Genomic DNA, 56,855 nt, shown 5'->3' with positions numbered 1-56,855 from the left:
AACTGAGGCCTCGGTGAGTGCTTTTTGTGTGACTGGACAGTGAAGCTGTGTGAATGACCTGGCTAGTGCTCGGTGTGGTCCTAATTAAAGTGTCTTTTACTCCGTGTTCCCAGGCTCCCTCCTTCCCTTCGGTCGCCGTGGGTGTGCCGGACGCCTCTGGCAGGGCTAACCCTGTGGCTTTTCTGTCCAACGTGCTGTGCTGTGTGTGCCTGCAGGTAAGAAAAGCTGGGAGTGCAGTCCTTCTGCTTTGCTTGCTGTGTCTCTTGGGTAGTGATTTTGGAGGGGAATCCCAGAGCGATTTGGTTTGAAGGGGACCTTCAAAGGCCAGCCTGCCTTCCGTGGGCAGGGACACCTTCCGCTCTCATCCCCGGCTGGATGCTCCCAGTCCCGTCCAGCCTGGCCTGGAACACTTGCAGGGATGGGGCAGGCTCAGCTTCCCTGTGCAGTGTGCTCTAATATCTCTCCACTGGCATCAGGAAAAATTTTGTCAGCGTGTTTTGTTCAACGATGGTAAGCAGGACCCGGGTGAAAATGACATTCTGTTAGGTGCAGAGGGAAATAATTCTCCTTTGAAGCCAAATGTATTCAGATTTGCACGAGTCTTGTCTGCCTTATGTTTGAATTGCTTTCTATTCTAGGCAGTTGTTTTAAATTAAACTTTTATTTTGTGTCTCCCCCCCAGTATCCTGTCCAAGACAAAGCTACCTTTCCTCGTGGGAATGGACCGGCCGGGCTTTGGCAATCTGGCCCCTCGAAAGCCTTAAGTGACCTCTTCCAACAGGGGAAGACTGAAGCAAGCGGTGCCAGAAAGAACTGGAGCTTCTGGAGAATAAAAGCTGGAAGCGTGCCCCCAAAAATCCCCCCGGGTGGTCAGTGGTCTGACTTGCACGGACCGGTGGCCTCGGCCAGGAGCGGTCCTGCGGGAAGCGCCTTTGCCCAGGCTGTAATTTTAATTTCCATTGGATGCTTGGCAAAGCCCCCCTGGGTGAGCCCCAGTGCCTGGCAGGAGCGGAGCGGGCTTCCAGGGAGGTATTCACCTGGTCAGCGTCAGGAGCCATCCTAACTGAGGCCTCGGTGAGTGCTTTTTGTGTGACTGGCCGGTGAAGCTGTCTGTGGGAATGACCCGGCTATTGCTCGGTGTGGTCCTAATTAAGGTGTCTTTTACTCCGTGTTCCCAGGCTCCCTCTTTTCCTTCGGTCGCCGTGGGTGTGCCGGACGCCTCTGGCAGGACTAACCCTGTGGCTTTTCTGTCCAACGTGCTGTGCTGTGTGTGCCTGCAGGTAAGAAAAGCGGGGAGTGCAGTCCCTCTGCTTTGATTGCTGTGTCTCTTGGGTAGTGATTTTGGAGGGGAATCCCAGAGCGATTTGGTTTGAAGGGGACCTTCAAAGGCCAGCCTGTCTTCCGTGGGCAGGGACACCTTCCACTGTCCCCGGTTGCTCCCAGTCCCGTCCAGCCTGGCCTGGAACACTTGCAGGGATGGGGCAGGCTCAGCTTCCCTGGGCAGTGTGCTCTAATATCTCTCCACTGGCATCCTGAAAAATGTTGTCAGCGTGTTTTGTTGGACGCCGGTAAGCAGGACCCGGGTGAAGAGGACATTCTCTGAGGTGCTGGGAGAAGGAGGACTCGTGCGGGCACCTCCAGAGACAGCGGGAACGGGAGCGTGCTGCGGAGAAGGAAAATTCCAGGGGGTGGGTGCCGAGAAATTTGTCCTTCCCTCGCCCTGTGCTCTGCACTCAGCAATGGGTCAAGTGCAGAAGTTTCCTGGGGACCCTGGAAAAGGATGCCGGGTCTGCTAAGAAAAGTGGGGCCAAAGGAGCAGGACCTGGGTCTGCGTGCGTGGGAGAAACAAGGGCCGGGTCATCCTCTGCCTCCGGGAGGGAGGGCAGCAGGAAAGGCCACGGACTAAAGCACTGAAGTGCCGTTCCCCAGGGAGCCCCTGCCCAGCACTGGACTTGCTTGTGCACTTGCTGTCCCTTTCCCAGCGGAGCCGAAGCGTCGGGTGCGGGTGCCGGGGGGATGGAGCTGCCAAGGACAAACTGGGAGGGTGTATGCGAGGGAAGGGGGGAGAAGGAGCTCTTGACGTGCTTTTTTTACTTCTTCATCCCACAGAATTGCCGCGAGAGGAAATACCTCAGAGGGGCTTCCCTCCAGGTAAGCCCTGAATATGCCAGGAGGTTTCAGCCGGGAGGAAAGGAGCTGTGGAAGAAAAGCAGCCTAAAAATAGCCAGCGGGGATCATCAGGTTTTCCAGCCAAGAAGCACAAGGAGAGAGATGAGGGAATCGGGTTCCAATTCCTAATGATTTGGTGGGTGCAGGAATGATTTGTGTGTGTTTTCCAGTCCCTTTTGATTCCTGGGATGATTTTAAAATGATGGCTTTAGCAATCAACTAAATCGGAGATGTTGTTTCTGAGAGGAAATGGTGCCAAATAAATGCAGAGTTTTGGGTCAGTTTTGGGGATGATTTGGGTCAGTTTTTGGGGTCAGTTTGGGGTCACTGTTTGGGGTGATTTGGGTCAGTTTTGGGTCAGCTTTTGGGATGATTGGGGTCAGTTTTGGGTCAGCTTTTGGGATGATTTGGGTCAGGTTTTGGGGTGAGTTTTGGGTCAGCTTTTGGGGTGATTTGGTTCGGTTTTGGGTCAATTTTTGGGGAGCACTGGGTGTTGCTGGGGGTTGTTGGGGAGCACTGGGTGTTTACTGGGGAGCACTGGGTGTTGCTGGGGGTTGTTGAGGAGCACTGGGTGTTACTGGGGTGCACTGGGGAGCACTGGGTGTTGCTGGGGGTTGTTGGGGAGCACTGGGTGTTACTGGGGAGCACTGGGAGAGAAAATGAAAAATAAAGAGAATAAAAAATAAACGAAATAAAAAAGGAAATATAAAAAACAAAATAAAATTAAAAAAAAAGGCAAAAAACCTAAAAAGGAAATAAAATGAAAATGAAATAAAAGAGAAAAAAAAAAAAAAAAAAAAGAAACCCCTTCTTGGGCACCCCGTTTCCTCTCCTCCCGGCCCCCGACCCGTAAATTGCGGGGTCATCACCCCTAAAATGTGAGACGGGGACCCCAAAATGCGGGTGGGGGAACCCCAGGGAGCCGAAAAAGCGGAGGGGGAGCCGCAGTAAGAAAGCGAAGCCGGGCGGTCGGGCGGCGGGGTGGGGGGGCAGGCAAGGTGGCGACGGCGGCGCGTGCGCAGTCGTTGGCAAGACGCCGGCGATCACGTGGTAAGTAAGGGCAGCCAGGAGAGGGACCGGCGACGCATGCGCAGTGGCTCTCGTGGCGGTGCAGCGCTCCCTGCTCGAGTTAAGGGCCGGTTCCGGCGGCAGGGCGGGACTCGCGGTCTCCCGTCTCTCCCGGGGTGTGTGTGGGGGGAATAACACGAAGATTTTTTGGGGCGAAAGCGCAGAAATTAGCGAGGAGGGACGCTAATTTGGGTAAACTCGGTCACCGGAAGTAGAGAGCGACCGGAAGTCCTCCAGAGCCCCGGCCCGGCAGTCCGCCAAGCCCACAGTAAAGATGGCGCCGCCGGGACCGGAACGACCACACCAAAGATGGCGGCCCCGGCCCGGAAGTCCGCCAAGCCCACAGTAAAGATGGCGCCGCCAGGACCGGAACGACCACACTAAAGATGGCGGCCCCGGCCCGGAAGTTCGCCCCGACGCCACACTCAAGATGGCGCCGCCACGACCGGAACTTAGCCGAGGCCACACTAAAGATGGCGGCGAGAGGCCCCCTCGCCTCAGAGAGGCGTCTATCCTGTTGCCTGACCTCCGCCGCGACCCGGACCCCCGCCCCGCGCCCGCAGCGCCGTCTCGCCGCGCCGCTTCCCGCTGTGGGGACGGGGCGGGGGGGTCGGCGGCGCCGGACGCGGGCGGCAGGTTCGCGGGCGGCGGCAGGCACCGGCGCGGGCAGACCCCTCTCGCGCCGCGGCGCGCGGCGCACGCGCGACGATCCCGGGCGGCCGCGGCGCGAACCCCGCCGCCCCGTTCCGTTCCGTTCCGCTCCGCTCCGTTCCGCTCCGCTCCCGGTCGGTCCCGCCGTGCCCCGGAGATGCTGTCGGGGCTGCGCCGCCGCCTTCCCCCCTCGGAAGCGACCCACGGCGGCAGATCCGACGTCGGGCTCTGCAGGAGATCGTCGCCGGGGTAAGCGGGGGCCCGGCGGGGGGGCGGCGGCCGCTCTTCTGCCTCTCCCGCGGCCATCGGGGCCTGCAGGCAGGGGAAGCGACGGGCAGCTTTCTCGCCTCTGCGGAGACACTCGCACCTGCGTGCCGCCGCTAGGAGAAGGGGCGGCGAGAGCGGCAGGGCCGGGCTCGGATGTGCCCTGGCATCGCCCACCCCCCCCGCGGGGAGGGTCTGTGCTGCCTCAGGGACAGAGGAAGCGGATCTTGCAGGACCCCTTTGTTCGCTCGTTGAGCTCGCAAGAGACACAAGGGGCATGAAATCCCAGGGCAGCTGCGCCTGCCGGAGGGGTTGCAGGGAGAAGCAGCTGGGGGGGGTGTCGTCCCGGGAGATCGTCCCCGGGGTAAGCTGGGAGCGGCGGGGCAGGGCGCGGCCGCTCTTCTGCCTCTCCCGCGGCCATCGGGGACTGCAGGCCGGGGAAGCGACAGGCAAGTTTCCCGCCTCTGCGGAGAAACTCGCACCTGCGTGCCGCCGCAGGGCCGGGTTCGGATGTGCCCTGGCATTGCACACGCACCACACCCCCCCGCGGGGAGGGTCTGCGCTGCCTCGGGGACCCTGTCTGTGCTGCCGGGAGAGAGAAATCCTTTGGGAAGCTGGGCTGGAAACAGCAACTCTGTGAACTGCTCAGCTTTTCCTAGGCAAGGGCAGGTTTTAGGGAAGAAAGGCCCGGACGCGCGAAAGGCGCCGCGGGTCTCGCCAAAGGGGGGGGTGAGGGGAAAAAAAGACCAAAGGCCTCGAGCTGAGTACATTCTACCGAGTTCTGCTTTTCTGGGATCGGTTTGGGAAAATCACGTGAAATTCTAAAAAGTTTCTCTCCGTGTTTTTCTAGTTGTTTTTTCAGCTTTGGTCTAAGTTTCGTGTAGAAAAGGGCATAGAATTATTAGAATAGAGAAACACGACTTTCTCGGGGAGAGATGGAAGAAAAGGCTGCTGATTCCAGTTCTACTTTTCTTGTCTTCCCTTAGACTGTCATTTTCTCTCCCCTGCTGTTCAAATAGACAGCAATTAATTGCTCTGCTGAAGAGTTTGCTGTACTAAGTGTCTGTCAAATTGATGCCTTCAACTCGAGACAGCACCTGCTCCTTAGTTACAAAAAGTTCCTCACAGGAAATTTTCAGGCGTGCCCATAAATCTCCTGGCTGTTTGTTTGGGAGAACAGGGTTTTCTCGTCTGTAACAGAATAGTCGTGGCATTTGCTATGGAATGCTGGTGGCAATCTAGTCAGAAGAGGACCCCGTGCTTCACTAATTTTGCCTTTTTGTTGTTGGGGGTGACTTCTTCCCAGGGATGTTCTTCTTGACCCCCCGGGGCAAACGGAGGTGTCAGCGTCAGGAGCCATCCTAACTGAGGCCCTGGTAGGTCAGTGCTTTTTGTGTGACTGGACGGTGAAGCTGTCTGTGGGAATGACCTGGCTAGTGCTCGGTGTAGTCCTAATTAAGGTGTCTTTTACTCCGTGTTCCCAGGCTCCCTCTTTTCCTTCGGTCGCCGTGGGTGTGCCGGACACCTCTGGCAGGACTAACCCTGTGGCTTTTCTGTCTAACGTGCTGTGCTGTGTGTGCCTGCAGGTAAGAAAAGCGGGGAGCGCAGTCCTTCTGCTTTGATCGCTGTGTCTCTTTGGTAGTGCTTTTGGAAGCGGCGCCCGCGCAGAGCGAGGCGTTGGCCGGGCCGGCGCCTGAAGCGCTCGGGGCCGCCGGGCAGGGCAGTGCCCGGCTGGTGGGTGCCTCGCAGAGAGAAGAGCCCGGCCCTGGGAAGGCAGGGGCCTGGGCTCAAGCTGCTCTGGACCGCTGTGGGGATGGGTTTGAAGTTTTGGGATCGCTTGTTTCTGTCCCTACCTTCCCACTGAAAACAATAACTTAAGAAGTCCTCCTCTGGACCGGTCCAGAGAAATTGTGGAGTCTCCATCCCTGGAGATGCTTAAAACACTTTTGCTCAGGCAAAGTCGTGAGCAACCTATTCTACCTAATCCCGCTTTTTGAGCAGGAGAGATTGGACTAGATGATCTCCAGAGGTATTGTCCAACCCCCACCATTCTGTCCTTCTGTAAAGGGGCTTTGCACTGCCCTTTGGAACTGTAATCTGTTGATGACCTGTGTTGAGGTCACACTGTAGCTTATTACACTGCAGCTTGTCACACTGAATGGCAGCCTGAATAATTTAATATTGAACTGTGATTAATCACAAGATGAAAGCTAAGATAGGCTGGTAAGAGGCAGTGTTCTTTGCTGCAGCATTTCCCACCTGAGGTAATTTTCCTTGTTCTGAAAGTGTCAAGTACAGTTGGGCAATGTACTACGTAGGAAGAAGGGAAAGAATCTCAAAAACAAATAAATGAACAAAAAACCCCTTTATATTTGCTTGTGCAAGAAGAAGATTGTTCTTCCACTCAGCCAGGTTTTGAGAGGACAAATTAATTGTTTCTCTGACAAAACTATACATTGGAGGCTGTTAATGATCCCATAGTCTGTGCTAAAGGTTTTAGCTGATTGTGTTTGTCATCAGCTTTTACTAAAGAAAAAGCAAGCCTTCTTGGCTGTGTGGATATCACAGGAACAAACTGATTCCATTCATGTAGATAATGATAACAGAGCCAAAACAAAAATATTGCAAGTGTCCTATGTGGACCAATATACAGAATTTCACAAGGGATTGTAGTGGTCCCATAGACAGAACTAACATACTTCCTGTTCCTTATTTGCTGATCAGGTCATATTTACCTGCCTGTCAGGACTGTTGGAGCACTGGATGGAGAGCAGGTCGTATGGAGAGGATTAGGGAGTAAAAGGCAGCTTGTACTGAAGTGCAGGGAAAGTATAAATATTGATATATATTGGCACAGTGCCTGGCCTTAATGCTTAAAATCCTTTGGAGAGCTGTCTGCATATTTACTGTATTAATGATCACATGCAAGGCTGTGTTGGGAAAGGTCTTCCATTTGGAAGTCAGTAGTTGAGACTGTCTTGCCTATGAAAAAGAGGGAGAATTTTCGTTAGAGGATGTAGGATTCTGGCTGGTAATAGTCTTAATTCAAGGTATTTTTAGAGAATTGATTTAATACAAGCAGAACAAATGGCCAGAAGTGTAATGAGAGACAAGTTGAAATTAGAAAGTAGATGTGCATTTTGAATGTATTGTCATAGCAACTGATTCAATTCTCCCTCTCTTGCTGTTCTGGGGACCTTTTAAATGTGCTTTGGCTAAATAAAAAGTATTAGACTATTTCAGAGCCAAAAGGTCAGTTCTTGTTGTCTCTTTTGCACTTTAATTCTAGTACACTGATACTTGCTAACCACTTATAACCCTAGATGCAGAATGAGAACTTGGGTTATTAACAATAAAGAAGTAAACAGCAGAAAGACTTGACCTTTCTTTTGAATTGCCCTGTGGTGTTAAAAAATACCAAACAAACCTCCTTCCCCAAAGAAACACCCCCCAAAATACCCCAACAACTCACCAAACAGAAAATCACCGACAACCAAAAAGCAGAAGTAACAAACATGAACAGCAGGTGGAGGAAGAGTTTGAAAGCGGGCTGGACAGAAGCAGAAGTGTTACTGCCCACTCTTAGGCCACCGTGCTGATTAAATGGGTGGTGTTAGGTTTAGATCAGTAGTTCGTTGTTGTTGGGTTTTTCGGTGGTGTTGATTTTTTTGTTGTCGTTGTGGGGGGTTGTTTGTTTGTTTGTTTTTATTTTGTTTTTTTTTCTGTATTAAAAATCTGGCTCAGTTACTCTCTACTTCTGGTGTGTTTTCTTTTCCAGGTGGTTGGTGTTTCTGCAGTGTTTGGCACAGGACTGGGGGAGATTTTTACCCAGCTTTCTAAAGCTGTAGATGAATAGGAGAGGTAAGGGGATAACTTCTGGTCTGTGACCCAGTGACCACTTCCTGAAGGTCCTGATTCATGAGTCTGCTCCTTTGATTTGAAGGAGTGCACAGCTGCCATAGCCAAGGTAGCTTAGGGTGTCCAGTATCAGCATAAAAAGCAGCAGTAAAAAGGAACTATTCAGAGATGAATTTTTGTGCTGTTCCGTGAAAAAGTAAATGCTGTCTGTGCCAGCAAGTCTGTGAAGTAATTTTTTTCTTGTAATTCCATACCAAGTTTTGAATTGTTGCTGTTTTAATGAAGTATGTTCATTGATTTTGCATCCATTGGTTTCAGAATCCAAATCTGGGGAAAAAAGGACTGTCTTTCTGAAATGTCTCTCAAACATGAAAGCCTAGAGAAAACTTTTTTTTTGAGTAAAAAGGAGCCTCCAGGATGATCCTTATGCAATACAAATCATGTGTTTTTCAGACTGAATGCACTCCCTTTATTCACCTTTTCGGAGAGTATCGTCCAGAATACGAGCGCCTGAGAAAAACACTGGTAAGTGTTTTTAGCTGTTTTACACCTGAACAGTGTACCTTGGGTCACTTTTAGGCACACAATTGCCTTTATGTTGAGAGGGTCTAACATTTCATTCACTAGTCATACTCACTGTGGGAAAACTCCTGTCCTGAAGGAGTCCACCATTTGCCTTTTTTTTCCTAGATGTGGTGGAGCATATCTTTACAAAAATAAAGATTTTGTAAAACAGATGTTGCTCACTGGTTTAGTGCTAATATTTGAGCTAATTGTGTGAAAATGATTGGGAAATAAGATTGTGTCTTCCATTCAGATGGATAGAGAGTTCTTAAAAATAAATTTCCAAAGGAATTTGTTGAGACTATCCCTGTATCTTCCTGCACCAGTGAAGAGTACTAGTTTGACTTAGTAAGAAAGACTGAATTGCAGTGCCAAAATCAGTAGCTCTGCTCACCTTGAGTTGTGGCTGTCCAAAGGACAGTTCTCTGCAGGCACAGCTACACAGAGTTTGGCTTCCCGGCGCTGCTGAAAACGTCCTAGAATCCCACCTGACTGGAGGTTGCTTTCCACGCTTAGTCAGAAGTTCTGTGAAACCTTAGTTGAAATGTAAGACCTGCATAGTGACTTCTGCTCTCTGACTGGGGGACAGGCTGCTGGGTTTGGGTGAGGTTTCTCTTCTCCTGATGTTTTAAATGTTCTCAGAATCCACAGGTAAATCTTTGTCTACGGGAGAAAGCTCAAAATAAACAAAAGAGAGAGCAGCTGGAACACTTGTGGAAGGACATGGGCAGCGTGTGTGTGCAGGGCAGCACAGTGGCAGGTACCTCCCCAGGAAGATAAAGTTTACTGCAGAAGTTTTCTGAAGAGTTTGCCTTGTGAAGTAGTACAGTGCTTCTTTGTCCTCACAGCAGAAGTGTGAAGGCAGCTCCATGTTAGAGGAGCGGGGCTTTAGTTCCTGTGGGGTTGGTCACACTCAGCTCTTCCTGTGTCAGTCACAGGTTTGGAAGAAACCCCGCTGTGTAGCTAAAGCAGTGGACCTACTAGAAATAATGAAATACTTTAGAAAAGGTGAAACAGTCAGATCAGAATATGAGAAAGCTCTGCTGTTGGCTGCACTGTTCCTTAGATGAGGCGAGTAGGTGCTGATGGAGTCTGTCCTGTGTCTGGGATCCACAAGCAGCTTTCTGTCCCCTTAGAGCAGGTGTTCATTGCTGGGTTTCTGTGCAGATAGAAACCTTACCTTTAGCAAGCTGGTTTGTGTACAGCTGTTTCTGTTCCCTTCAAGGACCTGATGCTTCTGCAATGGGTCCCTCTGAGCTAATACTAACACGAGGAACTCTCGATGAAGAGCAAGAAGAGAGGGAGAGTGACGCTGATGGCATTGACCATGAAGGTAAGGGAATGAGGTCTAAAAGCTGCCTCTCAAGAAATCCCCTCTATATTTCATGTCCTGGATGGACTGTAAGGAGAGCCTAGAAAACAAGCAAACATTCAGTCACCTGACGTGTCAGAATGTGTAGCAGAAGCTCAGCTGCAATGGTCAGTGCAGGGATATCACTCTGTAACCTTTGTGAAAGTTCAATTGTAAATTTTCTATTCAAGTAATTAATAGGTGTATAATACACATAGACCAGAGAACTCGTTAGGCTTGGGGCATGCAGTGACCTCTGAACCTGATTGATGCACAGATGTGTCCATCATCTTTTTGGCCTTACAGTTTCTGCCCCTGGCTCTCTTCCCTTTTCCTGTGACTGTGGTCTTGGAGCAATCTTCTAAGTTGTTACAGTGTGATTTTTCTCTTCTATAGCTCACAGACTTAATCTTCATTCTTTCCCTGTTCCACTGATGGGTAGGATCACTTATTTCCTTTGCCCTGTAATGTAGCTGAAGATGGAATAGACTTTCTATGTTGCTTTGGCTATCCTGATTCTAGCTTTTTTTCAGAAACACAAGAAGAACAAGTACTGAAATAGCGCTGAACTTCAGCAGCAGCGGGGACTGCGCAGGAGAAGGAGGGTGGGCAGCGGGCCTGGGGCAGGCAGGGGGATGGGGGTGGGGGCGGGCACTTAAAAGATTTCGGCCAGGGAGCTGATCTCAGCCAGCACCCAGTCGGGGCAGTCTGAGTCCCCGTAGAAGCAGAACTGCTGCGTGGGGAGAGGCGGTCAGAGGCGCACTGCCGCTCTGCGTCCTCCCCGCTCCCCGCCGCCGACTCCCGGCCCACCACGTCGCCGCTGCTCCCCGGTCCCCCATGCCGCACAGTCCGCCTTCGCGATCCGGAACCGCCCCGTGTGCCGGTGGGGGGCTCCCCGAGGGGCTCTGCAGGGGCCTTGGGGCCGGGACCCCGGGGGTGCAGCCCGACCAAGGGGCGGGGCAGGGGACGGGGTCCCGGGAGCGGGACCCGGGACGGCCACGGACCCGCGGGAAGGGCCCCTCCGACACGGCCCTCGTCCCTCCTCCTGACCACCCGAGCACCTCCCGCCACCCCGCGGGCTCCAAGCCCCGCCAATCCGGGCCCGAGGCAGCGTCTGGCCCGCCAATCCCGGCCCGCCTTTCTCGGCGCCGTCCAATCACAGCCCACCTTTTCAATCCGGCAGCGGTCCCGCAAGCTCTGCCCGCTCAGCCGCGGCGCGGCCCCTCCGCGCGGCACCGTCCCCCCGTTCCCCTCAGGCGCTGCTGGGACCACGGAAGGGCGGTGGGAGCTCCGCGGTCACGCCCCGTCCGGGAGCTCTCCCAGGAGAAGGAGAGGGAGGCGGGGAGCGGGCGGGAGGGGCTCCGGGAGCGGGGCCTGCGGGACCAGCGGGGTTCTCGGGAACGGGCGGGCGGGGATTGGCTGGGCTGGCACGGGGGGGCGGGGCTGTGCGGGCCGCGGGCTATAAATAGCGGGCGGGGGGAGCGGGGGGGGCAGTTCGGCGGCGGAGGTGGAAGCGGCGCTGGAGCTGCGGGAGCCGGGGCGAGATCGGCGGTGAGCTGGGGCGGGACTCCCGCGGCTGCCGCTCCCGACGTGCAGGTCCGATCCCGGCCCGCCACTCCCAGCCCGCTTTTCTCCGCTCCGTCCAATCGTAGCCCGCCCTTTCAATGGGGCCGCGGTCCCGTAAGCTGTGCCCGCTCAGCCGCGGCGCGGCGCCGCCCCCCTTCCCCACGTTCCCCTCAGGCGCTGTAGGTGCCGGCGCCTTTGCTTCCGGAGCCGCGCCTGCGCTGCCGCAGCCCCCGACAGGCCCTGTTGGGACCAGGGAGGGCGGGTGGCACAGCTCCGCGCTCACGTCCCGTCTGGGAGTTCTTCCGGGAGGCGGGGAGGGGGCGGGAGCGGCGGCGGCCCTTTCAACGGGGCCGCGGTCGAGCAAGCTCTGCCCGCTCAACCGCGGCGCGGAGCCGCCCCCCTCTCCACCTCGTCCCCCGCGTTCCCCTCAGGCGCCGGTCTCGGCGCCTTTGCTTCGGGATCCGGCGGAGCCGCGCCTGCGCTGCCGCGGTGCCCGCAGGCGCTGTTGAGAGGGCGGGTGGGAGGTCCGCGATCCCGTCCCGTCCCGGAGTTCTCCCGGGAGAAGGGGAGGGAGGCGGAGAGCGGGCGGGAGCGGAGCAGCCCCTGGGAGCGGGGCGTGAGGGGACAGCGGGGTTCTTGGGGACGGGCGGGGCGGGAACGGGCAGGCGGGGACGCTGCCGGACGCTGGGATTGGCTGGGCTGGCACGAGGGGGGCGGGGCTGTGCGGGCCGCGGGCTATAAACGGCGTGGGCGGGGGGCCCTGGGGGCAGTTGGGCGGCGGGGCTGGGGGCGGCGCTGGAGCTGCGGGAGCCGGTCCGGGATCGGCGCTGGAGCTGCCGGAGCCGGTCCGGGATCGGCGCGGCCGCTGAGCCAGGGTGGGACCCTCGCGGCTGCCGCTCCAGGGAGCGGTGGGGAGCCATGGGGCAGCACCCGCTCGGCTGCCGATCCAGGGGGAGCCGGGGTCGGTCCCCCACGGCTACCGAGGCAGGGCGTTGGGCAGGCGGTGTCCCGGGCAGCTGTGCCGCCCAGCTTTGGTCAGTGCTCAGTGGGGGAGCAGCCCATGCTCAGGGGTGCTGCCCCGAACCAGAAGGATGAGGATGCAACCTCTCAGTGGGGCTGGTATTGAAAGTATTGTTACAAAGAAAAGTAATAAAAGATGTTTCATTCTATTATAATTTTATTTTACTTTTATTTTCATCTTTGACTACTTGATTGTTTATTCTATTGTTTTGTTGCTGTTCCCGTTGAGATGGGTGGGACAGCTCTTAGAGATATTTAAGTGAACGACAAAGACTGATTTGTGACCTTGTCAACAGCCCCGGGCTGCAGAGATACCCAGGAGCAGATTTAGGCAGAGGCAGCAGAAAGCTGAGGCAGAGGCAGCAGAAAGCTGAGAACCTGGAGCTCAGGCAGCAGAACTGGTGGAGACATAAAGACGGTAGGACTGTGGGCAGAACAAGAGTGGGGCTGGATTAGGGAACATGGACCTGGCATAAGTACTGCAGGGATGGAGCTGGGATAAAAATAGTCAGGCCTGGCCTGGAATGTGGGCTTGGGAGCTGGGATGAAAAACTAAGACCTTTAACAAAAGAAAGATGCTAGGATTGGAACATGCAGCAGCTTTACCAGGAGCTGACAGCAGAGCTGGCAGAGAAATAAAGGTTGTGGGTCTGGGTATGGGATGGGGAGAGTGGTGCTCGGAAAGGGACTGTGGAGCATGGATAGAGACTGTGGCACTGCAGCAGAAATCACTGTAGGATTGAGACAGGGACTGGCACCGTCGCTGAAACATCTGTGTGTCTGTGGAATAGGGATTGATGGGCGGGAACATGGACTGGGGGGGAAGAGCTGAAATCAGTCTAGGGCAGGGATCTGGACTTTGGAGTTGGGATCGGGTTTGTGGGGCTGGAGGAGCACCTGCGGGACTGGGACTGGGAGTGTGAGGGTGGAGCTGGAAAGTCGCAGAGCTGGAGCCAAGCTGAAGATCCTGCAGTGAGAACCTGGAGCAGCTTCCCGTGGCGGCGCTGGCAAGATGCAGAGCTACTGCTGAGAGAGCAGAGCTGGCAGTGCAATAAAGCTTGTGGGTCTCGAGCTGAAATCACTGAGGGGTAGGGACAGGGTTTGGGCTTGGGACAGTAACCCTTGGGCAGGAATCATTGTGGGGAGGAGATAGGGCCTGTGGCACCGTCGCTGAAATCCCTGTGTGTCTGTGGAATTGGGATTATAATTGGGAATGTGGACTGAGAGGCTGGGGCTGAAATCAGCATAGTGCTAGGATTGCATCTGTGGAGCTGGGAGAGTGTCTGGAGCTCAGATAGGGCTTGTGGCACCATTGCTAAAATCCTGAGTGGCTGTGGAATAGGGATTAATGGGCAGGAATGTGGATTGGGTGGGTAGAGCTGAAGTCAGTCTAGGGCTGGGCTTGTGATTTTGGAATTGGGATCGGGTTTGTGGGGCTGGAGGAGCACCTGCGGGACTGGGACTGGGAGTGTGAGGGTGGAGCTGGAAAGTCGCAGAGCTGGAGCCAAGCTGAAGATCCTGCAGTGAGAACCTGGAGCAGCTTCCCGTGGCGGCGCTGGCAAGATGCAGAGCTACTGCTGAGAGAGCAGAGCTGGCAGTGCAATAAAGCTTGTGGGTCTCGAGCTGAAATCACTGAGGGGCTGGGATAGGGATGGGTTCTGGGCTTGGGACTGTAACACTTGGGCAGGAATCTGTGTGGGGAGGAGATAGGGCCTGTGGCACCGTCGCTGAAATCTCTATGCAGCTGGAAATGGGATTGTAAATTGGGAATGTGGACTGGGCGGGTAGAGCTGAAATCAGTCTAGGGCTGGGCTTGTGATTTTGGAATTGGGATAGGAATTTTGGGGCTGGAGGAGCACCTGGGGGACTGGGATTGGGAGTGTGAGGGTGGAGCTGGAAAGTCGCAGAGCTGGAGCCAAGCTGAAGATCCTGCAGTGAGAACCTGGAGCAGCTTCCCGTGGCGGCGCTGGCAAGATGCAGAGCTACTGCTGAGAGAGCAGAGCTGGCCGTGCAATAAAGCTTGTGGGTCTCGAGCTGAAATCACTGAGGGGCTGGGGTAGGGACAGGGTTTGGGCTTGGGACTGTAACACTTGGGGCAGTGATCAGAGCAATCACTGTGACATAGGGCCTGTGGCACCGTTGCTGCAATGGCTGTGTGTGTGATATAGGGATTGATGGGTGGGAACATGGATTGGGTGGGAGAGCTGAAATCAGTCTAGGGCTGGGCTTGTGTCTTTGGAATTGGGATAGGAATTTTGGGGCTGGAGGAGCACCTGGGGGACTGGGACTGGGAGTGTGAGGGTGGAGCTGGAAAGTCGCAGAGCTGGAGCCAAGCTGAAGATCCTGCAGTGAGAACCTGGAGCAGCTTCCCGTGGCGGCGCTGGCAAGATGCAGAGCTACTGCTGAGAGAGCAGAGCTGGCAGTGCAATAAAGCTTGTGGGTCTGGAGCTGAAATCACTGAGGGGCTGGGATTGGGATGGGTTCTGGGCTTGGGACTGTAACACTTGGGCAGGAATCCGTGTGGGGAGGAGATAGGTCCTGTGGCACCGTTGCTGAAATCTCTATGCAGCTGGAAATGGGATTGTAAATTGGGAATGTGGACTGAGAGGCTGGGGCTGACATCAGCATAATGCTAGGATTGCATCTGTGGAGCTGGGAGAGTGTCTGGAGCTCAGATAGGGCCTGTGGCACCATCGCTGAAATCCCGGAGTGGCTGTGGCATAGGGATTAATGGGCGGGAATGTGGATTGGGTGGGTAGAGCTGAAGTCAGTATAGTGCTGGGCTTGTGATTTTGGAATTGGGATCGGGTTTGTGGGGCTGGAGGAGCACCTGGGGGACTGGGACTGGGATTGGGAGGGTGGGGCTGGAAAGTCGCAGAGCTGGAGCCAAGCTGAAGATCCTACAGTGAGAACCTGGAGCAGCTTCCCGTGGCGGCGCTGGCAAGATGCAGAGCTACTGCTGAGAGAGCAGAGCTGGCAGTGCAATAAAGCTTGTGGGTCTGGAGCTGAAATCACTGAGGGGCTGGGGTAGGGACAGGGTTTGGGCTTGAGACTGTAACACTTGGGCAGGAATCCGTGTGGGGAGGAGATAGGTCCTGTGGCACCGTCGCTGAAATCCCTGTGTGGTTGGAATTGGGCTTGTAAATTGGGAATGCAGACTGGGAGGCTGGGCCTGAAGTCAGCATAGTGCTAGGATTGCATCTGTGGAGCTGGGAGAGTGTCTGGAGCTCGGATAGGGACTGGCACCGTTGCTTAAAAACCTGTGCAGCTGTGGACTAGTGATTGATGGGCAGGAATGTGGACTGGGCGAGGAGAGGTTAAATTAGTCTTGTGCTGGGTTTGTGAGTTTTGAATTGGGCTAGGGTTTGTGGGGCTGGAGGAGTAATTGGGCGACTGGGAATGGGAGTGTGAGGTTGGAGCTGGAAAGTCACAGAGATGGAGCCAAGATGAAGATCCTGCAAGATTTGGAGCTGCTACTGAGAGAGCAGAGCTGGCAGTGCAATAAAGCTTGTGGGTCTCAAGCTAAAATCACTAAGGGGCTGGGATAGAGCTGGGGGCTAGAATATGGACTGGATACTTTGGTCAGGGACTGTTGGTTTTGAGTAGAAATTACTGTGGGATTGGGATTGTATTTTTGTGCACTCTGGGGAGTCTAGTAATTCTATTGCAAGCCATTGGAGGGAACTGGGAGTACTGGGTAGAGTCAGGTGTTCTATGGGGAAGGCCCAGGTGTTAACAATGAGGGGGAGGAGGGGCCAGGGATTGGGCTGAGGCCCCTTGGCTGTTGTTCGGAGTCAGGGGCTGTACCAGGACTTCTTAGACCGTGACTCAGGTGAGTCTGTTTCAATTTCACCTTTACAGTCCCTTCCTACTGTCCCCAGTCCCTCCTGAGTCCTTCCCAGTTTCTCCCAAGTACCCCAAACCCCATCCCAGTGCAGTCAGTCCCCTCCCTGTTCCTTCCCCAGTGCCTCCACTCCTTCCCAATTGCTCCCACTGCAGCCCAGTCCCATCCCAGTCCATCCCTTGTAACCTCAGTCCAACCAAGCTCCCTGCGCAGTTCCCTCCAGAACCTCCCCAGAGCTCCCAGTCCTTCCCAAGTTGTTTCAAACCCATTGCAGTCCCACCCCAGTTCCCCCCCCAATGATCCCACTTGCTCCCAAGTGCCCTCAGTGCAGCCCAGTGCCAACCCAGTGCCCCTGGTACCTCCCCAGTGCCCTCAGAAGCATCCTAGTTCTCTCAGTCCCATCCAAGTACCTCCAGTCCTTCCCCACTGCATCGCAGTGCTCCCGGTCCATCCCAAGTGCATTAAACAGCCATCATCAGTGGCCCCAGTCCCTCCCCAGTCCCATCCAAGTCCCTCCTAAATGATTCCTAGTCCCTCCCCAGTGCTTCCAATCAAATCCCAGTCCCTCCCCAGTCCCTTCCCAGTACAACTGCATCCCATCCCAGTGACAGCAGTCCCATCCCAGTGGTCCCAGTCCCTCCCCAGAGATTCTCAGGCCCATCCCAGGCACGCTCTCCAGTCCCCTCCCCAGTCCTCTCACAGTCCCCTTGCAGTCCCTTCCCAGTCCTATCCCAGTCCCTGCAGTCCCTTTCCCAGTGCTCCCAGTCCCATCCCAGTTCCCTCCCCACTGACCTCAGTCCCATCCCAGTGCCTGTAGTCCCACTGTCCCCAATCCCTCCCCAATGACCCCTGTTCCATCCCACTTTCCCCAGTCCCTCCCCTGAGAATCCCAGTTGCACTCCAGTGCCCCCAGTGCCAGCCCAGTTCTCCCCAGTCCATCTCCAGTGCCCTCCGTCCCATCCCAGTCCCTCCCTACTACCCCCAGTCCCTCTCCAGTGCCCCTAGTCTCAGCCCAGTGCCTCTAGTCGCACCCAGTGCATCCAACCCCCGTGAAGTATCCCCAGTCCCATCCCAGTCCCTCCCCACTGCCCCCAGTCCCTCCCCAGTGCGTTGTGCTCCTTTCCCCTGTGCATCCCATTCCCATCCCAGTCACTTCGCAGTCCCTCCCTGCTCCCGCCCCAGTTCCCCCAGTCCTAGCCCAGTGCCACCAGTGCTCCCAGTCCCACCCCAGTGCCCCCACTCCCAGCCCAGATCCCCCCAGTGCCCCCAGTCCCTCTCCAGTGTCCCCAGTCCCATCCCCATCCCTCCCCACTGCCCCCAGTCCCTCCCAGTGCATGCCAGTCCTTTTCCCCGATGCATCCCACTCCCTCCCTAGAACATCCAAGTCCCATCCCTGCTCCCTCCCCAGTGCCCCTGACCCATCCCCAGCCCTCCCGTGACCTCAGTCCCTCCCCAGGGCATCCCGGTTCTTTCCCCCTGGGCATCCCAGTCCCATGCCAGGCCCACTCCCCAGTCCTGCCACAGTCCTCTTGCAGTCCCTCCCCAGTCCAATCCCAGTCCCTGCAGTGGCTTTCCCCTTGCTCCCAGTCCCTCCCCACTGCATTCCGCTCCTTTCTCCCATGCATCCCATTCCCATCCCAGTACCATCCCAGTTCCCTTCCCAGCCCCCTCGCCGTCCCTCCCTGCTCCCTCCCCAGTTCCCCCAGTCCTAGCCCAGTGCCACCAGTGCTCCCAGTCCCACCCCTGTGCCCCCACTCTCATCCCAGTCCCTTCCCACTTCTCTCAGTGCAAGCCAGCGCACCCATTCCTTCCCAGGTGTCCTCCTGCAGTGCAACCCAGTCCTTCCCCAGTTTGCCCAGTCCCAGCCCAGGCCTTTCCCACTGCCCCCAGTCCCATCCCAGTTCCCTCCCCAGTGATCCCAGTCCCCTCCCAGTGGTGCCCCAGGGTGTCCTAGTGCCTCCCCAGTGCCTCTCAGTCCTATCCCAGTGCCTCCAGTCCCTCCCTAGAGAATCCCAGTCCCAGCCCAGTTCCCCCAAGTGCCCCCAGGGCCTCTCCAGTGCCCTCAGTCCCGGCCCAGTCCCTCCCCAGTGCATCTCACTCCTATCCCAGTGCCCCCAGTCCCACGGTTCCCCAGTCCCTCCCCAATGACCCCCACTCCCATCCCAGTGCTCCCAGTCGTCCCCCCCCGCCCCCCGAAATTCTCAGTCCCACCCCAGTGTCCTTACTCCCAGCCCAAATCCTCCCAGGGCCCCCAGTCCCTCCCCACTGCCCCCAGTGCCTCCCAGTGCATGCCAGTCCTTTTCCCCGATGCAGCCCACTCCCTCCCTAGAACATCCAAGTCCCATCCCAGTTCCCTCCCCAGTGCTCCTGACCCCATCCCCAGCCCTCCCGTGACCTCAGTCCCTCCCCAGGGCATCCCGGTTCTTTCCCCCTGGGCATCCCAGTCCCATGCCAGGCCCACTCCCCAGTCCTGCCACAGTCCTCTTGCAGTCCCTCCCCAGTCCAATGCCAGTCCCTGCAGTGGCTTTCCCGTTGCTCCCAGTCCCTCCCCACTGCATTCCGCTCCTTTCTCCCATGCATCCCATTCCCATCCCAGTACCATCCCAGTTCCCTTCCCAGCCCCCTCGCCGTCCCTCCCTGCTCCCTCCCCACTTCCCCCAGTCCTAGCCCAGTGCCACCAGTGCTCCCAGTCCCACCCCTGTGCCCCCACTCTCATCCCAGTCCCTCCCCACTTCCCCCACTGCAACCCACCACCTCCTTTCCCTCCCAAGTGTCCTCCTGCAGTGCAACCCAGTCCTTCCCCAGTTTGCCCAGTCCCAGCCCACTCCCTCCTAAGTCATTCCCAGTCCCTCCCCAGTCCCTTCCCAGTACAACTGCATCCCATCCCAGTGACAGCAGTCCCATCCCAGTGGTCCCAGTCTCTCCCCAGAGATTCTCAGGCCCATCCCAGGCACGCTCTCCAGTCCCCTCCCCAGTCCTCTCACAGTCCCCTTGCAGTCCCTTCCCAGTCCTATCCCAGTCCCTGCAGTCCCTTTCCCAGTGCTCCCAGTCCCATCCCAGTTCCCTCCCCACTGACCTCAGTCCCATCCCAGTGCCTGTAGTCCCGCTGTCCCCAATCCCTCCCCAATGACCCCTGTCCCATCCCACTTTCCCCAGTCCCTCCCCTGAGAATCCCAGTTGCACTCCAGTGCCCCCAGTGCCAGCCCAGTTCTCCCCAGTCCATCTCCAGTGCCCTCCATCCCATCCCAGTCCCTCCCTACTACCCCCAGTCCCTCTCCAGTGCCCCTAGTCTCAGCCCAGTGCCCCTAGTCGCACCCAGTGCATCCAACCCCCGTGAAGTGTCCCCAGTCCCATCCCAGTCCCTCCCCACTGCCCCTAGTCCCTCCCCAGTGCGTTGTGCTCCTTTTCCCTCTGCATCCCATTCCCATCCCAGTCACTTCGCAGTCCCTCCCTGCTCCCTCCCCAGTTCCCCCAGTCCTAGCCCAGTGCCACCAGTGCTCCCAGTCCCACCCCAGTGCCCCCACTCCCAGCCCAAATCCCCCCAGTGCCCCCAGTCCCTCTCCAGTGTCCCCAGTCCCATCCCCATCCCTCCCCACTGCCCCCAGTCCCTCCCAGTGCATGCCAGTCCTTTTCCCCGATGCAGCCCACTCCCTCCCTAGAACATCCAAGTCCCATCCCAGTTCCCTCCCCAGTGCCCCTGACCCCATCCCCAGCCCTCCCGTGACCTCAGTCCCTCCCCAGGGCATCCCGGTTCTTTCCCCCTCTGCATCCCAGGCCCATGCCAGGCCCACTCCCCAGTCCTCTCACAGTCCTCTTGCAGTCCCTCCCCAGTCCAATGCCAGTCCCTGCAGTGGCTTTCCCGTTGCTCCCAGTCCCTCCCCACTGCATTCCGCTCCTTTCTCCCATGCATCCCATTCCCATCCCAGTACCATCCCAGATCCCTTCCCAGCCCCCTCGCCGTCCCTCCCTGCTCCCTCCCCACTTCCCCCAGTCCTAGCCCAGTGCCACCAGTGCTCCCAGTCCCACCCCAGTGCCCCCACTCTCATCCCAGTCCCTTCCCACTTCTCTCAGTGCAAGCCAGCGCACCCATTCCTTCCCAAGTGTCCTCCTGCAGTGCAACTCAGTCCTTCCCCAGTTTGCCCAGTCCCAGCCCAGGCCTTTCCCACTGCCCCCAGTCCCATCCCAATTCCCTCCCCAGTGATCCCAGTCCCCTCCCAGTGGTGCCCCAGGGTGTCCTAGTGCCTCCCCAGCGCCTCTCAGTCCTATCCCAGTGCCTCCAGTCCCTCCCTAGAGAATCCCCGTCCCAGCCCAGTTCCCCCAGGTGCCCCCAGGGCCTCTCCAGTGCCCTCAGTCCCGGCCCAGTCCCTCCCCAGTGCATCTCACTCCTATCCCAGTGCCCCCAGTCCCACGGTTCCCCAGTCCCTCCCCAATGACCCCCACTCCCATCCCAGTGCTCCCAGTCGTCCCCCCCCGCCCCCCGAAATTCTCAGTCCCACCCCAGTGTCCTTACTCCCAGCCCAAATCCTCCCAGGGCCCCCAGTCCCTCCCCACTGCCCCCAGTGCCTCCCAGTGCATGCCAGTCCTTTTCCCCGATGCAGCCCACTCCCTCCCTAGAACATCCAAGTCCCATCCCAGTTCCCTCCCCAGTGCTCCTGACCCCATCCCCAGCCCTCCCGTGACCTCAGTCCCTCCCCAGGGCATCCCGGTTCTTTCCCCCTGGGCATCCCAGTCCCATGCCAGGCCCACTCCCCAGTCCTGCCACAGTCCTCTTGCAGTCCCTCCCCAGTCCAATGCCAGTCCCTGCAGTGGCTTTCCCGTTGCTCCCAGTCCCTCCCCACTGCATTCCGCTCCTTTCTCCCATGCATCCCATTCCCATCCCAGTACCATCCCAGATCCCTTCCCAGCCCCCTCGCCGTCCCTCCCTGCTCCCTCCCCACTTCCCCCAGTCCTAGCCCAGTGCCACCAGTGCTCCCAGTCCCACCCCTGTGCCCCCCCTCTCATCCCAGTCCCTCCCCACTTCCCCCACTGCAACCCACCACCTCCTTTCCCTCCCAAGTGTCCTCCTGCAGTGCAACCCAGTCCTTCCCCAGTTTGCCCAGTCCCAGCCCACTCCCTCCTAAGTCATTCCCAGTCCCTCCCCAGTCCCTTCCCAGGACAACTGCATCCCATCCCAGTGACAGCAGTCCCATCCCAGTGGTCCCAGTCTCTCCCCAGACATTCTCAGGCCCATCCCAGGCACGCTCTCCAGTCCCCTCCCCAGTCCTCTCACAGTCCCCTTGCAGTCCCTTCCCAGTCCTATCCCAGTCCCTGCAGTCCCTTTCCCAGTGCTCCCAGTCCCATCCCAGTTCCCTCCCCACTGACCTCAGTCCCATCCCAGTGCCTCTAGTCCCACTGTCCCCAATCCCTCCCCAATGACCCCTGTCCCATCCCACTTTCCCCAGTCCCTCCCCTGAGAATCCCAGTTGCAGTCCAGTGCCCCCAGTGCCAGCCCAGTTCTCCCCAGTCCATCTCCAGTGCCCTCCGTCCCATCCCAGTCCCTTCCTACTACCCCCAGTCCCTCTCCAGTGCCCCTAGTCTCAGCCCAGTGCCCCTAGTCGCACCCAGTGCATCCAACCCCCGTGAAGTGTCCCCAGTCCCATCCCAGTCCCTCCCCGCTGCCCCCAGTCCCTCCCCAGTGCGTTGTGCTCCTTTCCCCTGTGCATCCCATTCCCATCCCAGTCACTTCGCAGTCCCTCCCTGCTCCCTCCCCAGTTCCCCCAGTCCTAGCCCAGTGCCACCAGTGCTCCCAGTCCCACCCCAGTGCCCCCACTCCCAGCCCAAATCCCCCCAGTGCCCCCAGTCCCTCTCCAGTGCTCCCAGTCCCATCCCCATCCCTCCCCACTGCCCCCAGTGCCTCCCAGTGCATGCCAGTCCTTTTCCCCGATGCATCCCACTCCCTCCCTAGAACATCCAAGTCCCATCCCAGTTCCCTCCCCAGTGCCCCTGACCCATCCCCAGCCCTCCCGTGACCTCAGTCCCTCCCCAGGGCATCCCGGTTCTTTCCCCCTGGGCATCCCAGTCCCATGCCAGGCCCACTCCCCAGTCCTGTCACAGTCCTCTTGCAGTCCCTCCCCAGTCCAATCCCAGTCCCTGCAGTGGCTTTCCCGTTGCTCCCCGTCCCTCCCCACTGCATTCCATTCCTTTCTCCCATGCATCCCATTCCCATCCCAGTACCATCCCAGTTCCCTTCCCAGCCCCCTCGCCGTCCCTCCCTGCTCCCTCCCCAGTTCCCCCAGTCCTAGCCCAGTGCCACCAGTGCTCCCAGTCCCACCCCAGTGCCCCCACTCTCATCCCAGTCCCTACCCACTTCTCTCAGTGCAAGCCAGTGCACCCATTCCTTCCCAAGTGTCCTCCTGCAGTGCAACTCAGTCCTTCCCCAGTTTGCCCAGTCCCAGCCCAGGCCTTTCCCACTGCCCCCAGTCCCATCCCAATTCCCTCCCCAGTGATCCCAGTCCCCTCCCAGTGGTGCCCCAGGGTGTCCTAGTGCCTCCCCAGTGCCTCTCAGTCCTATCCCAGTGCCTCCAGTCCCTCCCTAGAGAATCCCAGTCCCAGCCCAGTTCCCCCAGGTGCCCCCAGGGCCTCTCCAGTGCCCTCAGTCCCGGCCCAGTCCCTCCCCAGTGCATCTCACTCCTATCCCAGTGTCCCCAGTCCCACGGTTCCCCAGTCCCTCCCCAATGACCCCCACTCCCATCCCAGTGCTCCCAGTCGTCCCCCCCCGCCCCCTGAAAATCTCAGTCCCACCCCAGTGTCCCCACTCCCAGCCCAAATCCCCCCAGTGCCCCCAGTCCCTCTCCAGTGTCCCCAGTGCCTCCCAGTGCATGCCAGTCCTTTTCCCCGGTGCAGCCCACTCCCTCCCTAGAACATCCAAGTCCCATCCCAGTTCCCTCCCCAGTGCTCCTGACCCCATCCCCAGCCCTCCCGTGACCTCAGTCCCTCCCCAGGGCATCCCGGTTCTTTCCCCCTGGGCATCCCAGTCCCATGCCAGGCCCACTCCCCAGTCCTGCCACAGTCCTCTTGCAGTCCCTCCCCAGTCCAATGCCAGTCCCTGCAGTGGCTTTCCCGTTGCTCCCAGTCCCTCCCCCCTGCATTCCGCTCCTTTCTCCCATGCATCCCATTCCCATCCCAGTACCATCCCAGATCCCTTCCCAGCCCCCTCGCCGTCCCTCCCTGCTCCCTCCCCACTTCCCCCAGTCCTAGCCCAGTGCCACCAGTGCTCCCAGTCCCACCCCTGTGCCCCCACTCTCATCCCAGTCCCTCCCCACTTCCCCCACTGCAACCCACCACCTCCTTTCCCTCCCAAGTGTCCTGCAGTGCAACCCAGTCCTTCCCCAGTTTGCCCAGTCCCAGCCCACTCCCTCCTAAGTCATTCCCAGTCCCTCCCCAGTCCCTTCCCAGTACAACTGCATCCCATCCCAGTGACAGCAGTCCCATCCCAGTGGTCCCAGTCTCTCCCCAGAGATTCTCAGGCCCATCCCAGGCACGCTCTCCAGTCCCCTCCCCAGTCCTCTCACAGTCCCCTTGCAGTCCCTTCCCAGTCCTATCCCAGTCCCTGCACTCCCTTTCCCAGTGCTCCCAGTCCCATCCCAGTTCCCTCCCCACTGACCTCAGTCCCATCCCAGTGCCTGTAGTCCCACTGTCCCCAATCCCTCCCCAATGACCCCTGTCCCATCCCACTTTCCCCAGTCCCTCCCCTGAGAATCCCAGTTGCAGTCCAGTGCCCCCAGTGCCAGCCCAGTTCTCCCCAGGCCATCTCCAGTGCCCTCCGTCCCATCCCAGTCCCTCCCTACTACCCCCAGTCCCTCTCCAGTGCCCCTAGTCTCAGCCCAGTGCCCCTAGTCGCACCCAGTGCATCCAACCCCCGTGAAGTGTCCCCAGTCCCATCCCAGTCCCTCCCCACTGCCCCCAGTCCCTCCCCAGTGCGTTGTGCTCCTTTTCCCTGTGCATCCCATTCCCATCCCAGTCACTTCGCAGTCCCTCCCTGCTCCCTCCCCAGTTCCCCCAGTCCTAGCCCAGTGCCACCAGTGCTCCCAGTCCCACCCCAGTGCCCCCACTCCCAGCCCAAATCCCCCCAGTGCCCCCAGTCCCATCCCCATCCCTCCCCACTGCCCCCAGTCCCTCCCAGTGCATGCCAGTCCTTTTCCCCGATGCATCCCACTCCCTCCCTAGAACATCCAAGTCCCATCCCTGCTCCCTCCCCAGTGCCCCTGACCCATCCCCAGCCCTCCCGTGACCTCAGTCCCTCCCCAGGGCATCCCCGTTCTTTCCCCCTCTGCATCCCAGTCCCATGCCAGGCCCACTCCCCAGTCCTGTCACAGTCCTCTTGCAGTCCCTCCCCAGTCCAATCCCAGTCCCTGCAGTCGCTTTCCCGTTGCTCCCAGTCCCTCCCCACTGCATTCCGCTCCTTTCTCCCATGCATCCCATTCCCATCCCAGTACCATCCCAGATCCCTTCCCAGCCCCCTCGCGGTCCCTCCCTGCTCCCTCCCCAGTTCCCCCAGTCTTAGCCCAGTGCCACCAGTGCTCCCAGTCCCACCCCTGTGCCCCCACTCTCATCCCAGTCCCTTCCCACTTCTCTCACTGCAAGCCAGCGCACCCATTCCTTCCCAAGTGTCCTCCTGCAGTGCAACTCAGTCCTTCCCCAGTTTGCCCAGTCCCAGCCCAGGCCTTTCCCACTGCCCCCAGTCCCATCCCAATTCCCTCCCCAGTGATCCCAGTCCCCTCCCCGTGGTGCCCCAGGGTGTCCTAGTGCCTCCCCAGTGCCTCTCAGTCCTATCCCAGTGCCTCCAGTCCCTCCCTAGAGAATCCCAGTCCCAGCCCAGTTCCCCCAGGTGCCCCCAGGGCCTCTCCAGTGCCCTCAGTCCCGGCCCAGTCCCTCCCCAGTGCATCTCACTCCTATCCCAGTGCCCCCAGTCCCACGGATCCCCAGTCCGTCCCCAATGACCCCCAGTCCCATCCCAGTGCTCCCAGTCCCCCCCCCGCCCCCGAAACTCTCAGTCCCACCCCAGTGTCCCCACTCCCAGCCCAAATCCCCCCAGTGCCCCCAGTCCCTCTCCAGTGTCCCCAGTCCCATCCCCATCCTTCCCCACTACCCCCAGTCCCCCCCAGTACATGTCAGTCCTTTTCCCCGATGCATCCCACTCCCTCCCTAGAACATCCAAGTCCCATCCCAGTTCCCTCCCCAGTGCCCCTGACCCATCCCCAGCCCTCCCGTGATCTCAGTCCCTCCCCAGGGCATCCCGGTTCTTTCCCCCTGTGCATCCCAGTCCCCTACCAGGCCCACTCCCCAGTCCTGTCACAGTCCTCTTGCAGTCCCTCCCCAGTCCAATCCCAGTCCCTTCAGTGGCTTTCCCGTTGCTCCCAGTCCCTCCCCAGGGCATCCCGGTTCTTTCCCCCTGGGCATCCCAGTCCCATGCCAGGCCCACTCCCCAGTCCTGCCACAGTCCTCTTGCAGTCCCTCCCCAGTCCAATGCCAGTCCCTGCAGCGGCTTTCCCGTTGCTCCCAGTCCCTCCCCACTGCATTCCGCTCCTTTCTCCCTCTCCTGCAGGCCCATCCATCCTTACCATCCCAGTTCCCTACCCAGCCCCCTCGCCGTCCCTCCCTGCTCCCTCCCCAGTTCCCCCAGTCCTAGCCCAGTGCCACCAGTGCTCCCAGTCCCACCCCCCTGCCCCCCACTCTCATCCCAGTCCCTCCTCACTTCCCCCACTGCAACCCACCAACCTCCTTTCCCTCCCAAGTGTCCTCCTGCAGTTCAACCCAGTCCTTCCCCAGCTTGCCTAGTCCCATCCCAGTCCCTCCTAAGTGATTCCCAGTCCCTTCCCAGTACAACTGAGGGCACTGGAGAGGGCCTGGGGGCACTTGGGGGAACAGGGCTAGGACGGGGATTCTCTGGGGAGGGACTGGAGGCACTGGGATAGGACTGAGAGGCACTGGGGAGGCACTAGGACACACTGGGGCACCACTGGGATAGGACTGGAATCACTGGGGAGGGAATTGGGATGGGACTGGGGGCAGTGGGAAAGGACTGGGCTGGGACTGGGCAAACTGGGGAAGGACTGGGTTGCACTGCAGGAGGACACTAGGGAAGGAATGGGTGCACTGGCTTGCACTGAGAGAAGTGGGAAGGGACTGGGATGAGAATGGGGGCACTGGGGTGGGACTGGGAGCATCTCCAGTGCCCTCAGTCCCATCCCAGTCCCTCCCTACTACCCCCAGTCCCTCTCCAGTGCCCCTAGTCTCAGCCCAGTGCCTCTAGTCGCACCCAGTGCTTTCAACCCCCTTGAAGTGTCCCCAGTCCCATCCCAGTCCCTCCCCACTGCCCCAGTTCCTCCCCAGTGCGTTGTGCTCCTTTCCCCTGTGCATCCCGTTCCCATCCCAGTCACTTTGCAGTCCCTCCCTGCTCCCTCCCGAGTTCCCCCAGTCGGAAATGATCATCCCAGAGGGATGATCGGGGCGGGGGCCACGTGTCAAACTGCTCAGATCTGGTGTCTGGTTTTCTTTCTCGCAGTTGGCTCCGAGTAGTCTGACGATGGCAGGAACCTCTGAGGCAGCCCAGGTGCCCCTCCTCTGCATCAAAGCTGGATTGGCATCTCCTGCTCTCGGAAAGATAAGTGCAGGGCAAAGACCCAGCCAGGGGTTGGGAGTGGGTGCAAGTCTGTGCCTCGCCTGGAGGGATTTTTGCAATTATTCTGGTGCAGGGGGTATCCTGTGACAGGTTATTTGGACGCATCAAAGGAAGGGCTTACTTTTTATCATTGGATTCCTGTGTGCAGGGCAGAGCAGTTCTGGTGTGTGTCACGTTTTTTCTCTCGTGCGTGTTTTGTGTCACATGGTGTGTGTGGTCACAGGTGTGGGGTGTCTCACTTGGGGTCAACCTGGAACTGCTCTGCCCTGCTCCGTGGATCAGTGTGTGGCTGGAATATGGCTCGGAGTCTGACGTCAACATGTCAGTTCCCTTAGACAGTGGAGCCGATGGCTGTCCAGTCTGTGAGCAGGATGGTCTTGTGATGCCCTGCTTGGGTGTATAGGGTCGCGACTGGGTAGAGTAGGAAGCAGTGTCTAGGGTTTAGAGGTTTTTGGCTTTCCTTGTGAGCAATCCCTAAATGTTTGAGAGCTGAGTGTTTGAGCTTTTGCCCATTTCATTTGCAGGGGCGGTCTTGGGAGCAGCTGAAGAGAGAGGAGCCCTGTAGGTGAGTTGGGGAGGCAGCAGGAGGAGCGGGGATGCACTGCAGCTTTAGAGATGCCCTCTAATTTTGTCTCTCGCTCACTCAGGTATCCCGGAAGATGACAGCCACAGTGTCTGACTCTGGTCAGGACCTTGGTGCCGGTGAGTAGGGGGATCACTGGGTTTCGAGCCCCGTGCCACACAACTCACATATTGGTTATGGTTTTTTTTCTCGTAGTTGACTCAGAGTAATGTCCTGACCGCAGGAACCACCTCACGATGACGCGACTGACTCAGATTGGTCGTCTTGAGCTGTCCTTGTCTGCAATCTCCGAGTTTTAAAAGGATGAGCAGCAAGGCACTGAGCTTTAGTGATGGCAGGTGCCATCCGGGTAACTTCTGGAAGCGTCCAGGCATTGGAGGTGAGTCGGGGAGGCAGCATGAGGAGCGAGGATGCACTGCAGCTTTAGAAATAACCTCTATTTTTTTCTTGCCTTTATTTCTCTTGCTCTCTTCTCCTGATTTTACTTCTCTTGGGTTCTTCTCCTGATTTTAATTCTCTTGGGCTCTTCTCCCAATTTTAATTCTTTTAGGCTCTTCTCCTGATTTTAATTCTCTTAGGCTCTTCTCCTGATTTTCATTTTTTTAAGGCTCTTCTCCTGATTTGTATTTTTTTAGGCTCTTCTCCTGATTTTAATTCTCTTAGGCTCTTCTCCTGATTTTAATTCTCTTAGGCTCTTCTCCTGATTTTAATACTCTTGGGGTCTTCTCCTGATTTTTAATTTTTTTGGCTGTTCTCCTCATTTTAATTTTTTTAGGCTGTTCTCTTGATTTTTTTTTTTTAGGCTCTTCTCCTGATTTTTATTTTTTTATTTCTTTTCTCCTGATTTTTTCTATTTTAGGCTCTTCTCCGGATTTTAATTTTTTTAGGCTCTTCTCCCAATTTTTATTTTTTTAAGGCTCTTCTCCCGATTTTTATTTTTTAAGGCTCTTCTCCTGATTTTAATTCTCTTAGGCTCTTCTCCTGCATTTATTTCTTCTAGGCTCTTCTCCTGATTTTTATTTTTTTAAGTTTCTTCTCCTGATTTTTATTTTTTTAAGACTCTTCTCCTGATTTTAATTTTTTTAGGCTCTTCTCCTGATTTTAATTTTTTAAGGCTCTTCTCCTGATTTTTTTTTTTTTAGGATCTTCTCCTGATTTTTATTTTATGGGATCTTCTCCTGATTTTAATTTTTTTAGTCTCTTCTCCTGATTTTAAATTTTTTATGCTCCTCTCCCGATTTTAATTCTCTTAGGCTCTTCTCCGGATTTTATTTCTCTTAGGCTCTTCTCCTGATTTTCATTTTTTTAGGCTCTTTTCCTGATTTTAATTTTTTTAGGCTCTCCTCCTGATTTTAATTTTTTTAGGTTCTTCTCCTGAATTTTAATTCTCTTAAGCTCTTATCCTGATTTTATTTCTCTTAGGCTCTTCTCCTGATTTTCATTTTTTAAGGCTCTTCTCCTGATTTTCATTTTTTAAAGGCTCTTCTCCTGATTTTAATTTTTTTAGGCTCTTCTCCTGATTTTAATTTTTTTAGGTTCTTCTCCTAAATTTTATTTCTCTTAGGCTCTTCTCCTGATTTTTATTTTTTAAGGCTCTTCTCCTGATTTTTATTTTTTTAAGACTCTTCTCCTAATTTTAATTCTTTTAGGCTCTTGTCCTGATTTTCATTTTTTTAGGCTCTTCTCCTGATTTTAATTCTCTTAGGTTCTTCTCCTGATTTTAATTCTCTTGGGCTGTTCTCCTGATTTTTATTTTTTAGGCTCTTCTCCTAATTTTAATTATTTTAGGCTCTTCTCCTGATTTTTATTTTTTTACTCTCTTCTCCTAAATTTAATTCTTTTAGGCTCTTCTCCTGATTTTCATTTTTTTTGGCTCTTCTCCTGATTTTAATTTTTTTACTCTCTTCTCCTAATTTTAATTTTTTTAGGCTCTTCTCCTGATTTTAATTCTCTTGGGTTCTTCTCCTGATTTTAATTCTTTTAGGCTCTTCTCCTGATTTTAATTCTCTTAGGCTCTCCTCCTGATTTTATTTCTCTTACGCTTTTCTTCTGATTTTCATTTTCTTAGGCTCTTCTTCTGATTTTAATTTTATGGGATCTTCTCCTGATTTTAATTTTTTTAGGCTCTTCTCCTGATTTTCATTTTCTTTAGGCTCTTCTCCTGATTTTTATTCTCTTAGGAGAAGAGCCTAGAGAACTAAAATCAGGAGAAGAGCATAATTACACAAGTAAATTTTTAAACCACTCAGCAATTACAAGCCAATTATCCGATTTCCCAAAAGAACTACACCAACAAATACGGTTATAAAACAAAAAAATCCAATAAGTAAAAAATCGCATAGCAACACTGCTACCCGGTGACTCAGAGAAGGAATTGCACATATATTTGATATGATATACTGTTTCCTGGCGATAGAAAACAGGAACTGCAGCTTAAAAGATTCATAACTTCGTTACTTGCTGACGAAAGAAATTGCATTGAAAGAAATTTTTAACAGCGCTACTTGCCGAAAGAAAAACGCAATTGCAACTGAAAATTAATCGAACTGCTGCTATTTTGTGGACAATCATAGAATTGCACATAAAATTAGTTTTTATTAAAAATCATTTAAAATACATTAAAAAATCCGAATAACACCACAAACACCCCCCACAACACAAAAACAACCACCCAAAAAACCCCCATCAACCCTAGACCAGTGGGGATCATCAGGTTTTCCAGCCAAGAAGAACAAGGAGAGAGATGAGGGAATGGGGTTCCAATTCCTAATGATTTGGTGGGTGCAGGAATGATTTGTGTGTGTTTTCCAGTGCCTTTTGATTCCTGAGATGGTTTTAAAATGATGGCTTTAGCAATCAACTAAATCGGAGATGTTGTTTCTGGGAGGAAATGGTGCCAAATAAATGCAGAGTTTTGGGTCAGGTTTTGGGATGATTTGGGTCAGTTTTTGGGGTCAGTTTGGGGTCACTGTTTGGGGTGATTGGGGTCAGTTTTGGGTCAGCTTTTGGGATGATTTGGGTCAGGTTTTGGGGTCAGTTTTGGGTCAGCTTTTGGAGTGATTTGGGTCGGTTTTGGGTCAATTTTTGGGGAGCACTGGGTGTTCCTGGGGGTTGTTGGGGGGCACTGGGTGTTTACTGGGGAGCACTGGGTGTTGCTGGGGGTTGTTGAGGAGCACTGGGTGAGCACTGGGGAGCACTGGGTTACTGGGGGTTGTTGAGGAGCACTGGGTGTTACTGGGGAGCACTGGGAGAGAAAATGAAAAATAAAGAGAATAAAAAATAAACGAAATAAAAAAAGGAAATATAAAAAACAAAATAAAATTAAAAAAAAAGGCAAAAAAACCTAAAAAGGAAATAAAATGAAAATGAAATAAAAGAGAAAAAAAAAAAAAAAAAAAAGAAACCCCTTCTTGGGCACCCCGTTTCCTCTCCTCCCCCCCCCCCCCCGAACCGTAAATTGCGGGGTCATCACCCCTAAAATGTGAGAAGGGGACCCCAAAATGTGGGTGAGGGAACCCCAGGGAGCCGAAAAAGTGGAGGGGGAGCCGCAGTAAGAAAGCGAAGCCGGGCGGTCGGGCGGCGGGGTGGGGGGGGAAGCCAGGGTGGCGACGCCGGCGCGTGCGCAGTCGTTGGCAAGACGCCGGCGATCACGTGGTAAGTAAGGGCAGCCAGGCGACGCATGCGCAGTGGCTCTCGTGCCGGTGCAGGGCTCCCTGCTCGAGTTAAGGGCCGGTTCCGGCGGCAGGGCGGGACTCGCGGTCTCCCGTCTCTCCCGGGGTGTGTGTGGGGGGAATAACATGAAGATTTTTTGGGGTGAAAGCGCAGAAATTAGCGAGGAGGGACGCTAATTTGGGTAAACTCGATCACCGGAAGTAGAGAGCGACCGAAAGTCCTCCAAGGCCCCGGCGCGGAAGTCCGCCAAGCCCACAGTAAAGATGGCGCCGCCAGGACCGGAACGACCACACTAAAGATGGCGGCCCCGGTCCGGAAGTTCGCCCTGACGCCACACTCAAGATGGCGCCGCCACGACCGGATCTTAGCCGAGGCCACACTAAAGATGGCGGAGAGAGGCCCCCTTGCCTCAGAGAGGCGTCTATCCTGTTGCCTGACCTCCGCCGCGACCCGGACCCCCGCCCCGCGCCCGCAGCGCCGTCTCGCCGCGCCGCTTCCCGCTGTGGGGACGGGGCGGGGCGCTCGGCGGCGCCGGGCGCGGGCGGCAGGTTCGTGGGCGGCGGCAGGCACCGGCGTGTGCAGCCCCGTCTCGGCGCCGCGGCGCGCGGCGGAGCGCGAGGATCCCAGGCGCTCACGCCGCGCTGCCCGCCCGCCCCATTCCGCTACGCTCCGCTCCGCTCCCACCCCCGCTCCCGCTCCCGCCCCCGCCCCGCTCGGTCCCGCCGTGCCCTGGAGATGCTGTCGGGGCTGCGCCGCCGCCTTCACCCCCCGCAAGCGACCCACGGCGGCAGATCCGACGGAGATCGTCCCCGGGGTAATCTGGGCGCGGCGGGTGGGCGCGGCCGCTCTTCTGCCTCTCCCGCGGCCATCGGCCAAATAAATGCAGAGAGAGAGTGTGGAATCATCCGGGGATCCTGGAGTGGTTTGGGTTGGAAAAGATCTCAGGGATCATCTCCTTCCATCCCCTGCCACAGGCAGGGACAGTTTCTATTAAGACATCCAGCCTGGCCTTGGCCACTTGCAGGGATGGGGCAGCCACAGCCTCTCTGTACCAGGCCGCCTCCCCACCCTCCCAGGGAAAAATGTCTTCCTTATGTGCAATCTTTCCCTTTCTTCTCTGCAGGAAGTGGGCTGGGACAAGGGAATTGGCTCCCACGAGGCCAAGGATCAGAGCAGGCTCTGCACAGGGGACAACTTCCACTTCTGAAGGGGGAAGGGCACCTTCGTCCCCACCCCCAGCAAACTGGGACGGAGTAACATCTGCCTGCAGCTGGCTGGAGTTCCCGTTGGCTCTGGGCTTTCTGTCCACGGGCCGGGGATCATGGCCAGAGTCCTTCAAACCTGGGGAACAGTGGCCTTCACACCATCCCTGCAGCCCGTCCAGGGCAGGCTGCTGCCCTTCGGCCCCTGATCACAGGTGGATGTAGAAGTGATGGTGTTTAGGGAATGTTGATTGTATTTCCCTGACTTTAGCAACGTGGTCATTAAAAAGAGAAAAATAACAAGTCTGTGGAAATCCCCTGCACGTGGGAGCTTGCAGGCTCTGGATTAAACTTGGCTCTCTAATGTTAAAACTGTGGGCGAGAGGCGGTGGCCGAGCAGGGCCAGCGGCGGTGCTGGACGGGGCCGGCCCGGGGGTCCCTTCCCCGCGGGGTCGCAGCCGCGGGACCCGCCCCCGCCCCGCGCTGCACCTCCTGGCGCGCCCCGCCCGTCGTTGGGGGCTGCGGCCGCTCCCGGCGCTGCCGAGGCTGCCGGGGAGGGACCGGCCTGTGCTGGGGGCACGGGGGTTTGTTCCTTGTGTTCGAGGGCGGCAGCGGGAGCGGTGCTGCGGGGCAGGACGTGCCGGGTGACGGCGGGGAAACCGCGGCGGGGCCCGGGGGCTGCAGCTCTCTGGCTTCCCGACTCGCTTTGTAGACATTTGCCACCTTCAGAGGAGGCACAAATCCCCGCGGAGCTGAGCAAGGGGTACGGGGAGTGCAGCTGGGTGCAGCGAGCTAGGGCGGGGCTGTGACCAGGGGAGGGTGTGCGCAGTCCCCCAAAACCAGCCCAAAAGAACCCCAGAGCCCACAGCGAAGCGGAGCGGGCACCTGCCCCTCCCTCCTGCTCGCGCCGACCCCGCCCCCCGGCTCGCCCCGCCTCCTCTCCCCGCGCGCCCGCCTGTGGCTCCCCCGTCCTTCCCTCCCATGCGGGACAGCCCCAGGTGTGGGCAGTGAGGGTGACAAGGGGCGGGACAGCCCCAGGTGTGGGCAGTGAGGGTGACAAGGGGCGGGCCGTGCTCGGTGGGGCACTTTTTATAGGGAGCTTCTGCAGGGGAGCAGTCGATCCCAGGAAATCTCTCAAGCAGTGATGGTGAGAGCGTCTCGCAGGGGCTGGGGGAAGCACCTGATGTACCCGGATTATCGCTCGAGGAAGGTGCCGAGGGATGAGCCCTGTTCCAGGAAGCAGCGCAGGAGAGGGGAGCAGCACACGTGAACAGGTGGGAGAGTGTGGGGGTGCAGAGAAGATGCAGCTCAGACTGGAGGAAGACCTTGTAAGTTTCTTTTATTGATACAAACGTGCAAAGCAGAGAGTGAGGTGGAATATAAACACTGTAGGTGCTCGGGCAGGTGAACCAGGACTTAGGAGAGGAAATCGCTTTCCTGAGCACCTAAAGTTCCAATTGCCTCTCTCAGGAGCAGTCGAGAGGAGTTTCTACTTTGGGGCTGGTCTCCAAAGGCAGGCACCTGAAACTGCTGTGGGAAGCTTACTGCTGTAACCAGACAGTAATTTCCCCTGATATTTTAGCTACTAAACCCAGTGAGTTTTATTTCCTCTGTGCAGAGCTCTCCACTCTCATTGTAAGGCCATTTCCCCCGGCCCTCACCGCAGGACAGCGGCTCTTTCCCGGTTCAAACCTCGGCACAGCCACCGAACCGGGCGCGGGTCCGTGGAGCACTTCCTGATTCTCGTTATTACCTCACTCCACATCCCCCATCGCGAAGCACCCCGGGAGCTCAGCCCAGCACCGCGGGAGGGTCCCGGCAGCCCCGGGGTTCCTTCCGGCCCCCTCCGCGCCTCGTTCCGGTACCGCCAGGCTCACCCTTGTCCCGCAGGTAGGACGCGGCCACGCCGCGCTGCCCCAGTCCGCGCCGCCCCGCTTCCCGGCGCCGCAGCCCGCGCCGCCCCGCTCCAACTCCCGCCATTCTGCTCCAGTCCCTCCGCTCCAGCCCCTGCCCGAATCCAATACCAACCCTAAATCCAATACCAACTATAATACCTGCTCACGTTAGGAATTCTTTTCTCCGTCAGGCTCTTTACCTATCCTGATTTTAAGTCAGAGATGCAAACCAGGTGCTGCTGCTCCCAGAGCCTTTATACCGTCTTGGATTGGGCTACTCTTTTTCCCCCGGGGCCTCACAGGAAGGGAGGTGGGCACGGCCAGGGGTATATTAACCCCAGCCTTTGGTCAGGGAAGTCCTTCAGCAGGCAGGCTTCAATGGGATAAGAGCTCTCCCTTTCTTTCATTTAATGGGACTTCTCAAGCTATTCCTGCTTTATTAAAGCATCAGCTTTGGTATCCAAAGAAGCAGAGCTGTATATGGCAATGAAGAGGATTACACTCACATGCAGGGTTTTTAAATTTAATAACTTGGTGTTGGTAAACTGCTTTTATAATTGGTTATCTGTTTTTCTTTTCCTTAGGAGCCTTGCATATTTTGGGATTTCCTGATCATCTCAACTGCAGTTTGACATTTTTTCACCAGTGTTATCCAGTCCTCAGGTGAAGCTGCTCTGTGTTGAAGATGGCTACAGACACCCAGGTGTGCAAGTAGTCAGTGGGGGGTTACAGCCCACAGATAGAGTGAGGGCTGGGGTGCCAGCTTAGGAATTGCCAGGGTTTTTTTGAAGGTAGTATGGGTGGAAAGCAGTGTCCAGGAGCCCCCTAAATGCCTGTGAAGGCACCCACTGACTTTTCAGATGTACTACTTAAGTTTTCTTCTCACTCACCCAGGTATTCTGTGCGATTACAGCTGCAGTCTTTGGCTGCAGGCAGTGACCCTGGGTGGTTTGCCTAAAGAGAAGGGAGACTCTTTCAGCTCTCCCTATCTATCTGGGTGACTTTGGTTAGGGTTTCTTTACCATGTCAGAGGGGCAGGGTGTAAAGCAGAGTTGAACAGAACAGAGGCCAGAGGAGCAGAGCAAGAAGGTGGGTCATCACCTGACATCAGCACCAAGATGTGGCTTTTAGCTCCACGTTTACTTGTGTGTTAAGGATTTTGTTTTTTGGGTTTGTTTTTTCTTTGTTTTCAGCTGCAGAGCCCTGGTCCCAGGAGGCTCTAGGCACCAGAGGGGAGGTGATCCAGATGAGTACCAGTGAGCAAGGTGAGCATTGACTCCAGGACAGAACTAGATGGTCTTTTACAGGTGTTGTGGTGAATCTGTGCACATGCTTTGTTTCTTGTGTTTTCCAGGGGTTCTGCCACCTTCTAACAGACAGTCCAGTGCTTCAGGGCCCCTGCTGGTAAGAGGTTGCTGTGGAGGAGAGGTAGGTAGGAGCTCCCACAGGAAAGCCATCCTTTCAGGCAGTACCTCAGTCTGTAAATTTGCCTTTGGCTTTTTTACTTTGCAGAGAATGTGTGCAGCCTCAGAGGGCCGGAGCCACCTGCCAATTAGGTTTGATGGTCTTCATCTGTCCTTGTGAGTAATCCCCTAGTACTACGAGGGTCATCAATTAAGGCTCGACCTTTCCCAGTTGCAGGTGCCATCCAGCCTGCCTTTGGCCAAGGAGGAGCATTGAGGTTGAGTTGGGGAGGTAGGGAGTAGGTACTGGGGTCTCCCTTACTTTCAGAAACACCACGTAACTTTTTTTCTCACTCCCCCAGGTACGGCACACAGTGATGGCAGCAGCCTCCGACTGGGGTCGGAGCCAGTGGCCCGAGAACCTCTCAGCTCAGAGGACGGTGAGTAGCCAATTGCAGGGTTATCTCCCACATGCTGCCCAACTCTTGTCTCAGTTTCTGTTTTCTTTCTCACAGCGACCGAGTCAGGGATCACAGGACCCTCTGAGCCAGCCGGGCGTCCTTCTTTCACGTCGAAGATGGATTCACATCCCCAGCTGTGGGAAAGATAAGTGGAGGACTCCCACCTGGAGAGGGGATGAGAGCTGGGTCCAGTTTTATGTTTAGGAGGGAGGGATTTTCAAATGAGCAGAGGGGAAAGGGTCTGCCCTAACAGGCCCTTGGCACACATAGGAGGAGCAGTTTACTTTTCATCATGGAGTAGGATGTGCAGGGCAGAGCCGTTCAGGTCTGTGTCGTGTCCTTTGTCCGGTCTGTGTTTCGTGTCTTACACTTCACAGTCACTGTGTCTTTGCTTCCTGCCCTCAAAGGTCTTATCTGAGATGTCAAAGCATTATTCCTAGAGTCTTGAACCTCTGCACTGCCCAGCCCAGTGCCCATACCATCCGTTCTTTGGCTCACTAGCTTGGACATGCATCGGAATCGCATCTGAGAAGTGTCAGGTCAGGTGTCTTTTACAGCCTCCTTACAGTTTGTATCGGTGGCTGTGCCGTGCAGTCATCCCTTGTCATCCCACCTGGGACTTGTGAGAATCTAAGAAGATTCTGAACATAGCATTGTCTCCCATCCATCTTAGCAATTTTGTAGGCAGTTCTTGTCCCAGGCCATTCTGTTAGAGTATGTTTTCAGGCTCCTCAGAGCCTCCTCCGTTCAGTCTTGCCGTATTCTCTGTCTTCTCGTGCGGCAGCACATCCATTTTGGTGTCGTTCTTTTCTCAGAGTTCTCTCTCCTGGTTGCACCACAGCACTTGTCTGGAAATGTGTCCTTGGAGTTTGTGTTGGGCCTGGAACTGCTCTGCCCTGCAGTGTAGACTTGGGGGTAGGTGGAGTAGAAAGGAGACTTTCCATTTACCCTGTGATAGGCTCAGCCACTCAGGGCAGCAGTTCTCCGGTCCTCCTGGAGGCAGCCCCTGCCTGCAGCGTGCGTGCAGTCACGAGAGCGGGCTTGTCCAGGGCCAATGGGAGCGGTACGGCAGGGCCCTTAAAGTTAGGTCAGTGTTTGTTTGTGCAGGCTGTCTTTGGACCCCAGAGGGCATGTGTAAGGAGAAATTAGAATTGCACAGCAGTTAATGTTGCCCTGTCTATATGGCTGACTTTGCTAACTCATTTCTTTGCAGCATCAGAGAGGCTGGATGTAAAGCAGAGATGAACAGAGGAGGCTGGAGGAGCACAGTCAGAAGGTGGGTCCTCACGTGAGGTCAGAGCCAAGACGTGACTTTTAGCCCTAGGTTTACTTGATCATTTGGATGATTTGGTGGTTTAGTTTTGGTTTTTTGGTTTTTCTTTAAGATGGAGAGCCCTCAGCCCAGCAGACGATAGGCACCAGAGGGAAGGTGAGCCTGGTGAGGAAGGTGAGCAGTGACTGCAGGACAAAACTAGCTGCTCTCTTGCAGGCGGTGTATTTGTGGTGAATCTGTGTACATACTTATTTTTTTGTTTTACAGGCAGTGCACAGACTTCTAACGTGCAGTCCAACGTGACAGGGACCCTGCCTGTAAGAGGTCACGGTCAAGGGGTGTCAGACAGAAACTAGCATGGGAGCAGCAAACTCTTGGGCAGTATCTCAGTACTCACATTTGTCTCTGGGTTTTTTTGCAGGAGATGTAGGCAGCCTCAGATGACCGAAGCCAACTCACAGTGAGGTGACGGACACAGTTGGGTCCTCTGGAGCTGTCCTTGTAGGTAATCTCCGAGTATTGAAAAGATCAGCAATGAAGCACTGAGCTTTTTGGATTGCAGGTGCCATCCAGCTAGCCTTTGGGAGCCGATGAGCATTGGAGGTGAGTCGGGGAGGCAGAAGGAGGAGCAAAAATCCACTACAGCTTTAGAGATGCCCTCTAATTTTGTCTCTAGCTCCCTCAGGTATCCCAGGAGATGACAGCACGTTGTCCAAGTCTGGTCAGAGTCAGTGACACGAGGCCCTGCCTCGGTGAGAGTGAGTAGAGGGATCATGGGGTCTGGGGCCATGTGCCACACTATTCAGATATGGTGTCTGGTTTTCTTTCTCACAGTTGACTCCGAGTAGTCTGACGATGGCAGGAACCTCTGAGGCAGCCCAGGTGCCCCTCCTCTGCATCCAAGATGGCTTCGCATTCCCGGCTCTCAGAAAGATAAGTGCAGGGCAGAGACCCAGAGAGGGGTTGGGAGTCAGGGCAAGTCTGTGCCTGGCCTGGAGGGATTTTTGAAATTAGTCCGGTGGTGGGGGTATCCTGTGACAGGTTATTGGGACGCATTAAAGGATGGGCTTACTTTTTATCATTGGATTCACGTGTGCAGGGCAGAGCAGTTCTGGTGTGTGTCACGTCCTTTGTCTCGTCCGTGTTTTGTGTCACATGGTGTGTGTGGTCACAGGTGTGGGGTGTCTCACTTGGGGTCAGCCTGGAACTGCTCTGCCCTGCTCCGTGGATCAGTGTGTGGCTGGAATATGGCTCGGAGTCTGACGTCAACATGTCAGTTCCCTTAGACAGTGGAGCCGATGGCTGTCCAGTCTGTGAGCAGGATGGTCTTGTGATGCCCTGCTTGGGTGTATAGAGTCCCGGCTAGGTGGAGTAGGAAGCAGTGTCTAGGGTTTAGAGGTTTTTGGCTTTCCCTGTGAGCAATCCCTAAATGTTTGAGAGCTGAGTGTTTGAGCTTTTGCCCATTTCATTTGCAGGGGTGGTCGTGGGAGCAGCTGAAGAGAGAGGAGCCCTGTAGGTGAGTTGGGGAGGCAGCAGGAGGAGCGGGGATGCACTGCAGCTTTAGAGATGCCCTCTAATTTTGTCTCTCGCTCCCTCAGGTATCCCAGAAGATGACAGCACGTTGTCCAAGTCTGGTCAGAGCCAGCGACCCGAGGCTCTGCCTCGGTGAGAGTGAGTAGAGGGATCATGGGGTCTGGGGCCATGTGCCACACTATTCAGATATGGTGTCTGGTTTTCTTTCTCGCAGTTGACTCCGAGTAGTCTGACGATGGCAGGAACCTCTGAGGCAGCCCAGGTGCGCCTCCTCTGCATCAAAGCTGGATTGGCATCCCCTGCTCTCGGAAAGATAAGTGCAGGGCAAAGACCCAGCGAGGGGTTGGGAGTGGGTGCAAGTCTGTGCCTGGCCTGGATGGATTTTTGCAATTATTCCGGTGCAGGGGGTATCCTGTGACAGGTTATTTGGACGCATCAAAGGAAGGGCTTACTTTTTATCATTGGCTTCCTGTGTGCAGGGCAGAGCAGTTCTGGTGTGTGTCACGTCTTTTCTCTCGTGCGTCTTTTGTGTCACATGGTGTGTGTGGTCACAGGTGTGGGGTGTCTCACTTGGGGTCAACCTGGAACTGCTGTGCCCTGCTCCGTGGATCAGTGTGTGGCTGGAATATGGCTCGGAGTCTGACGTCAACATGTCAGTTCCCTTAGACAGTGGACCCGATGGCTGTCCAGTCTGTGAGCAGGATGGTCTTGTGATGCCCTGCTTGGGTGTATAGAGTCCTGGCTAGGTGGAGTAGGAAGCAGTGTCTAGGGTTTAGAGGTTTTTGGCTTTCCTTGTGAGCAATCCCTAAATGTTTGAGAGCTGAGTGTTTGAGCATTTGCCCATTTCATTTGCAGGGGCGGTCTTTGGAGCAGCTGAAGAGAGAGGAGCCCTGTAGGTGAGTTGGGGAGGCAGCAGGAGGAGCGGGGATCCACTGCAGCTTTAGAGATGCCTTCTAAGTTTGTGTCTCACTCACTCAGGTATCCTGGAAGGTGACATCCACGGGGTCCGACTCCGGTCAGGGCCTGGGTGCTGGTGAGTAGGGGGATCACTGGGGTTTGAGCCCCATGCCACACAGCTCACGTCTTGCTTACGGTTTTCTTTCTCGCAGTTGGCTCCTGGTAGTCTGACGATGGCAGGAACCTCTGAGGCAGCCCAGGTGCCCCTCCTCTGCATCAAAGCTGGATTGGCATCCCCTGTTCTCGGAAAGATAAGTGCAGGGCAAAGACCCAGCGAGGGGTTGGGAGTGGGTGCAAGTCTGTGCCTGGCCTGGATGGATTTTTGCAATTATTCTGGTGCAGGGGGTATCCTGTGACAGGTTATTTGGATGCATCAAAGGAAGGGCTTACTTTTTATCATTGGATTCCTGTGTGCAGGGCAGAGCAGTTCTGGTGTGTGTCACGTCTTTTCTCTCGTGCGTGTTTTGTGTCACATGGTGTGTGTGGTCACAGGTGTGGGGTGTCTCACTTGGGGTCAACCTGGAACTGCTCTGCCCTGCTCCGTGGATCAGTGTGTGGCTGGAATATGGCTCGGAGTCTGACGTCAACATGTCAGTTCCCTTAGACAGTGGAGCCGATGGCTGTCCAGTCTGTGAGCAGGATGGTCTTGTGATGCCCTGCTTGGGTGTATAGGGTCCCGAGTGGGTAAGAGTAGGAAGCAGTGTCTAGGGTTTAGAGGTTTTTGGCTTTCCTTGTGAGCAATCCCTAAATGTTTGAGAGCTGAGTGTTTGAGCATTTGCCCATTTCATTTGCAGGGGCGGTCTTGGGAGCAGCTGAAGAGAGAGGAGCCTTGTAGGTGAGTTGGGGAGGCAGCAGGAGGAGCGGGGATGCACTGCAGCTTTAGAGATGCCCTCTAATTTTGTCTCTCGCTCCCTCAGGTATCCCAGAAAATGACAGCACGTTGTCCAAGTCTGGTCAGAGCCAGCGACCCGAGGCCCTGCCTCGGTGAGAGTGAGTAGAGGGATCATGGGGTCTGGGGCCATGTGCCACACTATTCAGATATGGTGTCTGGTTTTCTTTCTCGCAGTTGACTCCGAGTAGTCTGACGATGGCAGGAACCTCTGAGGCAGCCCAGGTGCCCCTCCTCTGCATCAAAGCTGGATTGGCATCCCCTGCTCTCGGAAAGATACGTGCAGGGCAAAGACCCAGCCAGGGGTTGGGAGTGGGTGCAAGTCTGTGCCTGGCCTGGAGGGATTTTTGCAATTATTCTGGTGCAGGGGGTATCCTGTGACAGGTTATTTGGACGCATCAAAGGAAGGGCTTACTTTTTATCATTGGATTCCTGTGTGCAGGGCAGAGCAGTTCTGGTGTGTGTCACGTCTTTTCTCTCGTGCGTGTTTTGTGTCACATGGTGTGTGTGGTCACAGGTGTGGGGTGTCTCACTTGGGGTCAACCTGGAACTGCTCTGCCCTGCTCCGTGGATCAGTGTGTGGCTGGAATATGGCTCGGAGTCTGACGTCAACATGTCAGTTCCCTTAGACAGTGGAGCCGATGGCTGTCCAGTCTGTGAGCAGGATGGTCTTGTGATGCCCTGCTTGGGTGTATAGAGTCCCGGCTAGGTGGAGTAGGAAGCAGTGTCTAGGGTTTAGAGGTTTTTGGCTTTCCCTGTGAGCAATCCCTAAATGTTTGAGAGCTGAGTGTTTGAGCTTTTGCCCATTTCATTTGCAGGGGTGGTCTTGGGAGCAGCTGAAGAGAGAGGAGCCCTGTAGGTGAGTTGGGGAGGCAGCAGGAGGAGCGGGGATGCACTGCAGCTTTAGAGATGCCCTCTAATTTTGTCTCTCGCTCCCTCAGGTATCCCAGAAGATGACAGCACGTTGTCCAAGTCTGGTCAGAGCCAGCGACCCGAGGCCCTGCCTCGGTGAGAGTGAGTAGAGGGATCATGGGGTCTGGGGCCATGTGCCACACTATTCAGATATGGTGTCTGGTTTTCTTTCTCGCAGTTGACTCCGAGTAGTCTGACGATGGCAGGAACCTCTGAGGCAGCCCAGGTGCCCCTCCTCTGCATCAAAGCTGGATTGGCATCCCCTGCTCTCGGAAAGATAAGTGCAGGGCAAAGACCCAGCCAGGGGTTGGGAGTGGGTGCAAGTCTGTGCCTGGCCTGGAGGGATTTTTGCAATTATTCCGGTGCAGGGGGTATCCTGTGACAGGTTATTTGGACGCATCAAAGGAAGGGCTTACTTTTTATCATTGGATTCCTGTGTGCAGGGCAGAGCAGTTCTGGTGTGTGTCACGTCTTTTCTCTCGTGCGTGTTTTGTGTCACATGGTGTGTGTGGTCACAGGTGTGGGGTGTCTCACTTGGGGTCAACCTGGAACTGCTCTGCCCTGCTCCGTGGATCAGTGTGTGGCTGGAATATGGCTCGGAGTCTGACGTCAACATGTCAGTTCCCTTAGACAGTGGAGCCGATGGCTGTCCAGTCTGTGAGCAGGATGGTCTTGTGATGCCCTGCTTGGGTGTATAGAGTCCCTGGCTAGGTGGAGTAGGAAGCAGTGTCTAGGGTTTAGAGGTTTTTGGCTTTCCTTGTGAGCAATCCCTAAATGTTTGAGAGCTGAGTGTTTGAGCATTTGCCCATTTCATTTGCAGGGGCGGTCTTGGGAGCAGCTGAAGAGAGAGGAGCCTTGTAGGTGAGTTGGGGAGGCAGCAGGAGGAGCGGGGATCCACTGCAGCTTTAGAGATGCCTTCTAAGTTTGTGTCTCACTCACTCAGGTATCCTGGAAGGTGACATCCACGTGTCCGACTCCGGTCAGGGCCTGGGTGCTGGTGAGTAGGGGGATCACTGGGGTTTGAGCCCCATGCCACACAGCTCACGTCTTGCTTATGGTTTTCTTTCTCGCAGTTGGCTCCTGGTAGTCTGACGATGGCAGGAACCTCTGAGGCAGCCCAGGTGCCCCTCCTCTGCATCAAAGCTGGATTGGCATCCCCTGCTCTCGGAAAGATAAGTGCAGGGCAAAGACCCAGCCAGGGGTTGGGAGTGGGTGCAAGTCTGTGCCTGGCCTGGAGGGATTTTTGCAATTATTCTGGTGCAGGGGGTATCCTGTGACAGGTTATTTGGATGCATCAAAGGAAGGGCTTATATTTTATCATTGGATTCCTGTGTGCAGGGCAGAGCAGTTCTGGTGTGTGTCACGTCTTTTCTCTCGTGCGTGTTTTGTGTCACATGGTGTGTGTGGTCACAGGTGTGGGGTGTCTCACTTGGGGTCAACCTGGAACTGCTCTGCCCTGCTCCGTGGATCAGTGTGTGGCTGGAATATGGCTCGGAGTCTGACGTCAACATGTCAGTTCCCTTAGACAGTGGAGCCGATGGCTGTCCAGTGTGTGAGCAGGATGGTCTTGTGATGCCCTGCTTGGGTGTATAGAGTCCCGGCTAGGTGGAGTAGGAAGCAGTGTCTAGGGTTTAGAGGTTTTTGGCTTTCCCTGTGAGCAATCCCTAAATGTTTGAGAGCTGAGTGTTTGAGCTTTTGCCCATTTCATTTGCAGGGGTGGTCTTGGGAGCAGCTGAAGAGAGAGGAGCCCTGTAGGTGAGTTGGGGAGGCAGCAGGAGGAGCGGGGATCCACTGCAGCTTTAGAGATGCCTTCTAAGTTTGTGTCTCGCTCCCTCAGGTATCCCAGAAGATGACAGCACGTTGTCCAAGTCTGGTCAGAGCCAGCGACCCGAGGCCCTGCCTCGGTGAGAGTGAGTAGAGGGATCATGGGGTCTGGGGCCATGTGCCACACTATTCAGATATGGTGTCTGGTTTTCTTTCTCGCAGTTGACTCCGAGTAGTCTGACGATGGCAGGAACCTCTGAGGCAGCCCAGGTGCCCCTCCTCTGCATCAAAGCTGGATTGGCATCCCCTGCTCTCGGAAAGATAAGTGCAGGGCAAAGACCCAGCCAGGGGTTGGGAGTGGGTGCAAGTCTGTGCCTGGCCTGGATGGATTTTTGCAATTATTCTGGTGCAGGGGGTATCCTGTGACAGGTTATTTGGACGCATCAAAGGAAGGGCTTACTTTTTATCATTGGATTCCTGTGTGCAGGGCAGAGCAGTTCTGGTGTGTGTCACGTCTTTTCTCTCGTGCGTGGTTTGTGTCACATGGTGTGTGTGGTCACAGGTGTGGGGTGTCTCACTTGGGGTCAACCTGGAACTGCTCTGCCCTGCTCCGTGGATCAGTGTGTGGCTGGAATATGGCTCGGAGTCTGACGTCAACATGTCAGTTCCCTTAGACAGTGGAGCCGATGGCTGTCCAGTCTGTGAGCAGGATGGTCTTGTGATGCCCTGCTTGGGTGTATAGAGTCCCGGCTAGGTGGAGTAGGAAGCAGTGTCTAGGGTTTAGAGGTTTTTGGCTTTCCCTGTGAGCAATCCCTAAATGTTTGAGAGCTGAGTGTTTGAGCTTTTGCCCATTTCATTTGCAGGGGTGGTCTTGGGAGCAGCTGAAGAGAGAGGAGCCCTGTAGGTGAGTTGGGGAGGCAGCAGGAGGAGCGGGGATGCACTGCAGCTTTAGAGATGCCCTCTAATTTTGTCTCTCGCTCCCTCAGGTATCCCAGAAGATGACAGCACGTTGTCCAAGTCTGGTCAGAGCCAGCGACCCGAGGCCCTGCCTCGGTGAGAGTGAGTAGAGGGATCATGGGGTCTGGGGCCATGTGCCACACTATTCAGATATGGTGTCTGGTTTTCTTTCTCGCAGTTGACTCCGAGTAGTCTGACGATGGCAGGAACCTCTGAGGCAGCCCAGGTGCCCCTCCTCTGCATCAAAGCTGGATTGGCATCCCCTGCTCTCGGAAAGATAAGTGCAGGGCAAAGACCCAGCCAGGGGTTGGGAGTGGGTGCAAGTCTGTGCCTGGCCTGGAGGGATTTTTGCAATTATTCTGGTGCAGGGGGTATCCTGTGACAGGTTATTTGGACGCATCAAAGGAAGGGCTTACTTTTTATCATTGGATTCCTGTGTGCAGGGCAGAGCAGTTCTGGTGTGTGTCACGTCTTTTCTCTCGTGCGTGTTTTGTGTCACATGGTGTGTGTGGTCACAGGTGTGGGGTGTCTCACTTGGGGTCAACCTGGAACTGCTCTGCCCTGCTCCGTGGATCAGTGTGTGGCTGGAATATGGCTCGGAGTCTGACGTCAACATGTCAGTTCCCTTAGACAGTGGAGCCGATGGCTGTCCAGTCTGTGAGCAGGATGGTCTTGTGATGCCCTGCTTGGGTGTATAGAGTCCTGGCTAGGTGGAGTAGGAAGCAGTGTCTAGGGTTTAGAGGTTTTTGGCTTTCCTTGTGAGCAATCCCTAAATGTTTGAGAGCTGAGTGTTTGAGCATTTGCCCATTTCATTTGCAGGGGCGGTCTTGGGAGCAGCTGAAGAGAGAGGAGCCCTGTAGGTGAGTTGGGGAGGCAGCAGGAGGAGCGGGGATCCACTGCAGCTTTAGAGATGCCTTCTAAGTTTGTGTCTCACTCACTCAGGTATCCTGGAAGGTGACATCCACGGTGTCCGACTCCGGTCAGGGCCTGGGTGCTGGTGAGTAGGGGGATCACTGGGGTTTGAGCCCCATGCCACACAGCTCACGTCTTGCTTATGGTTTTCTTTCTCGCAGTTGGCTCCTGGTAGTCTGACGATGGCAGGAACCTCTGAGGCAGCCCAGGTGCCCCTCCTCTGCATCAAAGCTGGATTGGCATCCCCTGCTCTCGGAAAGATAAGTGCAGGGCAAAGACCCAGCCAGGGGTTGGGAGTGGGTGCAAGTCTGTGCCTGGCCTGGATGGATTTTTGCAATTATTCTGGTGCAGGGGGTATCCTGTGACAGGTTATTTGGACGCATCAAAGGAAGGGCTTACTTTTTATCATTGGATTCCTGTGTGCAGGGCAGAGCAGTTCTGGTGTGTGTCACGTCTTTTCTCTCGTGCGTGTTTTGTGTCACATGGTGTGTGTGGTCACAGGTGTGGGGTGTCTCACTTGGGGTCAACCTGGAACTGCTCTGCCCTGCTCCGTGGATCAGTGTGTGGCTGGAATATGGCTCGGAGTCTGACGTCAACATGTCAGTTCCCTTAGACAGTGGAGCCGATGGCTGTCCAGTCTGTGAGCAGGATGGTCTTGTGATGCCCTGCTTGGGTGTATAGAGTCCCGGCTAGGTGGAGTAGGAAGCAGTGTCTAGGGTTTAGAGGTTTTTGGCTTTCCCTGTGAGCAATCCCTAAATGTTTGAGAGCTGAGTGTTTGAGCTTTTGCCCATTTCATTTGCAGGGGTGGTCTTGGGAGCAGCTGAAGAGAGAGGAGCCCTGTAGGTGAGTTGGGGAGGCAGCAGGAGGAGCGGGGATGCACTGCAGCTTTAGAGATGCCCTCTAATTTTGTCTCTCGCTCCCTCAGGTATCCCAGAAGATGACAGCACGTTGTCCAAGTCTGGTCAGAGCCAGCGACCCGAGGCCCTGCCTCGGTGAGAGTGAGTAGAGGGATCATGGGGTCTGGGGCCATGTGCCACACTATTCAGATATGGTGTCTGGTTTTCTTTCTCGCAGTTGACTCCGAGTAGTCTGACGATGGCAGGAACCTCTGAGGCAGCCCAGGTGCCCCTCCTCTGCATCAAAGCTGGATTGGCATCCCCTGCTCTCGGAAAGATAAGTGCAGGGCAAAGACCCAGCCAGGGGTTGGGAGTGGGTGCAAGTCTGTGCCTGGCCTGGAGGGATTTTTGCAATTATTCCGGTGCAGGGGGTATCCTGTGACAGGTATTTGGACGCATCAAAGGAAGGGCTTACTTTTTATCATTGGATTCCTGTGTGCAGGGCAGAGCAGTTCTGGTGTGTGTCACGTCTTTTCTCTCGTGCGTGTTTTGTGTCACATGGTGTGTGTGGTCACAGGTGTGGGGTGTCTCACTTGGGGTCAACCTGGAACTGCTCTGCCCTGCTCCGTGGATCAGTGTGTGGCTGGAATATGGCTTATGGCTGTCCAGTCTGTGAGCAGGATGGTCTTGTGATGCCCTGCTTGGGTGTATAGAGTCCCGGCTAGGTGGAGTAGGAAGCAGTGTCTAGGGTTTAGAGGTTTTTGGCTTTCCCTGTGAGCAATCCCGAAATGTTTGAGAGCTGAGTGTTTGAGCTTTTGCCCATTTCATTTGCAGGGGTGGTCTTGGGAGCAGCTGAAGAGAGAGGAGCCCTGTAGGTGAGTTGGGGAGGCAGCAGGAGGAGCGGGGATGCACTGCAGCTTTAGAGATGCCTTCTAATTTTGTCTCTCGCTCACTCAGGTATCCAGAAGATGACAGCACACATGCCGGTGAGTAGGGGTGGGGTTGTGTGCCACACTATTCAGATATGGTTTTCTTTCTCGTGACTCGAGTAGTCTGTGTCTCCTCACTTGGCTCCCCTGCTCTCAAACTGGAACTGGCTGCTGTCCTGCTCCGTGTGATCAGGGGGATGTGCAGTAGGCTGGAATATGGCTCGGAGTCTGACGTCAAATGTCAGTTCCCCTTAGACAGTGGAGCTGGATGTCTGTCCAGTCTGTGAGCAGGATGGTCTTGTGATGCCCTGCTTGGGTGTATAGAGTCCTGGCTAGGTGGAGTAGGAAGCAGTGTCTAGGGTTTAGAGGTTTTTGGCTTTCCTTGTGAGCAATCCCTAAATGTTTGAGAGCTGAGTGTTTGAGCTTTTGCCCATTTCATTTGCAGGGGCGGTCTTGGGAGCAGCTGAAGAGAGAGGAGCCCTGTAGGTGAGTTGGGGAGGCAGCTGAAGGAGCGAGGATGTACTGCAGCTTTAGAGATGCCTTCTAAGTTTGTGTCTCACTCACTCAGGTATCCTGGAAGGTGACATCCACGGTGTCCGACTCCGGTCAGGGCCTGGGTGCTGGTGAGTAGGGGGATCACTGGGGTTTGAGCCCCATGCCACACAGCTCACGTCTTGCTTATGGTTTTCTTTCTCGCAGTTGGCTCCTGGTAGTCTGACGATGGCAGGAACCTCTGAGGCAGCCCAGGTGCCCCTCCTCTGCATCAAAGCTGGATTGGCATCCCCTGCTCTCGGAAAGATAAGTGCAGGGCAAAGACCCAGCCAGGGGTTGGGAGTGGGTGCAAGTCTGTGCCTGGCCTGGATGGATTTTTGCAATTATTCCGGTGCAGGGGGTATCCTGTGACAGGTTATTTGGATGCATCAAAGGAAGGACTTACTTTTTATCGTTGGATTCCTGTGTGCAGGGCAGAGCAGTTCTGGTGTGTGTCACGTCTTTTCTCTCGTGCGTGTTTTGTGTCACATGGTGTGTGTGGTCACAGGTGTGGGGTGTCTCACTTGGGGTCAACCTGGAACTGCTCTGCCCTGCTCCGTGGATCAGTGTGTGGCTGGAATATGGCTCGGAGTCTGACGTCAACATGTCAGTTCCCTTAGACAGTGGAGCCGATGGCTGTCCAGTCTGTGAGCAGGATGGTCTTGTGATGCCCTGCTTGGGTGTATAGAGTCCCGGCTAGGGGGAGTAGGAAGCAGTGTCTAGGGTTTAGAGGTTTTTGGCTTTCCTTGTGAGCAATCCCTAAATGTTTGAGAGCTGAGTGTTTGAGCTTTTGCCCATTTCATTTGCAGGGGTGGTCTTGGGAGCAGCTGAAGAGAGAGGAGCCTTGTAGGTGAGTTGGGGAGGCAGCAGGAGGAGCGGGGATGCACTGCAGCTTTAGAGATGCCCTCTAATTTTGTCTCTCGCTCCCTCAGGTATCCCAGAAGATGACAGCACGTTGTCCAAGTCTGGTCAGAGCCAGCGACCCGAGGCCCTGCCTCGGTGAGAGTGAGTAGAGGGATCATGGGGTCTGGGGCCATGTGCCACACTATTCAGATATGGTGTCTGGTTTTCTTTCTCACAGTTGACTCCGAGTAGTCTGACGATGGCAGGAACCTCTGAGGCAGCCCAGGTGCCCCTCCTCTGCATCCAAGCTGGATTGGCATCCCCTGCTCTCGGAAAGATAAGTGCAGGGCAAAGCCCCAGAGAGGGGTTGGGAGTGGGTGCAAGTCTGTGCCTCGCCTGGAGGGATTTTTGCAATTATTCTGGTGCAGGGGGTATCCTGTGACAGGTTATTTGGACGCCTCAAAGGAAGGGCTTACTTTTTATCATTGGATTCCTGTGTGCAGGGCAGAGCAGTTCTGGTGTGTGTCACGTCCTTTCTCTCGTGCGTGTTTTGTGTCCTTTGTCTCTTAATTGTGTCACGTGGTGTGTGTGGTCACAGGTGTGGGGTGTCTCACTTGGGGTCAGCCTGGAACTGCTCTGTCCTGCTCCGTGGATCAGTGGGTAGATAGAATATTGCTCAGAGTCTCACATCAACATGTCAGTTCCCTTAGACAGTGGAGCCGATGGCTGTCCAGTCTGTGAGCAGGATGGTCTTGCGATGCCCTGCTTGGGTATATAGGGTCCCGAGTGGGTAGAGTTGGAACCAGTGTCTAGGGTTTAGAGGTTTTTGGCTTTCCTTGTGAGCAGTCCCTAAATGTTTGAGAGCTGAGTGTTTGAGCATTTGCCCATTTCATTTGCAGGGGCGGTCTTGGGAGCAGCTGAAGAGAGAGGAGCCCTGTAGGTGAGTTGGGGAGGCAGCAGGAGGAGCGGGGATCCACTGCAGCTTTAGAGATGCCTTCTAAGTTTGTGTCTCACTCACTCAGGTATCCTGGAAGGTGACATCCACGGTGTCCGACTCCGGTCAGGGCCTGGGTGCTGGTGAGTAGGGGGATCATGGGGTTTGAGCCCCATGCCACACAGCTCACGTCTTGCTTACGGTTTTCTTTCTCGCAGTTGGCTCCTGGTAGTCTGACGATGGCAGGAACCTCTGAGGCAGCCCAGGTGCCCCTCCTCTGCATCAAAGCTGGATTGGCATCCCCTGCTCTCGGAAAGATAAGTGCAGGGCAAAGACCCAGCCAGGGGTTGGGAGTGGGTGCAAGTCTGTGCCTGGCCTGGAGGGATTTTTGCAATTATTCCGGTGCAGGGGGTATCCTGTGACAGGTTATTTGGATGCATCAAAGGAAGGGCTTACTTTTTATCATTGGATTCCTGTGTGCAGGGCAGAGCAGTTCTGGTGTGTGTCACGTCTTTTCTCTCGTGCGTGTTTTGTGTCACATGGTGTGTGTGGTCACAGGTGTGGGGTGTCTCACTTGGGGTCAACCGGGAACTGCTCTGCCCTGCTCCGTGGATCAGTGTGTGGCTGGAATATGGCTCGGAGTCTGACGTCAACATGTCAGTTCCCTTAGACAGTGGAGCCGATGGCTGTCCAGTCTGTGAGCAGGATGGTCTTGTGATGCCCTGCTTGGGTGTATAGAGTCCCGGCTAGGTGGAGTAGGAAGCAGTGGCTAGGGTTTAGAGGTTTTTGGCTTTCCCTGTGAGCAATCCCTAAATGTTTTGAGAGCTGAGTGTTTTTGAGCTTTTGCCCAGTTCATTTGCAGGGGGCGTCTTGAAGGCAGCTGAAGAGAGGAGCCCTGGGTAAGGTGAGTTGGGGAGGCAGCAGGAGGAGCAGGAATCCACTACAGCTTTAGAGATGCCCTCTAATTTTGTCTCTCTCTCGCTCATGTATCCCAGGAGATGACAGCACATTGTCCAAGTCTGGTCAGAGTCAGCGACCCGAGGACCTGCCTCGGTGACAGTGAGTAGAGGGATCATGGGGGCTGGGGCCACGTGCCACACTACTCAGATATGGTGTCTGGTTTTCTTTCTCGCAGTTGGCTCCGAGTAGTCTGACGATGGCAGGAACCTCTGAGCCAGCCCAGGTGCTCCTCCTCTGCATCAAAGCTGGATTGGCATCCCCGGCTCTCGGAAAGATAAGTGCAGGGCAAAGACCCAGAGAGGGGTTGGGAGTGGATGCAAGTCTGTGCCTCGCCTGGAGGGATTTTTGCAAGTAATTATTCCGGTGCAGGGGGTATCCTGTGACAGTTTATTTGGACGCATCAAGGAAGGGCTTACGGTTTTATCATGGGATTTGGATTCCTGTGTGCAGGGCAGGAGCAGTTCGGGGTGTGTCAAGTCTTTTTCTCTACGGGCTGTTTGGTGGTCACATGGTGTTGTGGTCAAGTGTGGGGGGTGTCTCACTTGTGGGGTCAACCTGGAACTGTTTCTGTCCTCGCCGTGGTCAGTGGGTTGGCGGGAAGAGGCTCGATTCGGACGTCACATGTCGTTCCCTTAGACAGTGGAGCCGATGGCTTGTCCCAGTCGGTGAAGCAGTTTGGTCTTGTGATGACCCGTGCTTGGGTATAGAAGTCCTGCTAGGTGGAAGTAGGAAGCAGTGTCCTAGGTTTTAGAGGTTTTTGGCTTTCGTTGTGAGCAATCCCTAAATGTTTGAGAGCTGTGTGTTTGAGCTTTTGCCCATTTCATTTGCAGGGGCGGTCTTGGGAGCAGCTGAAGAGAGAGGAGCCTTGTAGGTGAGTTGGGGAGGCAGCAGGAGGAGCGGGGATCCACTGCAGCTTTAGAGATGCCTTCTAAGTTTGTGTCTCACTCACTCAGGTATCCTGGAAGGTGACATCCACAGTGTCCGACTCCGGTCAGGGCCTGGGTGCTGGTGAGTAGGGGGATCACTGGGGTTTGAGCCCCATGCCCCACAGCTCACGTCTTTTTTACGGTTTTCTTTCTCGCAGTTGGCTCCTGGTAGTCTGACGATGGCAGGAACCTCTGAGGCAGCCCAGGTGCCCCTCCTCTGCATCAAAGCTGGATTGGCATCCCCTGCTCTCGGAAAGATAAGTGCAGGGCAAAGACCCAGCCAGGGGTTGGGAGTGGGTGCAAGTCTGTGCCTGGCCTGGAGGGACTTTTGCAATTATTCTGGTGCAGGGGGTATCCTGTGACAGGTTATTTGGACGCATCAAAGGAAGGGCTTACTTTTTATCATTGGATTCCTGTGTGCAGGGCAGAGCAGTTCTGGTGTGTGTCACGTCTTTCTCTCGTGCGTGTTTTGTGTCACATGGTGTGTGTGGTCACAGGTGTGGGGTGTCTCACTTGGGGTCAACCTGGAACTGCTCTGTCCTGCTCCGTGGACCAGTGTGTGGCTGGAATATGGCTCGGAGTCTGACGTCAACATGTCAGTTCCCTTAGACAGTGGAGCCGATGGCTGTCCAGTCTGTGAGCAGGATGGTCTTGTGATGCCCTGCTTGGGTGTATAGAGTCCTGGCTAGGTGGAGGAGGAAGCAGTGTCTAGGGTTTAGAGGTTTTTGGCTTTCCCTGTGAGCAATCCCTAAATGTTTGAGAGCTGAGTGTTTGAGCTTTTGCCCATTTCATTTGCAGGGGCGGTCTTGGAAGCAGCTGAAGAGAGAGGAGCCCTGTAGGTGAGTTGGGGAGGCAGCAGGAGGAGCGGGGATCCACTGCAGCTTTAGAGATGCCTTCTAAGTTTGTGTCTCACTCACTCAGGTATCCTGGAAGGTGACATCCACGGTGTCCGACTCCGGTCAGGGCCTGGGTGCTGGTGAGTAGGGGGATCACTGGGGTTTGAGCCCCATGCCACACAGCACACGTATTGCTTATGGTTTTCTTTCTCGCAGTTGACTCCGGGTAGTCTGCGATGCAGGAACCCAGGAGGCACCCAGGTGCCCCGCCTTCTGGCATCAAGCTGGAATTGGCATCCCCTGCTCCTCGGAAAGATAAGTCAGGCAAAGAACCCAGCCAGGTTTGGAGTGGTGCAGTCTGTGCCTGGCCTGGGTGGGATTTTTGCAATTATTCTGGTTGCAGGGGTATCCTGGTGACAGTTATTTGGATGAATCAAAGAGGGCTTAACTTTTTGCATTGGAGTCCTGTGTGCTGGCAGATCAGTTCTGGTTGGGTGTCACGGTCCTTTCTCTCATGCGTGTTTTGTGTCACATGGTGTGTGTGGTCACATGTGTGGGGTGTCTGACTTGGGGTCAGCCTGGAACTGCTCTGCCCTGCTCCGTGGATCAGTGGGTAGATAGAATATTGCTCAGAGTCTCCCATCAACATGGCAGTTCCCTTAGACAGTGGAGCTGATGGCTGTCCAGTCTGTGAGAGGATGGTCTTGTGATGCCTTGCTTCGGTGTATAGGGTCCCGGCTAGGTAGAGTAGGAACCAGTGTCTAGGGTTTAGAGGTTTTTGGCTTTCGTTGTGAGCAATCCCTAAATGTTTGAGAACTGAGTGTTTGAGCTTTTGCCCATTTCATTTGCAGGGGCGGTCTTGGGAGCAGCTGAAGAGAGAGGAGCCTTGTAGGTGAGTTGGGGAGGCAGCAGGAGGAGCGGGGATGCACTGCAGCTTTAGAGATGCCCTCTAATTTTGTCTCTCGCTCCCTCAGGTATCCCAGAAGATGACAGCACGTTGTCCAAGTCTGGTCAGAGCCAGCGACCCGAGGCCCTGCCTCGGTGAGCGTGAGTAGAGGGATCATGGGGTCTGGGGCCATGTGCCACACTATTCAGATATGGTGTCTGGTTTTCTTTCTCGCAGTTGACTCCGAGTAGTCTGACGATGGCAGGAACCTCCGAGGCAGCCCAGGTGCCCCTCCTCTGCATCAAAGCTGGATTGGCATCCCCTGCTCTCGGAAAGATAAGTGCAGGGCAAAGACCCAGCCAGGGGTTGGGAGTGGTTGCAAGTCGTGCCTGGGCCCTGGATGGATTTTGCAAAATTATTCCGGTGTGCAGGTGGTATCCCTGTGAAAGTTTATTGGGACGCATCAAAGGCAGGGCCTTACTTTTTATCATTGGATTCCTGTGTGGCAGGGGCAGAGCAGTTCTGGTGTGTGTCATTCCTTTTCTCTCGTGAGTGTTTTGTTTGTCACCATGGTGTGTGTGGTCCACATGTGTGGAGGTGTCTCACTTTGGGGTCAAACTGGATGGGGAAAAACTGCTCTCCCTTGCTCCGTGGATCAGGTGTGGCTGGAATATGGCTCGGGTCTACGTCACATGTCAGTTCCCTTAACATTGGAGCGATTGGGTGTCCAGTCGTGAGCAGGATGGTCTTGTTATGCCCTGCTTGGGGTATAGAGTCCCGGCTAAGGTGAGCTTAGGACAGCAGTGGCGCTAGGAAGCAGTGTCTAGGGTTTAGAGGTTTTTGGCTTTCCTTGTGAGCAATCCCTAAATGTTTGAGAGCTGAGTGTTTGAGCTTTTGCCCATTTCATTTGCAGGGGCGGTCTTGGGAGCAGCTGAAGAGGGAGGAGCCCTGTAGGTGAGTTGGGGAGGCAGCAGGAGGAGCGGGGATGCACTGCAGCTTTAGAGATGCCATCTAATTTTGTCTCTCGCTCCCTCAGGTATCCCAGAAGATGACAGCACGTTGTCCAAGTCTGGTCAGAGCCAGCGACCCGAGGCCCTGCCTCGGTGAGAGTGAGTAGAGGGATCATTGGGTCTGGGGCCATGTGCCACACTATTCAGATATGGTGTCTGGTTTTCTTTCTCGCAGTTGACTCCGAGTAGTCTGACGATGGCAGGAACCTCTGAGGCAGCCCAGGTGCCCCTCCTCTGCATCAAAGCTGGATTGGCATCCCCTGCTCTCGGCAAGATAAGTGCAGGGCAAAGACCCAGCGAGGGGTTGGGGGTGGGTGCAAGTCTGTGCCTCGCCTGGAGGGATTTTTGCAATTATTCCGGTGCAGGGGGTATCCTGTGACAGGTTATTTGGATGCATCAAAGGAAGGGCTTACTTTTTATCATTGGATTCCTGTGTGCAGGGCAGAGCAGTTCTGGTGTGTGTCACGTCTTTTCTCGCGTGCGTGTTTTGTGTCACATGGTGTGTGTGGTCACAGGTGTGGGGTGTCTCACTTGGGGTCAACCTGGAACTGCTCTGCCCTGCTCCGTGGATCAGTGTGTGGATGGAATATGGCTCGGAGTCTGACGTCAACATGTCAGTTCCTTAGACAGTGGAGCCGATGGCTGTCCAGTCTGTGAGCAGGATGGTCTTGTGATGCCCTGCTTGGGTGTATAGAGTCCTGGCTAGGTGGAGTAGGAAGCAGTGTCTAGGGGTTAGAGGTTTTTGGCTTTCCTTGTGAGCAATCCCTAAATGTTTGAGAGCTGAGTGTTTGAGCATTTGCCCATTTCATTTGCAGGGGCGGTCTTGGGAGCAGCTGAAGAGAGAGGAGCCTTGTAGGTGAGTTGGGGAGGCAGCAGGAGGAGCGGGGATCCACTGCAGCTTTAGAGATGCCTTCTAAGTTTGTGTCTCACTCCCTCAGGTATCCTGGAACGTGACATCCACAGTGTCTGACTCCGGTCAGGGCCTGGGTGCTGGTGAGTAGGGGGATCACTGGGGTTTGAGCCCCATGCCACACAGCTCACGTATTGCTTATGGTTTTCTTTCTCGCAGTTGGCTCCTAGTAGTCTGACGATGGCAGGAACCTCTGAGGCAGCCCAGGTGCCCCTCCTCTGCATCAAAGCTGGATTGGCATCCCCTGCTCTCGGCAAGATAAGTGCAGGGCAAAGACCCAGCCAGGGGTTGGGAGTGGGTGCAAGTCTGTGCCTCGCCTGGATGGATTTTTGCAATTATTCTGGTGCAGGGGGTATCCTGTGACAGGTTATTTGGATGCATCAAAGGAAGGACTTACTTTTTATCATTGGATTCCTGTGTGCAGGGCAGAGCAATTCTGGTGTGTGTCACGTCTTTTCTCTCGTGCGTGTTTTGTGTCACATGGTGTGTGTGGTCACAGGTGTGGGGTGTCTCACTTGGGGTCAACCTGGAACTGCTCTGCCCTGCTCCGTGGATCAGTGTGTGGATGGAATATGGCTCGGAGTCTGACGTCAACATGTCAGTTCCCTTAGACAGTGGAGCCGATGGCTGTCCAGTCTGTGAGCAGGATGGTCTTGTGATGCCCTGCTTGGGTGTATAGGGTCGTGACTGGGTAGAGTAGGAAGCAGTGTCTAGGGTTTAGAGGTTTTTGGCTTTCCTTGTGAGCAATCCCTAAATGTTTGAGAGCTGAGTGTTTGAGCTTTTGCCCATTTCATTTGCATGGGTGGTCTTGGGAGCAGCTGAAGAGAGAGGAGCCTTGTAGGTGAGTTGGGGAGGCAGCAGGAGGAGCGGGGATCAACTGCAGCTTTAGAGATGCCTTCTAATATTGTGTCTCGCTCACTCAGGTATCCTGGAAGGTGAGAACCACAGTGTCCGTCTCCGGTCAGGATCTCAGTGCCGGTTAGTAGGGGCATCACTGGGGTTCGAGCCCCATGCCACACAACTCACGTATCGCTTATGGTTTTCTTTCTTGTTATTGAGTCAGAGTAACCCTGTGACCGCAGGAACCACCTCACCATGGGCGACTGAACCAGTTTGGTCGTCTTGAGCTGCCCTCGTCTGCAATCTCCACGATTTAAAAGGATGAGCAACGAGGCACTGAGCTTTAGTGATGGCAGGTGCCATCCGGGTAACTTTTGGGAGCATCCGGGCATTGGAGGTGAGTTCGGGAGGCAGCATGAGAAGCGGGGATGCACTGCAGCTTTAGAAATGCCCTCCAATTTTGTCTTGCTTTTATTTCTCTTAGTCTCTTTTCCTTATTTTAATTCTCTTAGTCTCATATTTTGCTTTAATTTCTCTCAGGCTCTTCTCCTGCTATTAATTCCCATAGTCTCTTCTCCTGATATTAATTCTCTAAGGGTCTTCTCCTGATTTTAATGCTCTTAATCTCTTCTCTTGCTTTTAATTCTCTTACTCTCTTCTCTCTCTTTTTATTTCTCTTAGTCTCTTTTCCTGATTGTAATTTTCCTTGGCTCTTCTCCTGATTTTAGTTCTCTTAGGCTCTTCTTCTGATTTTAATTCTATTAGGTTCTTCTCCTGATTTTATTTTTCTTAGGCTCTTCTCCTGATTTTAATTTTCTTAGATTCCTCTTCTGATTTTATTTCTCTTAGGCTCTTCTCCTGATTTTATTTCTCTTAGGCTCTTCTCCTGATTTTATTTCTCTTAGGCTCTTCTCCTGATTTTATTTCTCTGAGGCTCTTCTCCTGATTTTATTTCTCTAAGGCTCTTCTCCTGGTTTTATTTCTCT

General features: G+C 55.3%; 2 long non-coding RNA genes across 5 annotated transcripts; both read left to right on the top strand.

Annotated features, from left to right (window-relative positions):
* The first annotated feature begins 4,067 nt into the window (after positions 1-4,067).
* On the top strand, positions 4,068-10,435 carry LOC113994284. Of its 4 annotated transcripts, none has more exons than XR_005566835.1 (4): positions 4,068-4,137; positions 7,931-8,013; positions 8,464-8,535; positions 8,991-9,759. It is a non-coding gene; the product is annotated as an uncharacterized LOC113994284 (long non-coding RNA). The 4 variants fall into 4 exon arrangements; XR_005566833.1 differs by lacking the exon at positions 4,068-4,137 and adding an exon at positions 5,697-5,738; XR_005566836.1 differs by lacking the exon at positions 4,068-4,137 and having other exon boundaries at positions 7,805-8,013; positions 8,991-9,120; positions 9,217-9,759.
* A 21,609-nt stretch (positions 10,436-32,044) lies between these two features.
* Positions 32,045-32,786, top strand: LOC113989208. Its single transcript, XR_005566852.1, has 2 exons — positions 32,045-32,084; positions 32,394-32,786. It is a non-coding gene; the product is annotated as an uncharacterized LOC113989208 (long non-coding RNA).
* Positions 32,787-56,855: the final 24,069 nt, after the last annotated feature.

Source organism: Pipra filicauda, unplaced genomic scaffold, assembly GCF_003945595.2.
Source record: "Pipra filicauda isolate LSUMZ 115617 unplaced genomic scaffold, ASM394559v2 scaffold80_size11013439_pilon, whole genome shotgun sequence".
In the NCBI taxonomy this organism is placed as follows: domain Eukaryota; kingdom Metazoa; phylum Chordata; class Aves; order Passeriformes; family Pipridae; genus Pipra; species Pipra filicauda.
Note: the sequence above shows the minus strand (reverse complement) of the source record. Positions and strands in the feature narration are given on the sequence as shown.